We start from the raw sequence: 70870 nt of genomic DNA, 5'->3' as shown, positions 1-70870 counted from the left end.
ATATGTTAACCATTAGGAAGTAAAAGCAAACAGGACTAAGAGTCCCCAGAATGCTGGGTATGAAATGGGGAGAGATAGCTTAAGCTACTGGCTTCTGCTCTCTTGAGACTTTGGCAGCTTTTTATCAAGGACGTCTGATGTTTTTATTTAAACAACTTAACATCCCAGTGGCCATTAAATGAAAGAAATAAAGGAAAGCTCAGGATAGACCAAGGAGAGAGACTGTGGCCTCAAATAGGAGACCCTACCTCCCCACCCACTCCATGTAGTCCTTCAGCCACACTAACCAGGTTAGGTTCACCGTGTTGTAGCTAGAAGGAAGGAGAGTAGAGGAGGGGTGGGAGGGGAAGGGAGAAAAGGAGAGAGGGAGGGAAGGAAGCAAGGAAGTGAGGGAGGCAGGGAGGGAGGGAGGGAGGGAGGGAGGGAGGGAGGGAGGGAGGGAGGGAAGGAGGCAGGCCAGCATCAGGAAATGCCTAGGAATCATGAAAGATGGAAAAAAGGAATCGCAAAAACTGTTTAATAGCACAAAGAAAATTCAGAGAGAGAAGACAGCCTCAGAAGACAACGAGGCAACCCTAGGAAAAAAAAAAAAAAAAAAAAACAGTCCAGACAAAAAGAGGGAAATGATGAAATGTATGACCCTCCAGGCTTGAAACCCTCGGAAAACCATAGATAAAGGGGTTGATGAGCCATTCTAAGGTTCACAACTGTGTAACTGTCTGGAGATCATTGTGATGGGCTCTGAGGTTTCTTCCAACTCCTCCGTAAACCTGTCTTGAGCAGTAAATTGCTTTTACTTAAATAATGGCATACTATATATTCCAAAATCTCTGGCAACATGCTTCAAGTGTCTCTCTAGAAAAAATGGTAGAGACGTTGATGAATATGTTAACTAAATTATTTTAATCATGCTAAATATTCCAGTCTTATAATAACTTTACATTGTGTCCCCCACATGTATGCAGTCAAATTTTCCAATCAAAAAGAACAGTATTAAATTTTAAATGCTCAAAAAAAAAAAAAAACCACGACGGGCATTTGTGGTGCACACCTTTAATCCCAGCACTCAGGAGGCAGAAGCAGGCAGATCTCTGTGAGTTTGAGACCATCTTGGTCTACAAGAGCTAGTTCCTGGACAGCTTCCAAAGCCACAGAGAAACCCTGTCTCAAAAAACAAAAAACAAAAAAACAAAAACAAAAATAAAACACAATAATTTACTGTCACATAGATGTCTTTGTGACCCCAAAGAATGCTGTGTTATCTATGTTTTAAAATAAAATGTCTTCCTATCTACCATAACTCTAGTGTGAGCTGTGTATAAGTGCTGGCCACTGATTGGGTGGCGTTTGGCAAACATGTATCAGAAACCCAAACTGTAAGTGGATCACATGGGCTGTGCCAGCCTGGGCAGAAGAAGCAATATTTTGAAAGATGCTGGCAAGTCGTGAGTCACAGAATGTACCCAGTGAAATAACGAGGTTCTGGGACAAGAAATGACTTGAGAGGAAATGCTGCCCCTGCCTCAAACTGGCTAATGAATTTGCCAGAATGGCAGCCACATGGCATAGCCCAGGAGCCCACCAGCTGGGCATGCCTCCTTCTGCTTTCTTAGCAGGGGACAAATGACCACAAAGCCAGCTGACACCAGGGACTGCTCAGGAAAACAAGTTCTGAGACCAACACTCACTCTACCCATCATCTCTGTTCACCAAAGCTCATGTCTGGCACATACAACACAACCCAAAGCTACACATTATGGCTCCAGAGAAGGCCCTGAAGTTGAGTATTTGGGGAGGACACTGACTAGCCTTCAGGGACAAAGGATCAAACAAGAGGACAGCAGAAATCAGGTGTCCCTATTAGAAATAAAATTTAAATTTTGTTGTTTGTTTGTCTGTTTTTCTAGACAGGATTTCTCTGTGTAGTCCCATCTGTCCTGGAACTAGCTCTTGTAGACCAGGCTGGTCTCCAACTCACAGAGATCCTCCTGCCTCTGCCTCCTAAGTGCTGTGATTAAAGGTGTGCGCCACCACCACCTGACAATAAGAGATAAATATTTTATCAGCTCTTCCAAAAGCAGTGGATTTCTTTTGTTTGTGTTTTTGGTTGGCCGGTTGGTTGGTTGGTTGGTTGGTTTGGGTGGTTTTCACAGTTTTGCACACAGTAAAAAATATATCTATAATGAGAGGGAGACAAAAGAACAGAATGCTGCAGAGTCTCCTCACCCTCTCCTCAGCCCCTGCTACTCACTCCACTCCACTGAGACCACAGCAATGTCACAGGGAACTTGTGAGCACCCAGCAGAGAAAGTCGGGCTGTAAAAGCCACATGCGTTTGTGTGATGCTTCAGGATGGGGTGGTGTGAGCTGAGGAAAAGAACTCTGAGCATGTGGGAAAGCCCCTCAAGAGGAGGGCTATTCGGAGGCTCAGAGTCTCTACAAGGTGTGTGGGATTGTGGGGGAGCTTCCTTAAGGGTGAAGGTTAGGAAACCACTTGGCTGAACCAGAGTGAACTGATGCCTGTGAGTCACTGATGCTGGAGTCAGCGAGGAGCTAAGGAAGTGAACAGTGATCGACAGGGGCAGTCATCGCTTGATTTCTTCCTTTGGCTCACGTATGGCAGTTGCAATGTAAATTGCCAGCGCTGGGCAGAGGACACCAGGAACTCTGCGTCTCTGCAACTTTTCTGTATATCTAAGATTATCTCAAATTTAAAAGTTTTTTTTAAATATCCCAGAATTATCTGATAACCATTCCAAGGAAATTTCTTTCTTGCCTCATAAGCTTGCTTTCAGCCTTATATAAAGGTCTTGGAATATTTGTGGTGGGCATACCATCCCCGGGAATCTCACGGCAGACTTCTTACAGCTACCAATCCCACTAAAATCTAGCATCCTGCAGCACACTGCAAAAGTGGCCACAGTGCCTTGCCTTTCTCTGTAATCCACGCCACTTAGAAGTCCCGCTCAGCCGGGCATTGGTGTGCACGCCTTTAATCCCAACACTCGGGAGGCAGAGGCAGGCGGATCTCTGTGAGTTCGAGGCCAGCCTGGTCTCCAGAGCGAGTGCTAGGATAGGCTCCAAAGCTACAAAGAAACCCTGTCTCGAAAAGCCAAAAAAAAAAAAAAAAAAAAAAAAAAAAAAAAAAAAAAAAAAGAAGAAGAAGAAGAAGAAGAAGTCCCGCTCAGCTTCATGGCGGTGAGAGCATGCCTCACACTAAGATGTGCAGCTAGAAGAGGAGAAGATGCTTTGTGATGCGATTTACTGCAATTTTTAAAGGAGTACGGGCTCGAGATACAGCACTCAGTGGTAGAGCACTTACCTAACATGTATGAGACTTGGGGTTGAATTACATATATGCACACATAGAGATACACACACACACACACACACACACACACACTTACTGACATCCCACATTCTAGTTCAGTCTCCTTACCTTCTCACCCCTTTCATCCCACATTTGAACTAATAACGTGACATTTTTCCCTTTCTCAGAAAAAAAAAAAAAAAACTACTCTCAAAATCTAACAACTTGACTAAACACAGCCTCTTCTAAAACTCTCTGTCCACCCAACTCAGCAATAGCACTCTAGGAACTCGGTCCGGGCCTCCTGGAGACATCAGGTTCTCAGAAACACTGTCCATTAAAGCAAGTAAGACAAGCAAACACCAAGAAAAGATCGCTTTTCAAAAGTGGAGGAAGGAAGTTAGCATGATCGGTAAAATTGTGTTAAAATCCAACCCTCCACTCTGCTGTCTTTTCTCCACACACAGAAGCTCCCGAACGCCAAAGGAGACCTCCTGAATATTAATGAAGCCCGTCATCTCCCTATCTCTTTTCAGGTCTATTCATTTCTGCCTCCTTGTGCCTGGCTCTAGTTGTTTTGTCACGAGTCCAGATGGTCACCGTTTGGGACTAAGATATTAAACTGGGTCCAAACAGACCAGAATGAAAATCAGAATGAAGTCACTGGTGCTAAAGTTCCACATCTCCAAACCTAAAGTGCAGCGTTGCCTGACCTCCTCTGGAACCCAGAAGAATGGGGAGCCGGCCGTTTTCCTGAAAAGAGCAAGGGGCATGACACTGGACTCACCCGCTTTAACCCCTACATCATTCAATTTCTTTTTAAATACCTATTTTATGTCTATGTGTGTGTGTCCTGCCATATGAATGTGCACCACGTACAGTCAGTGCCCACAAAAGCCAGAAGACAGCACTGAGTCCCTCGCACCTGGAGTTACAGGCACGGGAGGGGCGGGGCGGGGCGCCATGTGGGTGGGGGCAACCAAACCTAGTCCTCCCGAGGAGCAGCAAGTGCTCTTAATCGCATCTCCAGACCTCATTTAATCCTCTCATTCTCACAAAAGGTAGCCTGAAGTAGCCAAATATCAACTGACCAGTTGTTTCTCTATTGTCCTTTTCTTTTTGGATAAAGTGGTTCTGAAATGACCCATCTGCCGTTTCTTGTTTCTGCTCGTCGGCGTTCTCTGTCTATGAAACTGACCTCTTCAGCTCAGCTTCAGACTAGCTATGCTTTGTATTATTGTTTAAGTTAGCATAAAAAAATCATGAGTTTCCTTTTGCATTTTCATGCACGTAATTTCACAATTCCCCTACTCATCCGTCCCACTACCCCCTCCCATCCCTGTGCCCTCTCTTAAAGCTTTGTCTCCCTCCCCCTTGCGACAGCACCCCTGCCCCCTTCTATTGTCATGGGATACTTATGCCCACTTATAAAATGAAGCATTGCCCAAGGTCTCCACAGTCACAAAGGGAAGGCAACTAATATCTTTAAACTCAACTATTATATTTTCCTTTGGCAGTTGTTGGTTTGTTTTTAACCTTTTCTAACATCACCCTCACAGCTACTTGCTTTCCCCTTGTTCATAATTGGGAGGGGAAGGGCAAGCAGGCAAAGCTGCCCAGCGGCCAAGACTGCAGTTTCCTTCTCGGAGACGATGGAAGCTGAGCATCCATGGTCCCGGGTATGTTACCCTTGTGACCTGCTAAACACCCTGATGATGAGAGTCTCGTAGGGAAATGGGTAGACATGTTTAACCTTCATAGTTCTTATGAAATAACTTTTGCATGAGATTTACATGTAAACTGTACCAACTCTATTTCCAGGAAATGGCAGTTCTTCAAATTGAATCTCAGATGAGTTTGGTTAAAGGTGTTTTTCACGGTGCAAGGACATTTCCCATCTCACAGAAGAAATGGAGAGTGCAGCTGTCGGCGGGAAAGCAATGGCTTCTGCCATGCACGCATGTACGTCCCTTAAGGCATTAGTCAGAATAGCCAAATAGAGAATCAGCCTAGCTAGGTGCCCACCGACCATTGAGTTACAACGCATTTATGCACAGTGAAACTCTATTCTGCCGCACAGAAAACAAACGATGTCATTTTCAGAAAAAATGGACTGAACCAGAGACCAGAAAGTTAAGCAAAACAAACCAGATACAGAAAGAAAGACATTTTCTTTCACATGTAGAATTTATATTTTAAACAGACACACATAAAAGAGAGATTTTTAGGAAAGACAAAGTGGATGGGGAAGGGAGAGATGAGAAATCCGAGTCACAGATGAGTGATATCAAAGTCCACATGTGCACGCTTTAAAATGCCAAGATGAACCACTGTCTTCAAAAATTACTATACACCAACTTCTAAGACGTTGCTTTGCTGATGACTCCAACTGTCCTGACTGCAAGTTGGAACAGCTGTCGAAAGTGTTCCATAGACCACAGGCTAGCTGTCCAAAGTGCACCATAGGGCCACAGCCTAGCTGTCCAAAGTGTACCATAGACCACAAGCTAGCTGTCTAAAGTGTACCATAGACCACAGGCTAGCTGTCTAAAGTGTACCATAGGGCCACAGCCTAGCTGTCCAAAGTGTACCATAGACCACAGGCTAGCTGTCCAAAGTGTACCATAGACCACAGGCTAGCTGTCCAAAGTGTTCCATAGACCACAGGCTAGCTGTCCAAAGTGTTCCATAGACCACAGGCTAGCTGTCCAAAGTGTACCATAGGGCCACAGGCTAGCTGTCCAAAGTGCACCATAGACCACAGGCTAGCTGTCCAAAGTGTACCATAGACCACAGGCTAGCTGTCCAAAGTGTACCATAGGGCCACAGGCTAGCTATCCAAAGTGTACCATAGGGCCACAGGCTAGCTGTCCAAAGTGTACCATAGGGACACAGGCTAGCTGTCCAAAGTGTACCATAGGGACACAGGCTAGCTGTCCAAAGTGTACCATAGGGACACAGGCTAGCTGTCCAAAGTGTACCACAGGGCTACCTGCTAGCTGTCCAAAGTGTACCATAGGGACACAGGCTAGCTGTCTAAAGTGTACCATAGGGACACAGGCTAGCTGTCCAAAGTGTACCATAGGGACACAGGCTAGCTGTCTAAAGTGTACCATAGACCACAGGCTAGCTGTCTAAAGTGTACCATAGACCACAGGCTAGCTGTCCAAAGTGTACCACAGGGCTACAGGCTAGCTGTCCAAAGTGTACCACAGGGCCACAGGCTAGCTGTCCAAAGTGTACCATAGACCACAGGCTAGCTGTCTAAAGTGTACCATAGGGCCACAGGCTAGCTGTCCAAAGTGTACCATAGGGCCACAGGCTAGCTGTCTAAAGTGTACCATAGACCACAGGCTAGCTGTCTAAAGTCACCATAGATCCACAGGCTAGCTGTCTAAAGTGTACCATAGACCACAGGCTAGCTGTCCAAAGTGCACCATAGACCACAGGCTAACCCAGACAGGTAGCTGCTGTCAGACTCACTTATCTCAAAAAGAAATGTAGCACTTCATGGGTCCTTACTCTGTGAAAGAAAACATCCTTACTGTTTTCTACCCACTATTATCAGTTTTTCTTGCTACTATTCTTTAATATTTATTTTATGTATATGTACCCAAATGTATGTATGTGCACCATGTTCCCAAGGACCTGTGGAGTCCAGAAGAGGGCGACAGAGACGCTGTAACGGGAGTCAGTATGGGTGCTGGGAACCAAATCCTGGCATTCTGTGAGAGCTGGTGTTCCTAACCTGTGGGCCACCTCTCCAGCCTCCTGCTGTTCTCACTGCTGTGGAAGTCAGCCAGGTGCTGCGGTGAGCTGACTCCCTGACAAATCCTGAGTCACCTTGATCTCTGTGCTCCAGACTACTCTTTGTAAATCTAAGGTGAGGGTAGCCTTTCTTTGCAAATGTTCTAGGATGCTTCAACAAGCTTGCACATGCAATGTTTACACAATGTCTGCATGACCAGCAGTAAGTGTTTAGGGAAATTTAGCCTTCAGCATCACTGGTACTGTCTTAGTTTTATTTTTATTTAATTTGGTATTATTATTATGTGTCTGTGTGTGTATGATGCATGCAAGTGTGGGTACATGTGTGTCAAAGCACACACGTGGAGATTAGAGTCAGTTCTCTCCTTCCACCATGCATTCTGGAAATCGAACTCAAGTGTTTTAACCCCCTGACAGCCCCTCACTGGCACTTTTGAAAATGATATATATATATATATATATATATATATATATATATATATATGTTTGGCAGTTTGGACTTATTACAGCCCTCCAAGCCGCTTGCCCAGAGTCATGCGATTGAAAGGAGCTAAAATTGCAGTAAAATCCAAGGTTTTATTCCAAAATTCCTATTTGTCTTTCTAGCTCATTCATAAACTTGACTGATTCAAGCCCTTATTAGAAGGTGGTTTCTCCAATGCAGCAGAGACTGGATTAAAGCCCAGGTGTGATGTGTTGTGTGTCCATCACCCTTTAGGCACAGATTTGCTTTCCTTGGTTACCAGCTGTCAACTGCTGTCTGAAAATATTAAGTGGGAAATTCCAGAAGCAAACCATTTGTAAATGTAAAAATAACAATAACTGTAATAAAATAACACCTATCTCTCCGTATTTTCCCTTTAACTATAATGTTGATGTTGGGCTCAGATATATACAGTTTATCATAGTAGGCAAGAATGCCCTGAATTCTACTTGATTGGAAGTCCTTGTTAAATCTCAGATGATATTTTCCAATACACATTCTCAATGTTTTCAATAATCTACCCTTAATGATTATAGATTTTTTCCACAGAGTTACAAAGCTGGACAGTTACATTAATAGACTTTTTATCATTAGTCTTTTATTTCTATAATATACTTTTAAAAATTTTAAAGACACCTTCTCAGGTTCCAAATTTTAATCCTTGTCCACATGGGGATCAAGAAGCTTGCATCTTAGTAGCACACAACACAATTCTCAGCTACTGCTGAAGACCTGGGGTTACTTCGTGCACAAAGGACATCAGAGTAAATGGGAACAGGTGTAAGATGAGTTTGGAAATGAAGTCTGTTGTATTATGGAAATAAACTGTTTTTCCTCGAGAATTAGAGTTATATCAAACTAAAGATGAAGCCATGTTCAAACTTAGCTTCAAAATTAAAAGCTGTGCTCCCATTTGGCCAGGGAAATGAAAACTACAAGTTCTCTGGCCTCGGTGATTCAGGAAGGCCAAGAACTCCGTGTCTGTTGTTGGATAGGATTAAGTGTGGTACCCAATGCTGTGTCTGATTTTGTGTATGCTTGTGAGCAATTAATTTCACTTCTCTGGGTCTTGATTGACTCATTTGTAAACAAAGCATCTACTGAGAAGGATTGTGATTGATTCTAAATGGAGCGGTGCAGTCGAAGTCCTGAGCCTCGCCCGGGTCGATAACAGAAGGGGAACAGATGTCACTGCCGTCCCTGTTGATGTGGATGACGATAGGCAGAAACATAGCATTTGGAGTTCTCCTTGTCGTAATCGCCTGCACACATGTAAATTTGCGTACCTAGACCTACGTAATTACTGAGACTTGAAAAGCGGACACAGAGGTGCTCTCCAGAGCAAAGGCAGAAACAGCCGTTGTTGTCTGTTTAGCTACCTCAGAGAAACGAGAGACTCTCTCAGGAAAGCCTTCTTAATGGCCACCATTGCAAACCCATGCATTCTAGAAACGCCTCCTACGCCGCCTCCCACATCAGCACCAGGCTCAGACCCAGGGAGTCCAGAACTCCCAGACTTGCTCGTTTGGTTAACTCTCTGTAAACAACATAGAAATGTAGGATTTGTATTGAGTGCTGTTTCCTTGGACACAAAAATAAGAGTTAATCTTCCATGCTGACAAAGTGGGACCTGAAGTCTCCTAATGCTGCATACTGCCAAATGCATGCCAGGAGTGGCATTTCTTAGGCGCCAAGGCTCAACAAGAGCTCTCCTTGATAGGAGAAAGAATGAGTGGGAAACCTGGCTGTCTGCAGAGTGAGGGGATCTGGCTGCTCACTGGCACAGAGGCTGTGGTAGCCTTAGAAGGCTACTATTGCTTTTTCAGGTTTCTGTGTCCATATATATATATATATATATATATATATATATATATATTTACTTTGTTTCAAATTTGTGGCAGAGTAGCATGATGCGAATTTTTTTAAATAATTTTTATTTCATGTGCATTTGTGTTTTGCCCATATGTATGTTTGTGTGAAGGTGTCTGCTCCCCTTGAAACTGGAGTTTTATGCAGTTGTGAGCTGCCTTGTGGGTGCTGGGAATTGAACCCAGGTCCTCTGGAAGAACAGCCAGTGCTCTTATCCACTGAGCCATCTCTCCAGCCCCTGTGATACTATTTAAACATTCAGAATTCCCTTTATAGCAGGAAGCTTGTTCATAAAACCCCTACCAAGTGGGAAAAGGAATTTCTATTTTCCAAAAGTGAAACAACCTCCAGAACAGAGGTTCTCAGTCCGTGGGTTGCGACCCCTCGGGATAGCACATCACCTATCCTGAAACTTCCATAATGTTTCATAACAGTGGCAAAGTACAGTTCTGAAGCAGCAACAAAAATAACTTTATGGCTGGGGTCCCCACAACATGAGGAAATGACTGTATCAAAGGGTCGCAGCATTAGGAAGGTTGAGAACCGCTGCTCCAGAAGGTATTTCACAATTTCTTTAGGTTAAATACTAGGTTAACATGCTGCAAGTGGTGCCATTCTGAAAAAATGGCATTTGGTTTAGATATACGCGTGTGTTGAACGAAGTATGTCTTTCTAAACCCACACAGTAGAGTAAAATGAGGACTCAACCTGCTTCCAGAGGAGCGAACTTTAAATAAAATCGCTTGTCTATAAGTCTCCAGAGCAGCCCTCTCCTCTCTCTCCAGCTTTCACCATCTCCCTGGCAACCTGGGGTCATCTTTTGTGTCCCAGGACCTCATCCCTCCCGAGGCCATCTGAGTAGCTCAGGCTAACCCGGCTGGGGAGCAGCAGTTCCCATCGCCAAGGGCTTCTAGATTGTTTCTCGCACGCACGTGCCACCAGCATCAAGCCAAGCCTTACCCAGACCCGCTGCTCCCACCCCAGGCATCCAGCCACCTTATTATACTCGGGACCCAGCTTGGCCCTAGCTACATTCCGTGCCAAGGAGTAGCAGAGAAAAGCTTGAGTTTCAACGCCCCGCAGTAACCCAACAGATATGCAAAGCGAAGCTCTGGGGTTGGGTGGAAAGGTTCATCTGGCAATTCGTGTACCCTTTTGCCGGTGTCTAAGCATTTGCTGCCAGGGATACCTCCTGGAAAGAAGAAATGGGAGCTGGCTGGCGGGGGAGGGGTTATCTTGTAAAACGAATGGCACAGAATTTCAGGGTTTTGGGTTTGTTTTTTGTTTGTTTGGTTGTTGTTTTTTTTTCTTTTTTTTTTTTTTTTGCATTTTCTGGGGAACCTCCCCAAAGCCTGACTTCTCAGCAAACAAAAACATTTGAGCAGCGATAGAATGAGCAGTCCCTTCTTCTTAGTGTGGGACTCTGATTTGTTTATGAGTGTGTACATTCTTGTCCTGGATCTGTGTAATGAGAGCTGACTGGGTGTCACCATCCCCACAAATGGGCTTCCTGGGGTCATCTTTTGAGATGGCATCTTCTTCACTAGAGGGGTTAGGTAGGGTTGGTGCGGTGACTCCAGCTCCTGTCGCCTCCTGATGTCTTTTGCTGGTCTGACTCAGACACACGTGACACTTGAGCTTCCTATGCAGGCTTAAAAGGAAAATCCCCATTGCGTTCCACATAGATTGAGGCTCTTACTCCACTTACCCATACCTCGTGTTTTCTGGAATGTGCTTGATATGAAGATGGGAGGAAAACAAATGAAAGGTGATTTCAGACGCTGGCACAGCCTCCAGTAAGCCAGCAAACTCATCTTTGCCATTAAAGAGAAAGACTCTACAGAGATAGTGGCAAGGGACTGGCTCTAAAGGACACAGATTAGTCTTGGAGACAGGAGGTCCAAGAGCAAGCGTTCAAACCTAAATTAAAATATGTACACTAACTACATCATTGATACCTATTCAGGTTTTCAATGTGCAACTGCTTTGAGTTCCAAAAAGGCTGATTTGGTAATTACAAATTTGCTAGACGTTATGGCCATTATGGGTATACCTGCACAAATAAAGACAGACAATGCTCCAGCATATGTTTCTAAGAAAATGAAACAGTTTTGAGCCAGGCGTTGGTGGCACACGCCTTTAATTCCAACACTAGGGAGGCAGAGGCAGGTGGATCTCTGTGAGTTCAAGACCAGCCTGATCTACAAGAGCTAGTTCCAGGACAGCCTCCAAAGCCACAGAGAAACCCTGTCTCGAAAAAACAAAAAAATGAAACAGTTTCTTGCTTATTATAAGGATATTACAGTATACTCCACAATCCCACAGGGCAGGCAGTTATAGAAATTGAATCCAATGCTAAAAGATATGCTAAATAAATAGAAAAGGATGATAAAGAACCCCAGAAATAGATTGCACGGTGCTTTATTAACTTTGAATTTTCTGAATGATAATGAGAAAGGAACAACAGCTTCAGAGAGACATTGGCTAATAAAGAAAACTAGAGAATTAAACCAGTCAGTGTACTTCAAAGATGTGCTGACCTCTGAATGGAAACCAGGACACGTGTTACATTGGGGGAGAGGTTTTGCTTTTGTTTCCACAGAAAAAATATGGATAGCATCAAAATTAATAAAGATTCAATTTAAACATGACACCTCTTAATTAAAAGAGATGATAGTTCATCAAGCAGCATGATCATTTAATCTAAACTAACCTATAAAACTAACAAATGCTTTTATTTGATCAGATATAACTTGCCAAGGAGAACCTCTCCAAAATTTAGGGTTGGGGAAGGGTTTTATCTTTGTCTTTCCAGGAAAAGAAAGGTCTCCAGCTAATGAATCTGGAGACGACTGGACAAATGAGACATCTGAAGGAAAAGAATAAATCATCTAGGATAATTGTCCCAAGAAAAAGAGCAGATCGGCCTATTTGTGTATCACATTTACCACAGGGTAAAAGTTCACAAATCTTCCCAAATGTTTGTACCTTTTTCCCCTACAGACATGTATATGAATGATCTTTGGTAGTCCCAGTCCAATTAAATATTAAAAACTGGCTTTGGAGCTGGAGTGTGGCTCTCTCCTTCTCTAAACCCAAGCATGCTTGTTAAAGTAAAATTCAAAATCTCTGTCTCATGTCAGAAGAGCCATCTGATATGGAATAGAAGAAAAGCAAATATTTAGGACTATTGTATTGCTACTAATCTCATAATTTTTGTCATGATATTAATGGTCATATAGAGTACTAACCAATTCTAGAAAAGGGTTTTGTCTACCTTCCTGTACATGATTTCTGGTTTGAGTATCAGTTTTCTACAGTAAACCATGGCCACGCCTAACAGCAACCTTTTGAAGTCTCCAAATGAGGACGGGGCCCCACAACGACAATTTCACCAGGACTATCACAACACCATTATGCTGAACAACACCAACTAAAGATCAGCTTTGGACCACAAATTGCTCATGACAATTTTGAGATGACTTGCTGAGGTGTTCCTGCCTCACAGACTACGTTAGCCAGCACTTGAAAGAAGCCTTGGACTTGCCCATCATGCAGAGACTGGACAACAAATGATACAGCTTGACAATTAACCCAAACTATCTTTTCAGGATCCCCTAAAGATGCCATTGCCCCCCCCACAGCAGGAAGTAACTTTAAGAACACAGTGCCCACATTCTCAAGAGGTAGGGTGGGTGGATTTTGGTCACTCGCTGCGTTATGGATATTTGTCATTGTTTAGGGGGATTTGTTACAAAATGTTGTTGTTTATGATCAGGAAGAAATTTGAACAAATGGAATTATATTCAAGGTTTTTGTTTTGAAAATAAGAGGCATCTAGATATAATAGTATAAAAAGGGTAGATTACTGAATCTACCCTGAAAAGAAAAAAGGGAGGGTAGATTATGATGAGATTAAAAGGTAAATTATTGAATCTACTCTTTAAAAGCAACTACTAGTTTTAAATATTTTACATTGGATTGGATTTTTATATACTGTATACAAATGTATATTGATACAAATTTGAGATTAATTTTGCTAAAACATACTGCGCACATGTTTCTAATATTGTTCAAGGTATTGTACCTATAAAGCTCATTTAACAATGTAATACAAATTTCTAGTCCTTGAAAGTTATTATTATCAACTATATGGGATAATAAGGAAATGTAGTTTAGTAATTAGTCAACTATTACAATCGAACTTGTAGTCACATTAGGTATGCTTACAAGGTTAAACAGATATTTTAGAAAGACAGATGGTCTTCAAATATTCAGAGATTTACAGAATATGGCATTTAACACGTTTTAATAACAGAGTTTCTTGTTTTATGACTATGAGACGTGTCTTCTCCTGGCAGCAACAATCTACTTCAGAGAAGATGATGGGCATTGAAGAAACTCCATGTGGAGTTTGAGTTCTTTGCGATAAAAGTAAGCCCTTGGGCAAGAAAGTGCCCTTGCCTCAACTGCTGAGAGTATTCTGTCCAAATTGGACTAGCAGAACATGAAAAACAGTGACTGCAAACCTTGCCAAGACAAGGCAGCCCTGTCCTTCAGAATATCCTGGTTCACAGAAACGTCTGTCAGACATGCTCGGCCTATAGACCAAAGATGGATGCTCCAGTGTGGCAGAGCAGTCCTGGGTGGCTGTGCAGGCAGCCAGCAGTTTCTGTCATTTCTCACACTTTTCGGAAGTCGTTTGCCTGCACTTCCTGTTTACTCAGTTAATATTACTTCCTTTTCTGGTCTCTTTGGGAGTAGAAGACTCAATAATAGAGATATACTTTTCCTTGTTTACCAGACTCAGTAAAGAAACTCACTAAAGATGTGTTAAGTGTAAAGGGTTTGAAAGACATTAGAAGATAACCTGTTAGTGCAAATTAGAGTAGAAAGTAAATTAGGTACAAGACTTTGGACTCATCAAGAAAGAGTAGATAATGGAGTGTTTTCTCTGAATTTGTCAAATGCTGATGGACTAGACATTGTTGATGTACTTATTGCCTATATATATTGTATATAGTTATACTTATTGTATATAGTTTTTCTTATATTAGTTAGAACCTTTTCTAAATTTTAGACAAAAAAGGGGGGATACATGGTGATATCTTTTTGGGGGGGTTGGACCAGAAGTCCCACCAGGCTTTGGCATAAGTGGTCAGCAGAGTGCTGACTGAGGGACTGTGGGGTGGCAGAGGATACTTAAAATATCAGTAAATTTATGTACAGCCACTAAACAGATAAAAAATTCATGTGTCTATGTGTTTGTGTGTGCGTGTGCATGTGTGTGTGCGTGTGCGTGTGCGTGTGCATGTGTGCGGGTGTGTGTGTATGTGTGTGTGTGTGTGTCTCACATACTGAGATGATTTGGATTTAGCTGATAAGAGTAATTAGAACTTGAAAATTTTTATTTCAACTTTTTGTTCTCATCTGTCATGATCATCTGTTTAGAAATTTGCATTCTTGCTGCAGTGGTAATCTCTAGCCTTTGAAGAGAAAAACACTGTGTATCTCATCTGAAGCTATGGCCCAGGCACCTTTCCCTGACATGAAGGCACAGTTTCTCACACAAAAGGTCCCAGCACAGACTCTGAATGAACCTCAGGAGCTACTTCCCACAAACCCCCTTCGCTGGTCCTTTGGCTCCTGCTCACACAGCATCCCTAGCTGCTCAGCCTGAGCTGTTAGGGTTTTTTGTTTTGTTTTTCTTTAATGAAGGTAGCTGTGTTAAACCACAATTTTAATGTATCTACCCTTGTAATTCACACGTAGTTTTGTTTTCTCAGATGTTTGTCAATGTTTAATTCACACTATCTGAAATTCATTAGAACATTGCAGCGTGACTCACTCAGCTTTGGAAAGCTGGTGCCTGAACTGATAAGCAAAGCGGAAGTCAGTGAAAATTCCCTGATAATCTATGTTCCTGAAGAAAAAATAACAATAAATTCTCATCTAAGCTCACAAAACATTACAGCCTAAATCAGTTGCAAAGCAGGGGGCTTGCTCAAGTGTGTGAATGAAATGCGAAAGATCTGGAGTTCAAATTAACCGTGTTCTGCTGGGAAGGAAGTCTGTCTTTCTGTGTTCCATGGGCCACATCGTACGTTGCTGCTTCGATCAATAAGAGTCCAATTATACTTGAAACGAGGATTAATTACCCTAAAAGCACCAATCAGTTGGGCAAGGACGCCAGGGATAATGCTGTCTCTTTCTTGTCTGCCTCGTGAGACTGCGGCTGCCATCATCGCAGCCCGCTGACTGACACGAGTCCCTCTTCCCCCAGTTAATTCAAACAGAACATGTCTTCGGTACTTCAGCTGATGGGATGGTAAATAATTTTCCGACTGAAAGTTGAAGTGGATTGATTAGAAGCAATTTCTTCTGTTTTGCACAATAAAAAGATGAACCACGTGGTCGAGCAAGCCCATTTCCTGGGCGATTTCGTCCCACTAATTGCTGCCCGGCTAATGCAGCAGAAGCGGTCCCGGGAAGTAGAGAAATCCATTTACCCGACCATGACATTTAAGTAGCAAACACAAGCCGTGGATTTTTCCATTACCCTCCCTTCCAGCCCCGCTACATTCCACCTGTGGCCCTTCCGTGATGAGCGCAGGGCACTTACATACAATTTGGTAACTGTAATCAAGGTCCACTTCAAAATGTTTGAGAGCAGACTAAAAACATTTTTTTAGAAAAGCATAATTAAGTCCATAACCAATTTCACTAATTCACGATAATGTATTGGGAAACTAAATCATTTCACAATGCTCTCAGAAATGCATGTCTTTCTTACCACTGGGGTGGGGGAGCAGGATGGTTCCTCTGTCACAGCAAGCTATTTATCACCAAGAGTCTCAGCCATTGGACTCTTGTTTTGAGAGAGAATTTCTCCAACAAGAACCACACCAGTTCTCTGAAAATGCCATGGACCCCATTGTTGTGTGTTTTCTGCAAGAAAAAGGAAATTCTGTGGTGAGGTATTGTTTATGACTTATTAAAGCTTGCCTGAGGATTCAGAAAGCAAAGTCAGCCACAAACCACGGAAGCCAGGCACACACCTTAAATCCTAGGACTCACGATTAAGAGGTAGCCGGATCTCTGTTGAGTCCAAGGCCACCCAGATCTACACAACAGTGAATCAGTCTAAAAGAGAATTATAGCTCACACCTTTAATCCCAACATTAGGGAAGTATATAAGACAGATGCAAGGTCTCAGAGAGGCATTCGTTCTCCAGCCACGCTGAGGAGAGGCAGCAGTTTGAGACTTGGTGAAGAGCTCGTATGTGGATCAGCCCTTTCAGCCTGAGCTAGAGGTGAGAGCTAGTGGCCAGTTGCTTTGTTTTTCTGATCTTCAGCTTGAAGCTTGAACCCCAATATCAGTCTCTGGGTCTTTTATTTTTCGTGTTACAAAACGCTGTCTGGATAGAATCAGAGAGCCTGTGGTAAGTTCACATCAACTGATGCAAAGAAACAAGAGCTGCTTTCTGCTGTCTGTCCACTGCCCTCCCCAGTAGAGGAACAGGGCTGGCAGCCCATAAATGTTTGCTTAATGAAGGATATTTGCCAGGCCCTGGACTTGGAGGGTGTAGAGAAGACCAGAGCAATGCTTTGAAACTAATCAAAGTCAGTTTTGTTTCATCTTGACTCTCAAAGGGTCACGTGGCCTCTGAAACAGAAGTAGTGAAGGGAAATTCAAACTGCTATCTCTGATTGAAATTTCTGCAATAATTAATCAATGCCACTTTGAAGCCCAATCATTCACTTCTGTGCTGAATTCAGAGGCTGGTTGCACAAACCATCAGCCTTCAGCTGCAAACAAACTGCAGAACTGCAGCAGGAGAGCATGGTCCTTGGAGACTATTTTCTGATCACCAAACATTTTGCCCCTTTTATTTGTTGTTTGCTTATGATACTCCAGGAAAAAAAAATGCCAGGAAAAACTCTAACATAAACTTAAGGGCCAGACAAAACCATCAATACCAACCTTGCTTCCTTTTTATTCTTATTTTATTTATTTTATGTGCATGCATGCCGGGGTACATGTGTGGAGGTCAGAGGACAGCAAAAGAGAGCTGGTTCTCACCTTCCTGCCTTGAGTTCTAGGGACCTAACCCAGATTGTTGGACTTGGCAGTGGTCACCTTTACCCCCTGAGCCAGTATGACAGCCCCACCTTGCTCCTTAATGATAGAGCCCACCTGGAAAACACAGCCAACTGCATTCCTAAGACTTTAACAAAGGTATTTTTAAGAGCAAATAAGTAACTGGACAGTGGTGGTACATGCCTTTGATCCCAGCACTTGGAAGCAGAGGCAGGTGGTGGTACAAGCCTTTAATCTGGTCTTCATATCAAGTTCCAGGATATCCAAGGCTATACAGAGAAACCCGGTCTTGAAAAACCAAAGTGGGGGGAGTGGGACACACACACACACACACACACACACACACACACACACACACACACTGGAATGCAATTCAATTACAAAAAAAAAATTACAAAAAAAAAAAAAGTGTCCCTGTCATTTCTAACAACCTGGCTGGAATCTAAGTCAGGTACAGAAAGGTAACTGCTGCAGGCCCTCAGGCACACCTGAGAGGTCTGCTCTCATGGCAGCTGAGGGGAGGGTGGTGGCTCTCTCAGGCTGTTGAGCAGCTAATTCATAGGGACTAGGAGAGTTCACTGCCAGAAACCTGATGACCACAGATGGGTATAATATGTTGTGCATTTCAAACACCTGGAAAACAGACAGACATGTATCAAGATACAACTTTATCCCGTGACCATGTGTACTGGTATGTTTTATGTATGTGTTAGAAAATAAATTGCATTTAGCATTTAAAAGAAAGTGCTAAAGAGATGGCTCAGGTGGGAATATGCTTGCCTGCCAAGTACGGGAACCTGAGTTCAGGCCTCCAGCACCACACAAATGCCAGATGCAGCCCTGGTCTGCAACGTCAGTGGAGTCTGTGAAGAGACATGCAGACCTGGGGCTTGGGACCAGATTGTCTAGCCAGTTGGTGAACTCGGCTCAGGAAGAGCCTAAGAAACATAAGTAAATAAGGTGGAAAGTCATGGAGGAAGACACCCAACATCAGCCTCAGGCCTCCACAAGCACACAGGCGCACACACATGCACAACATTAAAGTCTGGAAGGAAAAAAATTGACTTTAGTAAACATTGCTCTTGGCTGCTATGACTGACACGGAATAGTTGCTGACCTTTGTGACTAAGTTAAAGATTCAGCAGTATAAAGGCAGGTGAGAAACGGGGCAGATGCTAGGACCAAACAAAGAATTTGTATTGAGGAGTTTCCCTCAGAGGACACAAACTGGGGTGTGCCAAAGGTCACAGATGGGGTCAAATGACACCGAGTTTTTGGCAATATACCTGGAGGGCCAGAGGACAGAGGGCCTGCCAAGCGCAGGGCATTGAATGAACTCGGAAGACAAGAACAAAATAGTTTCGATGTCTAGAAAGCCTAACTACAGCTTCCTGTCTTAGGACTGAGGTGTGTGTAGGCAGCTGACTGGGGGCTGCAGGGATTACTACCAGAGCAACCTCTTAGCAGAGACATAGAGCAAGAAACACATCAGTGGGGGCTGAAGAGATGGCTCTGTGATTAGAGCCGTTAAGGGCTGCTCTTCCAGAGGACCCTGGTTCAATTCCTAACACCCACATGACGGCATGACGGCTCACAACCATCTGTAAGCCCTACCCAGAGAAGCAGATGTCTCCTCTGGGCACTGCAGGAAGTGGTGCACCACATGCGTGCAGGCAGGAGGGGGGGGGCGAGGCACGGGCAAAGGGGATATGCAACCCTGGAGAATTAGACCCACAGCCAGGCCCTGGGATCAGATCACAGCCACACAAAGTTATTCTGCCTTTTATACTTAGCCTCCTACCTGGGAGGCTGTGGTGGGAGGATTTTCAAGAGTTTAAGGCCAGCCTGGGCTACGCAGCGAGACCCAGACCAGATCTACAGTGTGAGGTTCTCACAGAAGAAAAAACAAACAAAAACTGTGTTTACATGTGTCCGGTACCGTTTGTAGCTTCATTGTTCCTCAGACCGTCCTGGTGAAAGGAGCCAGTTCATTTCTCAGGCCGGGGAACACAACCATAACAACTCTGGCTTTCTTCACATCCAACGTGGCACTCAGATCCACTTTTTAAATGCCCAGAAGTTCCCAGTTTATTTTTCTACAAAGAAATCGTGGCCTGACAGTCGGTCTTCACCAGAGGCAATGGTGTGGGGGAGGGAGGGTGATTTAGGAACACAAGCCGCAAGCAGCTGGGCATGGTGGCACGCCTTTGATTCCAGCACCCAGGAGAGTTTGAGACCAACCTGGTCTACATAGTGAGTTCCAGGACAGCCTGGGCTACAGGTAAGACCTTGTCTCAGAAAACCAGAAGGGCAGAAGAAGAAGGAAGAGGAAGAAGAAGACAGGCAGCAGATCTTCAAAGCTGAGGTCACGAGAGGTCATGTGACTTTGGGTGGGATAATCAACCTCTCTGAACCTCCTCTTGAAAACAGACACAGCAGGTCCCATGGGGGTTAAATGAGATAAACCCTGTAGAGGTCTTAAGTATTGTTCTTGGCACACTGTGAGCCATCACAGCAGTGGCCATGGTTGACAAAGTTCCACACTGGACAAAGGGCATTTGGCCACCAAAAGGCACAGTACGTCCAGCGGGAAGCCAGGGCTGCTGGTCCTCCCCAATTCTTTATGCTGTTTCCTCTGGTTTTCTTTGTTTGTTTGTCTGTTTTCTCAGATGAGGTCTTGCTGTGCAGCCCTTGCTGGGCTTCTTAGGGTGACACGCCTGGGTCTGAACTAAAGGCAATCTTGTGCCCTGGATCCTGAGTCGGGGTTACAAGCTGGCACCTCCACACCAAAACCCTCGAAACTCTCTTTGGCTGGCTACAGGAAGACAGCAGTGCGTACTGACTGACTGCATGTTGAATTTTTTACTTTGGGAACGGTCTTCATTTCCCTTTGGCTTCATCTCCAGCCCTAGGTGTCTCTAGTTGGACTTAGAAGAGTTTGTTGTGTACTCTAGGGAAATACTGCAAGTACAAACTAATAGCAATTGATAAAATAAATCATAATGTTAATCTAATGCCAAATGACTTGCAATTATTCATTTAGTGTGGGCCTCTTCCATAGAAAGCAGAGAAATGGCTGCGTGTGAGGGCTGCACAGGCCTTTGAAGACTAAAACAAGTAGATCGTCCCTTCTGATGAGATCAACTCATGCCCTCTGAAGAAAAAGTCACACCACCCAAAACACTCATAACTTCATTAAGGCGGGTTGTTCCCACGGGAACACTATTAAATGGGACAGTTCTGGTTCTACTAAATGCAATTTTTCCAAAGACAGATGATAATGCAGCTGGGACCCCAGAGGGCAACAAAGAGACCAGGAAAGAGCAGGTTACAGAAAAAGCAACAGGAGATAAAGAAGGAGAGGAGAACTAGGAGGCACTCAGGTCAGTGGCCCCTAACGTCCACAGAAGCCCAGCTGGGAGGAGCACCAAGCTATTCACCGTTCTTCCCTGACAACTAGCTGTGCCTGGCTCCTGGATGTAGATCCCAGAAGTGCGCCCCCCTCCCCGACATCCAGCTGTGGGTGACAGCTCTGTGACAGCTGCCTGTGAAAACCGAATGTGCATGTTACTCCTAAGTGCTCTGTCCTCCCAGACTTTCACCTCAGGTCTTTGCTTTGTCTGTGTCCAGGTACCTAGTGGTTTAGACAAAAGTGGCCAGGAGCTTGGGGTAGCTGCTGAAGAAGCGGTTAGATGGCTGGAGGGCAGCACAGTTGGGAAGAGGGTAGTTTAGAGACTCCTTAAGTCTTAGCATTCGGGGACAATGCCCAGCTATGCGCCTTCTGTGACCCGCTGTCTTAACATGTCCAGGGAACTGCTGTGTTTCAGAGCCGATGTGGAGTAGCCTGCCCGTCCTTTCTCAGCAAAGTCACGTGCAGGGACAGTTGTTAAACGTTCAGTCGCACAAGTTAACTGGAGCCACCGCATTTAATTTTGAAGGAAATTAGATTGGGTCTGAATAATTGAAGATAAGTGGAGAAACATTTTAGTGGAACTTGGTAATTTGCCTCATTGTTCCCAGGGCCATTAGTGCCCAGTCTCGTTAGATGCATCGTGACCGCATGGTTGGTGAGGAGCGGCTTCTACACTCACGGAGCCGTTCTCGTAGCCGCAAACTGTTGTGCTAGTTAAAATGGCTTTCATCCATCTTCTGCAATCCGAGCTTTTGTCATCCTCTGTGTCACTTTCAGAACTGGCGAAAAAACAAGGTGTGCCGAAAGCAGCAATGGCTACCATTCGCCTTCACCGCGGTGTGTAAGGCACCAATGTCTGCTCCTGTTATTTCCATATCCAGGTCCCTCCATCTTCAGCAGACGACTCGTCAGCCTCCCAGTCAGACAACAGAGAGGAGTATACGAGCCAGGCCAGCCCCAAACACTGCCTTTCTATTCTCGACACACTCCTTTCGGCAGAGCTCTGTTAAAAGCACGACTACACTCAATCCCAAGGCAAGCTGGGTTTCAAGTCTGGCTGGGTGCTGACTGAGGGAGGGCTGAGAGCTGGCTGGACCTTGATTGTCTCTGCTTTGTCCACACATTTGTATGCAGAAGAAAATGAAGAGGCTGTATGTCCAACCTTGAAGTAGGAAGATTTGTCTCAGGGTGAAGACAAAAGATTGGCAGATGCTTCATAAAGGTAAAAATAACAAAGACACCATCTTAAAAGTTTCAAATATAATAAGAAACCGGGAAATCACTTAGAGTGTATGACTATTAATATCCAAGTAAGTGCTACTACAGAGTACAAAAGATCCAAATGGCCCACAGATACGGAAAAGCATGCCAACAGACCCAGCAGAAGTTCATTTCTTGCTCAAAAAACAGTAAAGAACATGTGAAGAAGCTGGCAGAGCAGCCGGTCAGGGAAGGGGAAGAGATGGAGGCCCCGCCCTTGTGCAACATGGGGTTTCCACGGTTCTCCTGGGACTCATCTTCCCAGCCGGCCTGGAAGAAAAGAGAACACCGCAGATGGCAGAGGTTTTACGGATCATACTGGAAGTAGTATTGTATCGGTTCTGAGTAAAACTCAAGAAAGGCCAGGCACAGTGGCGCACGCCTTTAATCCCAGTAATCAGGATGCAGAGGCAGGTGGAGCTCTGCGTTTGAGGCCATACCATTTTACATAGAAAATTCCAAGCCAGTCAAGGTGGCCTAGGGAGCCCGTCTCAGACTAAAAACTAAAAACCCTCTCAAGCGTGTGACCAAACCAAATGAAAAGGAAGGCAGGAGACCATGGACCCTGTGAGCCTCCAGGTTTTCTTACCACAGACCGCTTGCAGACCTGAAGAGAGATTTGAAGAAAGACTTCAGGAAATCCCAAGATTCGTACCGTGGTTGCCTTCTCAGATGCCTAAACATCATACAAAAATTCCCATTTCCATATCTGCTTCTGCAGCACAAACAGTGAAATTGGAACAAAACAAAGAAGACCGGCATGGCTCCTGCACAAGGCGACATTTGTGGGGTACTCCGTGTTTTTCTCACTTGGAAGTAGAAGGGGATAAAACTAGGGGGCAGAGGGGCTAAAGGAAAGTCAACAAAAATTAGCACTATGCAAAAAATACTTAGAAACCCACTCCCTTATAACTAAGCTAACTTAAAAAAATTTAAGGCGATATTTGGATGGAGAAACTGCATGAGCCATCAGTACTGCTCCCAGAAGTCACTGGGATCCAAAACCCTCTTGCCAAGTGAGGGATACTGTTGTAGAACATTATTTTAAGAGGTGTTACATTTGTTTATGCTGCAGAATATTTGTTTTAATAATGCAAAGATGTGTCCCATTCTTGTATGCTGCATTTGTTTAACTCTGTGGAGCTGTGTTACTTTGCCTGTCTAAAACACCTGATGGTCTAATAGAGTTGAACGGCCAATAGCAAAGCAGGAGAAAGGACAGGTGGGGCTGGCAGGAGAGAGAATAAATAGGAGGAAAAAGGGTGCTGGGGAAGCAAGGAGCAAGAGTAGGAAGAGGACTGAGGGGCCAGTTACCCAGCTACACAGCCAGCTGCAGAAAAAGAGGAAAGAAAGGATATACAAAATAGAAAGGGGTAAAAGTCCAGAGGCAAAAGGTATACGGGATAATAATTTAAGAACAGCTGCCTAGAAACAAGCCAAGTTAAGGCCGGGCATTTGTAAATAAGAATTAAGTCTCCATGTGTGATTTATTTGGGAGCTGGGTGGCAGGCCCCCAAAAGAGCCCAAAGAACAAAGAATAAAAAAAAATGACAACAACAACAGGATACTGCCCCATGGGCTGTTGGTGAGGAAGCCTGCAGACAGCCCCTGACACAACACAGTCCATCCCCATTGCTCTCGTATGCCCTGCAGAACTGGACAGTAAGAGCTGATTGCTGAAGACACCCACACTCTGGATACAGGACACAGAAACCAAGCTGGAGCTGAGCTCCTTCCCCTCTGTCTGGCATCACAGAGCTGGATGGTACTATGCAGGCTGCCAGGGAAGAAACGTCACTAACAACCCCACCCAGCACTCTGCAGTACTGATCTGCCCGGCTAGAGACCCACAGCAGGACCATGGTGGTATGAATGTTCTGGGGGACCCAACCCTTGCCAGCTTGGATTTAAGGCCTACTTCACAGAAGGGATGACAGAGTCGGTGCTGTCATTGAACTACCGCTATAGCTAGGGAAGGAAATCACAGGGCCCTTGGGAGGACCTTCTACTAATGCTACACCAAGGAGACACACGGAATTAAGCTGCCTTCTCATCGTTTGTGCTTGCAACCATGCACGGGGGGGGGGGGGGGGGGGGGGGCTCTCAGGCTTGGCCAGAGAAGCCTCTTTTGGAAGTGATTAAAGTAGGGACTCATAAAGGGACCAAAGTGCTGAGATGAAGTGACTGCTGAGCACTCAGTCCCAAACAGGACATCTATGTCACCCTCCCTGAGGCCCAGGAACACTGTGGAAGACGGGGTGGAAAGTCTGTGGAAGAGTGCAGTGGGACTCTGTCACCTGGGTATGACTTGACCACTACAATCATCAACACAGCAGCTGTGACAGCCGCGCAAGGCTGGGGTTGCAGGGAGGGTGGGAAGGTGGTGGAAGGTAAATGTGATCATGGGACTGCCAAAAAATGTTCTTAAAATTCACACTTGGTGGCTGGAGGGATGGCTCAGCAGTTAAGAGCACCTGCTGAAGACCGGAGTTCAGTTCCCAGCACCTACTCGATGGCTCACAACCATGACCTCTTCTGACTCCTAAGGGCACCAGGCATGCCCATGGTACACATACCCACATGAGAACAAAACACTCATCCACACAGAAATAAACAAATGTAAAAAGGTATATATATCATTAAGCCTGCTTAGAAAAACTGCGGTTCTGGGGGCTCTTTAAGAGAATTGTCATACCTTCAGAGAGGCAAGCCGACTTGGTGTTGTACATCTATAATGCCAGGCCTCAGGAGGCAAACCTGGTCTACACAGTGTACTCTAGGACAGTGGGTGCTGCATAGAGAAATCCTGTCCAAAAAGCAAGTAAGGAAAATTGGTCCTTGCAGTGTCTCATAAGAAGGTCATTTTAGTCCCCAGGACAAAGCAGAAACAAGATGGGCTGACCTCTTGGAAGTAGGGGATATTTTTCTGTGTGGCCTTGTGCATTTCTCCAGAGAATGTCAAGCAGATGTAGTTTTTGTCAAGTCACCAATCAATCCTTTACAGAGCGCAGTTTTAGAAAACCCAGTGTTTCTATTGTTCCCATGGTCCTGCTCTGCCGAAGAGGTTAGCACACTGAGTGGGAGGAGTGAAAAAAGACAGATGGGCTGTGTCTCTTACCCTCCAACCCTAACAGGCACCCTCATGGATAAAAAGAAGAACTTGCTTTTTAGCTTTACAGGAGAGAATCCAATGTAGAAGGAAATGTTTTAAATGCCCATTAAATGTCACGTGTCAATGGATTGTTCCAAAATTTTTTTTGAAATATTAGCATTTGCTTATATGAACTTTGTTTTAAAGATGTTTACAAATAAAAGTTGTTCTGAATTTCATAGCAGTTACCAAAGAAGCAGGTAATTATTTTTTTCCTTTTTTAAATTTGAATTACAAACAAGATTGATTTACATGACAATCCCAGTTCCCTTCTCCCTCTTTTCCTCCCCTACCACCCCCCAACTAAAACCCTACCAATCACATGTCCTTTCTTCTAATCTACAGCTGACTCAACCTTTCTGCTCCCTCATGACCTCTGCATCCTTCCTCTTCTTCCCTTCTCATTCTCATAGCTCCCTCCCCCCTCATCCCATGTTCTCAATTTGCTCAAGGGATAGTGACCCCTTCCCCTTCTCCAGGGGACAAGTTTGTCTCTTTTAGGGTCCTTCTTGTTTACTAGTTACTCTGGCAGTGTCGATTGTAGGCTGGTAATCCTTTACTCTATGTCTAAAATCCACATATGAGTGAATACATGTTTGCCTTTTTGTGATTGGGTTACCTCGCTCAGAATGGTTTCTTCGAGTTCCATCCATTTTCCTGCAAGTTTCAAGATGCCATTGTTTTTTTTCCACTGAGTAGTACTCCATTGTGTAAATGTACCACAATTTCTCTATCCATTCTTTGGTTGAGGGGCATCTAGGTGAAGAAGCAGGTAATTATTATCTCTGGTAATATTTGATAAGAAATGAATTTATTTGTGGCATGAAAAACACAATGGTTCTCTGTCCCACCCAAGAAAAGCCATGCTTTCCAGTGCAAAGAAAAACAGGGCATATCTCCTTCATCCCCAAATTCCAAACCCAAAGTACTCCAAGATGCAAAATTCTCTGAGCCCCCAATGGGATGCCACAGATGGAAAAACTCGACATCTCACCTGTGTAACAGGTCAGAGTGAAAGCACAGCATACTAAAAATTCTGTATAAAATTACATTCGGCTAGAATCGCAAGGTATATTTGCCTTTATACTTGGGTTTCATTCCAATATATCTGTTTTTTGTTTTTTGTTTTTTTTAGGTTTACTTATTATGTACACAGTGTTCTGTCTGCATGTGTCCCTGCAGGCCAGAAGAGGGCACCAGATCTCATTACAGATGGTTGTGAGCCACCATGTGGTTGCTGGGAATTGAACTCAGGACCTCTGGAAGAGCAGCCAGCGCTCTTAACCTGAGTCATCTCTCCAACCCCATTCCAATATATCTTGTACAAATGTTCTAAAATGGAAAAAAAAATCCAAGATCTGAAACATTTATGGTTCCAAACACCTTGGACAAGGATGTTAACTACCAAAAAAGTGGATATATATTGGCATATATATATATATGCTAACTAATAATAAAAGAAAAAGAGGCGGGGCTTGTGAACTGGCTCAGCAGGGAAAAGCCCTAACTGCCGGACCCGAGGACCTGGGCTCAGTCCCTGGAACCCACACAGTGAAGCAGAGAACCAGTTCCCCGAAGTTATTCTATGGCCAGGCATTGGTGGTGCACGCCTTTAATCCCAGCACTGGGGAGGCAGAGGCAGGCAGATCTCTGTGAGTTCGAGACCAGCCTGGTCTACAGAGTGAGTTCCAGGATAGGCTCCAAAGAGACAGAGAAACCCTGTCTCGAAAAACCAAAACCAAAAAAAAAAAAAAAAAAAAGTTATTCTATGACCTCCACACATGTACATATGAGTGCACACACATAAAATAATAAGTGCAATAAAAATTCAAGTAATCAAGTCCACAATGTATAAATTAAGTACAATAATAGAATGTATTCAAATAACCCTAAAGAAAAAAAAAAGGAAAGGAAAATAGAACTATAAGTCAGAGGGGAAAAAACAAAAAACAAATAAAAAATTAATCCTAAATCCAAATATATCACCTATTAAATACAAATATTGAATTAAGTATGAATATTTTAAATATATCAATTAAAAAACAAATTGGGAAGGACACAAATAATTTAGAAATGACTATAAACATGAGAATTTATGTTGTCTGAAGAAAATTCTCATCAAATGCTACTCTTCTTCTGGCCTCTGCACACACACCTCAATCTCTGTCTCATACACAGAAACACACACATGTGCACACGTACACACATACACATATATGCACATGCAAACACACATACATCACACACACACACACACACACACACACACCACTGATAATAAATAAAAAATTATGAGTTTGAAGCCAGCCTGATCTATATAGCAAGTTCCAGGTCACCCAGGACAACACAGTGAGTGAGACCTTGTCTCACTAAATAAGCAAAATTTAAAAGAAAAAAATCTCATATTAGTGATTGAAGATGCCACCTGAGACAGAAATAAATCCAGCTACGGTGGTGTGAATGAGAATGGCCCCAGGTTGCAGACAACCATGTTTGGTCTTCAGTAGGTGGAACTGTTTGGGAAGGATTAGGAGGTGGGGCCTTGTCGGAGGAAGTGCGTCACTGGGGGTGGTCCTTGAGATTCTAAAAGCCCCCACCATTCTCAGTTAACTCTCTCATGTGCGTGCTTCCTTTCTGTCTCTCCTTTCTCTCTGTCCTCTGTGTCTGCGTCTCTCTCTCTTTCTCTTTCTCTCTCTCTCTCTCTCTCTCTCTCTCTCTCGTGAATGAGATGTAAGCTCTCAGCTCGCACACCAGTGCCTGCCTGCCTGCCTGCCTGCTACTATGCTCCCTGCCATGATGGTGGTAGATGAACCCCTTGAAACTGTAAGACCCAAATAAACTCTCCAAATAAGCCTTGCTCAAGGTGTCTTATCACAGCAATGGAAAAGTAACTAAGACACCGATGGACAAAGAAGGGAGACGAGAAAGTTAAAGGTAGGAATCATTTGTACTGAAAACAGGAAAACCATGGAGAGAGATCAATGAGACAGAGAGAGCTCTATGACTAGATCAACGTCTCTAGCGAGACTGGTAATAATCAACAAAATGCATAAGCCTCAGGAAGACTGACAGGAGACAGAGAGGTCAAAGATTATCAGTGGCAGGAGTGAGGAAGGGGGTGTGTGCAGATCAAAGGACAGAGCAGGCTCGTCCGCCTGCACCCACAAAAGCTCAGGGCTTGGGTGAAATGCAGCACTTTGGGGAACATCAGTTATGGCAGACAGTAACCTGCAGAGAAATCTCATTCACAGCTTCCCGCCCTCTGAAGAGGCACCTCAGATGCCTCTGTGATGAGCTCTTCTACCCAAGCAAGCGAGGGAACAAACACAAATTCTGCACACGCTCTTTCCAAAACATAGAAGAGAGACGAGGTGCATGTCACGATGCCAGGGCTGGTCTGGAGCTAAAGCCTAAGCCATTATAAGGAAAGGAAGCCACGTACCTTGGGGCTGTAAAGGTGGCTCTCTCGTGGAGGACATGGGTTCAGTCCTCGGCACGCACACGGGGCTCACAGTCGTGTGTAACTCCTGTTCCAGGGGAGCCAATGGCTTCCTCCATGGGCTGTGCACATGTGTAGTGCATATACATACACACATGAAATTAAACTAATACTTAAAGAAAGCAATATGCCTTGTGAATGTTTTCCATAACACTCAACAAAATATCAGCAAACTGAATCTGACAATAAATTAAAATAATGCCCTATCTCAAAGTACTGGAAACAATCAATGTGACCCATTTTAAGGAAGAAAAAGCTACATGATCCGATGAAATTACACTCAACTCACTAGACACAGCTCAGCCTTCATTCACGGTAAGAATTCTCAGCAGTTTAGAAATAGAATGGTGCTTCCAGAAGCCCTGCTGGTGGAGTTAGACTCAAACCTAAAACTCCTGCCTCAGCTTCTTGAGAGCTGCGGTTGCAGACATGTGCCACCAGCTCCTGGCTGTCGGCTTCTAGGCTCCAAACTAAGGTGTTCTCTAGAGTATGAGGGTGACTGCACACTGCTCTTGCAGACAACCAGGATTTGGACCCCAGCATCCATAAGGTGGCTCAAAACCCCCTGTAATCCCAGCTCCAGGGCACCAGTCACTGTCTTCTGATCTCTGTGAGCTCCTGCACACAGGGTAAACAGACTCACACAGGCATGTGAGTGTGCGCACCACACACACACACTTTTAAAAATGTATTTATTTCTACGTATTTGGGTGTTTTGCTTGCATGCATGTCTGTTCACCATGTGAGGAGGCCAGAAGGAGACATCAGATCCCCTGAACTGGAGTTACAGGTGGTTGTGGTCTGCCATGTAGGCAGTGGAAAATGAACCCCAGGTCCTCTGCAAGAACAGCCAGGGCTCCTCATTGCTGAGCCATCTCTCCAGCTCCTAAATAATTTTTTTTAAAACCTTAAAGCATATATTTAAAATTTTGGTATAGCTCAGTGCAGAGCACTTGCCTAGCATGTTCAAAACTCAATACCACACAAACGCAGACACTCACAAAGAGAGAGACTTATTAGCTGGGCGTTGGTGGTGCATGCCTTTAATTCCAGCACTTGGGAGGCAGAGGAATGCGGATCTCTGTGAATTCGAGGCCAGCCTGGTCTCCAGAGTGAGTGCCAGGATAGGCTCCAAAACTACACAGAGAAACCCTATCTCGAAAAACCAGAGAGAGAGAGAGAGAGACATTGTTTATCAGTCTGTAAGCTCTGTTACCTAAGTGTGTTAGTTATACCTAGCAGAGATACCTACAAGCTAACTTCACACCTAATTAAGGGCCAAGCCTGGCAGCTTTGCCTTCTAAGAACAAAGCAAAAATGTCTGTTTGTAGTCATCAGTTAACACAGAAAGGTGACATAGCCAGACAATCCATTTCATAGACCGTATTCCTTCACCTTAATACCCCCAACTGGAGTGTGCATGCACGCGTGCTCGCGAGCGCGCACACACACACACACACACCACATACCTGTTATCAAATGGTAACCATTTTTTTTAACCACTGAGCCATCTCTCCATTCCCTAAAGGTCTCCATTAAAACATTTTCACCTAAATCACCCAAACTGTCCCTGAGTTCACTAGACACATACAAAGGCTGTTTGAGCATAATGGGGAAAGAGGCAGGGAACTGGGTTCACTCCAAGAATATGAGATCTTCATGAAACAACATTTAAAAAGAAAAGGCATTTCCGTGAGCTCATATGAACATTACCAGCCAGGGTCTAAGGGCCAGGGTTCAGTTAATGGAGCTTTCTAACTCATTATGCTCTCTAGTTATAATATATTACCCCTACCCTAAGGAAAGGGGATAAAATGTGATTGAAATGCAGCGCTTCTCAGAACCCTCAGCCGTGAGTCATTTGGAGATGTATTCCCTCCCACACACACATCTTACCAAGCTAGGACTGACTGCAGACTCCACCCACACCACTCTGACAAGGAGAGAGTCTCATGTTAGGGCTGCTTCACCTGTGGTAGGTGAGGCCACCGTGCTGAGTGTCGCACCAGTCAGCGAAAGGAAACACGGACAGCAGACAACGTACTGCCTGCCCTGCGGCTGTTTTCTCCTAAGGCTCTTCAAACAATGCCGGGCTCTGTCCCCACTCTAATTACCTTTGACAACAACACGACAGTAATTTAGTATCACCATGTACTGTCACTTCTCCATTAGTAAACAGCAGGACCTGCTGAGTAATTACAGAATAACCTCATAATGAAATGCAGTGAAGACTTCTAATTAAATTTTAATGTTGCTTAGAATGATTCTCTTTTAAAATGAGAATTTTCCAGCCGCGTGTTCTAATGAGTTATCAGGATGCGTTACCCATCCCCCAAACTGTGTAGATGGACATTGAATATTAGCACCAGTGGGCACGTGTGTGGAAACAGTTACAGTCAAAATTACACGCTACGCTTCAGTGTTGGGTGTGCATACACAGCGCACATGAGAAGGCAGTGACAACAATTTATGAAAGCTCCTCTCTCAGTTACTCTTCCGTCCTTCAGCTGCAAATGAGCTCAAGACTGTCTGCTTTGACACGACTCCTGCGAGGCACACAGGGGCCGACAATGCCCATGCTGTCCCTCAAAACTGCCAACAAAACCCCCTGGCCCCGAACTGCCATCGTCTAGCAGACCTATTCCCGCTCTCCATCCACACATCCTTCTGGGGCATTTGCTGGAAATCCCTCTGGTGTTGACTGAGGTCAGGCATGGGAAACAGCCCTTGCCGGATCTCTTTCCCTCGTGGCAGGAAGGCCGCAGCCACCTCTGTTCCCTTGACCACGGTGGACTCAAGGCCTGCCCGTCATCTGCTGAAAGCCGCGGCAGCCGCAGCGTGAGGAGAGAACTTACTCACTCGGCAGACCCTGAGAATGCTAGGAAATGCACACACAGCCACAAGCGTGACCCTTGGCTGGGAACTGGGCCTGCGCTATCTATGCAGGCCCCGAGAGAACAATACCGAGCCACTGTCTCATTTGGCACCAGGAACGTCAGGAGGCCCCTGGGTAGCAACTTGTCTTTGGACAGCAAAGTAGTACTCAAGCTGTTTTAATTTTGATACAAGGAAAACAAATTGGCCATTCGCCATTAGCCAGTTTAAATAAGAACTATCTAGCTTCTTTGTTTTTTTTTTGTTTGCCGTCTTCACCCCCCCACACACACTCCTTTGAAACCAATTATCACTCCGAGTGCAGTCCAGACTGGCTCCCATCCACCACCTTTCTGCCTTGGCTTCCGGAGCACTGCTGGGGTTACAGGTTCAAACCACTACACCCAGCTTTTGCTTTTTGTTTGTTTGTTTGCTTTTTAATGTAGAAAGGTTATTAGGAGAAAGGAAGGGAGAAAGAGGAGAAACGGAAAGAGAGACAGAGATCTGCCTCCTCAGAGAACGGCAGAAAGAGAGCCAGGTTTTATTTCTTACTTTAATTTATTTATTACTGGTTTTTATGGAACCTCAGAGACCTCCAGCATCACTGAAGTCTAATTCCTAGGAATTCACAAATGGCAATGAAAGTGACGCCGTGGGCACAATGCTCAATGCCACCAGGGCTTCAAAAGCAGGAAACGAGTATCCTGTCACACTTTACTGCAGAAACCTTGTAATCTGTCTTTTATTAAATAAAATTTTAATTAATTAATTTTTATTTACTTTTTTTTTTTTTTGAGGTAGCATCTCTCTACATAGCCCTAACTGTTCTGGAGCTTACTATGTAGACCAGGCTAGCCTCAAGCTCACAGAGATCTGCCTGCCTCTGCCTTCTGAGTGCTGGGATTAAAGGAGTGTGCCATTACTCCTGGCTTAATCAGCTTTTTTATTTGTTTGTTTGTTTCTTTTTGTGACAGGGTTTCTCTGTGCAACAGTCTTAGATATCCTGGAACTTGCTTTGTAGACCAGGCTGCCGTTGAACTCACAGAGCTCTGTCTGCCTCTGCTCCCAAGCGCTGGGATTAAAGGCATGAGCCATCATGCCTGGCAAAACAGCTTTTAAAAATTAAAATATAATTACACAATTTTCCTCTACACCTTCCTCCAGCCCCTTGCACATATACCCTTGCTATTTCTCGGTCTCTGTCTCTCAATCTCTCTCAAGTTCATGACCATGGCCCCTTTTTCTTTGTTGTTACATATTACATACACATATATATTCCTAAATATATAGTTCAACCTAATCAGTCCATATAATGTTACTGTATGTACATGATAGGACTCAGAGCCGGTCACCTGGCACTTGACAACCAATGAGGGCTCTTCTGGGATCAGGGCTGGTCACCTGGCACTTGACAATCAATGAGGGCTCTTCCCTGGGATCAGGGCTGGTCACCTGGTACTTGATAATCAATGAGAGCTCTTCCCTGGGAAGATTTTTTTTCTCTCATTCTCATTTCTTAGTTCTTTGTTTGGGGTTGGAGCCCGTTAACAGCGGCATGTCTGTTGTAGTTCTTTATCTAGGGTTGGACCCCCAGAAGATTCCCCTTCCACCTTACCTGTCTGCTGATGTCCTCTCTGAGCGGGTCTTGCTTTGGCAACCACATAACAGATTTCCTGAGTGCGGTTTCCCTGACTTTTCTAGGAGACACAGTCTCACAGACAACTTCCTGTTCCCCTGGCTCTTGCAATCTTTCCACAAGGTGTTCCCTGAGCGTTGGCTGCAGAGCTTGTGTTGAATCCGTATCATTGGGGGAGGTGCCCGTGATCACTTGTTCCCTGCATTCTAATCAATTGTGGTTTCCTGCCATGGCCTGTTACACAGAGAACTTTCTTTAAAGAAGGATGAGGGCTAAACTTATCTGTGGGAGAAAGGATCAAGCTTCAGCCTGCGGTTTGGAATTGCAATGGTTTAGCCAAGTGACGGCACATCGGTTCTCCCACCACCTCACTAACCCCAGGAAGTAGCCCGCTGGGTTGCCAGGACCAGGCATGGTTTTCCTCTTGTTGAGCTGGACTTAAGTCCAATTAGAGAGCTGTTGTCACCGCCAGGGTGTGAGTACCGCTATTGATACCCTTTATCACACCATGCTGGTCCTCGAAGTAAATCATACTTGGACAGGACAGTTGGTGGCGTCTCACCTTCTGGTATCATGAAAGCTTGTCTTCAGGAAGGAGGATTTTATGTCAAACCAACTCGGGTTCTCTAGGTTCTGTGTGCAAAGTACAAGGTGTCTTTAGCAGTAGGTAGGGACCTACTTTCAGCATCTGAGAGGCAACCAAGGACAAAAGCAAACTCCCCCGTAATTGTTTTTGGAGTCTCTTAGACCCCCCTGACCAACAACTAGAAAGGGGACTTCTCATGCCTGTTACTGTGGTTTTTGTGGCTCTTGGTGGGATGGGGGGGGCATTGTTATCTCAGGTAGAAAGTTTTCGTTTAAATTATATATGTATATATGTGTGCGCATTGACTTGCATGTATTATATATAATTTTAGATAAATAGAAAATACTGTGAGTCCTTATGATTTTTTACGGAATCCTTACTGTTATTTTACACTCTCCCTCCCTCTCAAAAAGGCTACTTTTATCTGCAGACCAAGTTTCATAGTCTGAATCTGGTAACCATTTGTTGCTAATACTAAAGTTAAAATTGGTCCCAGTAATACAATCACCCTGTTGATTTTAAATCTTTATCATTTTTTACTGCTTGTGACACACTCTCACATACACACACACACTGTTACAAGAGTTTTCTGGCCCTGCAGGTCCCTTGGCCCTTGAGCCTCAAATGAACACACAATAATTAATATAATTAACTATATTAATTATAATACTGTTGGCCATTGGCTTGGGTTTCTTATTGGCTAGCTCTGTCTTAATTATTAACCCATTTCTATTAATCTAAGTATTTCCATGTGGTTTTATCTTACCGGAGAAGGGTCCGGATCTGTTACTCCTCTGGCATCCTACAAGGCAACTCCCAAGCATCTTGGCAGAGAAGAGTGCGATTTTCTTTTTGACCCTACTTATATCCTGATTCTGCCCAGCTACATTATTTCCTGTCTATCTGTCTGTACAGACCTCCAGACCTCAATGGTTACCTAGTAGCAAGTTTCTGCTCAGTTTCATCACTTCCTGTCTGGCCAATCAGCCAATCAGTGTTTTATTCATTAATCAATAAGAGAAACATATATATATATATATATATATATATATATATATATATTAGAACACTCCCCATCAGCACAAACACACTGTACAGCATGGGAGGTACCTCAGTGGTCAGAGGCCCACAGTGAGACTGGCTCCTGCTCTGACACTCCCACTGTGATCACTCTGGACTGGTTCCCTTCCTTTCCCTTTCCTCCCTCTCTCCCATGCTGGGCTCCCTCAGAGCCCATCTCCCACATAAATTAAATCCTCACATGTATCTGGAAGACCTAATCTGTGCCTCTGTCCATAGACTAGGATGTCTAGACAACAGAAAGTTAAGTTTCCAGCAGTATGTTGGCAATGATCAGGCTTCCACAGTGGTAATTTTCTCTAAGGCCTCTTTCCCTGGACAGCAGATGCTTGTCTTTCCTCTGAAGTCACTGTATTTCGATTGGGATCAGCCTCCTACAGCCAACAAAAATGAGGAGGTTAATATAATAGTAGCCATAGTTGTTCCTTTGAGATAGGGTCTCATGTGCACAGGGTAGGCCTCAGATTTGCTACATAGGAGAGTATGGTTTTGAACTCCTGACTTCCCTGCCTCTGCTTCCCAAGTGTGGAGTTATAGGCGGGTGCCACCACACCCAATTCTTTACTGTGCTGGGGGTCAGAGCCAGGGCCTCACGCTAAGGAAACACTCCACCACCTGAACCACAGTTCTAACCCCAGTAGTAGTTAAACATCGTCTTTCTATTTTGGGCTGATGCAATTTTATTTTGAGACCATGAGAATTTGAGATAATGGAAAATTCCAAGGAACTTATGCCAAATATTTACCCAAAACATGCTGGTTCTACATTAGCCCAACCAGTGTGCAAGCAGGCTGTTGTGAGAAATTGTGCTCCCAGAACTGAGCAACTGGGCTCCAAGGACACACTCAAGTCCTGGTGTCACAAGAATGGCATGGCATTGCTGCATTTAGTCAAGAATTTAACCTAAATGAATCCATCCCTTGATTCTGAATGCGGCGAGGCCATGCTAATCTTTTCAGGATGGCCTGACGATGCATTGAAAGCCATTGTCATGGACACTCCTCATTCCCAGCCGCATTGGAAGTGGCTGGTGGCCCTGAGTCCCTCAGTCACAGGTGGAGGTAGCAGGGGTACAATGGAAACCGATAAGCATTTTACTGCTTGGGCTAAATTGAAAATGATTTCTGATATTGGTTCCAGTTTAATTAGTACAAAGATGTTATCAATTCCTTGGATGTTTGCCACACCAAATCCAGTAGGTTCTGTGTGACAAGTTCCACAGACTGAGGCGGTAACTTCAAAAGAAGGAGGTCTCCTGGAAACGGTTGTGGAACTCTCAGCCACAGAAAAATATTGGGCTGATTCTCATGGCAATTTCTGTTTGTTCTTCTATTCCTTTTTTTCACATTAACTAAATGTTCCTAAAAGCCTATGCTAACATTTTAAATAAAAGAAATAGATAAGAAACCATCCCCTGAGATGGGGGCACTAGCCATGACCTCATCTCAGGAAAAACCAGTGCTTTCCAAATCATTCATGTTATTCATGTAAGTACAAATAGTAAAAACTTTCCCAACAATAAAATTCCATATGGCTGTACATGTGTCATCAAAAGTAGGCTTAAGTGTCTGGTAACAAAAACTTTTAATAAGAAAGAGTTAAAATAGCTCAATACTTCAAAAACTCACAAGAACTAGGTAATAGATGTTAAACAATAACTGACCATAAAAATATATTAATTTGATTTAAGAAATATGTGGTTAGTCTTGGATGATACTATGTTAGTCAAGGACGGTCCTATGTTTTGATTACTCAAGGACAATTTTATGTTTTGATTAACCCTGGATGATTCTATGTTTTGGATTTCTGTTTCACTGTGCCAAGTAACAATAATGTCATCTGTTTGGGTTTGTTTAACAAAAACATCCCCTGAGAAAATATCTCTATAAAAACCTTGTTTGAGAACTGCAAAATACACTCAGATTCAAACTGCCTCTGTGTTTGTTTCTGTTTGTCACTGCCAAATCCTTACTCACCTAGTCTTTGAGGACCCTCATCCCAGGGACTCCCATACCCGGCTGGGGTGGTCCGTGGCAGATGTTTAACTCTGAAATCTGGTAGTTGGTAAGAAAGTGACACCAAACAAGTAGACACTCTATCAAGATTCTGAGAAGCCGTGTGGAATATAGTAGAAGGTGAGAGATGATAACTTGTTTGTTTTGTTTTTGTTTTTGTGGTTTTTCAAGACAGGGTGTCTCTGTGTAGCCCTGGCTGTCCTGGAACTCACCCTGTAGACCAGGCTAGCTTTGAACTCACAGAGATCTGCCTGCCTGCCTCTACCTCCTGAGCACTAGGAGTAAAGGATGCCCAGCATGCCCTGTTGAGAAGATAACACTTGAGAGGCTATCCACAGTTCTTCCCCACGCGAGCTCACACTCATGCACTCATAGCTTCACCGGGAAAAAAACTGTTCAACTTTTTTACATTTCTTTCCTTACTAGATATCAGCTTCCTCCAGAAGCCTCCATCTCACTCATCAATAAAGACCTCAACATAGTAAAATATTTACTGATTACTGGCTGATTAAATAAACAAATTGTGAAATTTTTCTATTTTTTATCATTAACAATGTATTTTTTATACCAGTATCAGCATTCTATCCAAATAGGCACCAAAAGTGCCAGATATGGGTATCAAGTCAGTGAGGTCCTATAGACTCCACCCCCATAAACATTACAGGCTACTGCCATTGCTCTTGGCTGTCTACAGAACTTGATGGTAATAGGTAAGACCCTATTACCAAAGACACCATTATCTGAGTCATAGGAAAATAAGAAATCAAACTGGTACAGACCTGAAAACTGCATCCCTTCAGCCTGGCTCTCAGTAAGCTGGAAGGTGCTATACACGCTACTGGGGCAAACAGTGACTAACAGTCTCGGCCAGTGAGCTAAACAATGACCAGTCTGTCAAGGCACACCCACTGGGCAATAGCTTGCATGTTAGTGAGTATCCAGCTCCTTTCGGCTGGACTTAAGGCCTACTCCATAAGATGAAAACCAGGACTGGTATCGTTAACTGAACCAAGAACCCGTAACTGAGAAGGTCATAGCCTCCAGAAGAGACACCTATTACCTTGCTAAATGGACACAGTATGAAACTGCCCTGAGTACTTATCTTTCTACCCCGTGAGCTGCTGCATTGTGTCTCAGCCTTCATTAGAGACAGTTCTTCTTGCAGTAGATGGCAGATGAAGGGACCAGCTCCCCATTTCGGCAGCCATAACAGCCTAGCACTTGCTTGTCTGACCTTGCCTTAGTCACTAGAGGTTAGGTGCCTGCCTCGTGACAAGGAACCAATCAGAAGTTAGCTGGTGGCGCTATGCTTTACGGCTCTGGGTGTACTTTATGGACAAGCGCACAGCAATGACGCACAGAGCATAGCAACCACCCTGGGAGGGCCTATGGGCCATAACAACCAGTTGGCCAATCAACACAGGGCAAGCCCTCCAAGCCTGGAGGCACACCAATCCTGAGCCTGTGCCTACCCCTAGACACTCCCCTTACGTTGCCCTATAAGATCTCTAGGTAGACGCTTTGCAGTGTCTTTGCTAGCCATCCTTCATGGCAGGTGGGTGAAAGACCCGAGCTAACATGGGGTTAACTCATTAAAAAAAATAAAAAGTAAAAAATAAAGCCTCATGCAGTTTGCAGCAAGCTCTCGAATCTGCCTGGTGATTGGGGTGACCGAGGTCCTGGGCTGGGACCCCAGAGGCCTGAGTTTTCCAGGCTTCTAACACTACAACTGGTCAGCACAGAGGGAACAGGGGACTACCAAGTGCTCAGTGCTAACTGGAATGGCTACATCACACCCTGTCTCCCCCCTTCCCCCCCCCACACACATTTTGTTTACTGTTGCTGTGATAAAAACACTAACCCAAACCCACCTGGGTAAGGGAGGGCTTTATTGGGCTTACAGGTTACGGTTCAGTTCGTCATCAGGGAAGCAGAGGCTACAGTCTGTCATCCAGGTTACAGTCCCATTGTCGGGGAAGCTGAGGCTACAGTCCCTCATCAGGGAAGCCCAGGCTACAGTCTGTAGTCAGGGAAGACAAGATGGAAACCAAGATGCAGGAGATGATGCAGAGGTCATGGCCAGGACATGGCTGACTGGCTTGTTTCTTACTGTTACTAAGCGTGACGTCTTATACAATCCATGATCGTCTGCCAGGGGTAGTACCCACAGTGTGCTGGGCACTGGACCCTCTAACATCAGCCATTAATCAAAAAAAAGTCACAGGCCAGTGTAATAAAGGCAATCCCCCAACTGAGTTCGCCTCTTCCTATGTGACTCTGGTTTTTGTAAAGTTAACCAAACGAACATCCCAAGGCTCAGGGGTCATCTCAGAAGAGGAGGCTGAAGGACTTAGCAGCCACTTCATTGCTGGGTGACTACGATGACACAGTATTTTCTATTGCACACACGAACTCACTGCGGGCTGTGACTGCATGAGCAAAGACTGCCCAAGACCAAGCCAGACAAAACCCAAGAAACGTGGGGAGGGCATCAGGAAGAACCACCCCTAGTTGAGGCGCTATTGGTAACTGACAGTTGCTGGTAGGGGGAAGAGTCAGTTTTATCCAAGGATGCAGTCCCCTCAGAGGCTCCCTGTGCCACAGGAGACGGCTCTACATCCAGGTACATGCTGCCAGCACCAAGTGGACTCAGTGGGTTTAGGGGGAAAAAAAGTACATGAACTTGGGAGAGAATAGTGGTGGGGGATAAGGAAGGAATTGAAGAGATGGGAGTGGGGTTGAATTTGGTAATTTACTTTCTTTTTTAATAAATTTATTTATTTATTATGTATACAGTGTTCTGCCCACATGCATGCCTGCAGGCCAGAAGAAGGTACCAGATCTCATTATAGGTGGTTGTGAGTCACCATGTGGTTGCTGGGAATTGAACTCAGGACTCTGCCAAAGCAGGCAGTGCTCTTCACCTCTGAGCCATCTCTTCAGCCCAATAATTTACTTTTTTAAATATTAATATTTTTTAATTTTTAAATAAATAAACTCATTGAAAAAAATTTAAAGCACAGGCCATTGAACTGAAGGGAGTCTCAAAAGAAGAAATACAGAAGCCAGGTGTGACGCTGCATGCCTTTACTCCAGCAACCGGGAGGCAGAGACAGGCGGATCTCTGAGGTCGAGGCCAGCCTGGTCTACATACAGTTTGAGTTCCAAGACAGCCAGAGATACACGGAGAAACTCTTTTTCAAAAAAGAAAAGAAAAGAAAAGAAAAGAAAGAAGGAAAGGAAGAAAGAAAGGAAGAGACTCTGAAGAAGAATACCAATGAATACTGTGGTGTGAACACGAATGGCCTCAACAGGCTCATGGATTTGAATGTGGCAATACCAGAGGTGTGGTCTTGTTGGATGAAGTATTTCACTGGGGGTAAGCTTTGGGGTTTCAAATGTTCACTCAAGCCAGGCCGCGTGTGTGTGTGTGTGTGTGTGTGTGTGAGTGTGTGTGTGTGTGAGTGTGTGTGTGTGGTGTGTGTGTGTGTGTGAGTGTGTGTGTGAGTGTGTGTGTGAGTGTGTGTGTGTGAGTGTGTGTGTGAGTGTGTGTGAGTGTGTGTGTGTGTGTGTGTGTGAGTGTGTGTGTGTGTGTGTGTGTGTGTGTGTGTGTGTGTGTGTGTGTGTGTGTGTGTGTGTGTGTGTGTGTGTGTGTGTGAGTGTGTGTGTGTGTGTGTGTGTGTGAGTGTGTGTGTGTGAGTGTGTGTGTGAGTGTGTGTGAGTGTGTGTGTGTGTGTGTGTGAGTGTGTGTGTGTGTGTGTGTGTGTGTGTGTGTGTGTGTGTATGGGTGTGTGTGTGTGCGTGTGTGTGTGTGTGTCTTCCTACTGCCTGCCAATGCAGATGTAGAACTCTTGGCTCCCTCTCCAGCACCATGTCTGCCTACACACCCCCATGCTTCCTGTCATGACAATAACAGTCTAAACATCTGAACCTGTAATCCAACCCCAATTAAATGTTTTCCTTTATAAGAATTGACATAGCTAGGCATTAGTGGCGCACACCTTTAATCCCAGCACTCGGGAGGCAGAGGCAGGTGGATCTCTGTGAGTTCGAGGCCAGCCTGGTCTATAGAGAGTTCCAGGACAGCCTCCAAAGCCACAGAGAAACCCTGTCTCAAAAAACAAAACAAAACAAAAATACAATAATTTTAAAATGAGTTTGGATGGAAGTATTCTGCACAGGGAGATAATTTCAATCCAAAAAAAAAAAAAAGAAGATAAAAAGAAAATCCCAATGTTAATTAAGTTTGGATACTTCCTTGTGAGTCACAAGCCCCAGAGGCCTTGAAAATAACACAGGCCATTGTCAGTGCTCTGGGTTGTCCTCCGTGATTCAGTGGTGAGGAGATCCTGTTGCTGAAGACGGAACACGTTTGATTAAAGGACACAAAGAAATCAATCTGGAACTGAACTGGAAGATCCCTCCCTGATGGCTAGCTTCTGTAAGGTTCTATGAAGGCAGTTAAGGGAAAAAGGTCATGAACAATCTTGCCCAGTGATGGACCTCGGGTACTAAAATACTGACTTGCCAGACGAGGTTTGCCCACTGGTATAATGGCATGACTATTACCAGCTGCTTTCAGCTTGAATTTGAGGCCCACTCCACAGGAGGGAATCCACACCTGGTACTGTAAATCTGTTCAGAAGCCCATGATTGAGGAGGCCATGGTCCCTAGGGAAGAAATTATTTGGCGACATGGGCATGATGTCAAAGTGCCTTCTAAATATTTGTCTTCCAACCAAACACAAGAGTTGCTTTGGGCTTGACCGGAGGCGCTTCCTTTGCTGTCATCGCTGAAAGCAGAGAGTTGGGCTGCACTTGGTGCTTTGAGAAAGTGAACACTGAGTGTTCAGTCCTGAACAGAGGAGCATCTGGAGCACCCTTCCAAGGCTCCGAGAGCATTGTGGAAGAGAGGAAGGAAATCATGTCAGAGCCGAATGATAGGAAAGAAAGCTGGGAAATGCTAGCTCCTGGATATGATACAGCCATTGTAACCATAAACTCATAGCAGCTGTGTATGTCAGCACTGGGTCTGTGTAAGCCTGGGCCTCTCAACAATCAGTCATGGATGGATTCGGTCTCATGAGGGCCGACCCCTCCCTGGGGGAGGATAATTGTGTCTTGATGGCTTCTAAGAAAAGGAGAGTGACTTGTCTTTGGTAATAAAACCTCTGGTGGGTCCCTTCCTCTCCAGTGGGTGACAGTACTCACAAAACAGCCTTGGTTAAACTCAGAGGGTTGAAAAACAAATTTAAAAGACAAGGTGCTTATGCCAACTTGACACCAGCTAGAGTCATCTGGCAGGAGGGAACCCCAATTGAGAAAATGCCTCCATAAAAGCAGGCTGCAGCCAAGCATGTGAGCATTTTCTTAATTAGTTAATGATACAGGAGAACTCAGCTCATTGTGTGTGTGTGTGGAGGGGTGCCTTCCCTAGGCTGGTGGTCATCGATTCTATAAGAAAGCAGGTTGAGCTAGGTGGTGGTGGCGCACACCTTTAATCCCAACACCAAAGAGGCAGAGGCACAAGGATCTCTGTGAGCTCAAAGCCAGCCTGGTCTCTACAAAGCGAGTTCTAAAACAACCAGGACTGTTATACAGAGAAACCATGATTCAAAAAACAAACAGAAAGGAAGAAAGAAAGAAAGAAAGAAAGAAAGAAAGAAAGAAAGAAAGAAAGAAAGAAAGAAAGAAGAAAGAAAGAGAGAAAGAAAAAGAAAAAAGGAAAAGAAAGCAGGTTGAACACGTCATGAGGAGCAGCCAGGAAGCAGCCCCCTCCATTGCCTCTGCACCAGATCCTGCCTCCAGGTTCCAGCCCTGTTTTGAGTTCCTGTCCTGACTTCTGTCAAGGATGAGCTGTGATATGAGCTGTGATGTGGACTCATAAGCTGAATTAACCCTTTCCTCCCCAAGTTGCTTCGGTCATGTTTCATCCCAGCAATGGAAACCTTGACTAAGACAGTGCTTGCTATTAAGCCTGAAAGCCTGAACTCAGTCCCCAGCCACCACATGGCAGAGGAGAAAATGGAATCTTCCAGCAAATTGTCCTCTGACCTCCATAGGACATACCCCCATAGAGGATACACACATACACACATGTAATTTTTAAAAAGGTATGAAAGTGGGTGGGGGGACTTGGAGGAGGAGATGGAGGGTAACAATGGTGAGAAGGGGCTAAAAGCAGACAGGAAGTTGCAATCAGATGCAAGTATGAAATTGTCAAAGAAGCTTAACTTTAAAAACTTTAAAAAAAAACTTAACTTTAAAAAATAAGAATGCTGGGTGTGGTGGCGCACACCTTTAATCCCAGCACTCCTGGGGCAGAGGCAGGGTGATCTCTGTGAGTTCCAGGCCAACCAAGGCTACATAGTGATACTCTGTCTTGTTTATTTATTTTTGATTGTTTTTTTTTTTTTTGAGGCAGGGTTTCTCTGTGTAGCCCAGTTGTCCTGTAGACCAGACTGGTCTTGAACTCACAGAGATTTGCCTGCCTCTGCCTCTGCCTCAGCCTTGTTAGGGCTGGGATTAAAAGTGAGTTCCAACACCACATGGCAGTGAAACCCTGTCTTAGGAAGGAAGGAAGGATTAAATGAAAGCCACTACTTTATACACTAATTTAAAAATATTAATAATACATAATTTAGAGCTGGGTGTTGGTGGCTCACGCCTTTAATCCCAGCACTCGGGACGCAGAGGCAGGCGGATCTCTGTGAGATCGAGGCCAGCCTGGTCTCCAGATCGAGTGCCAGGATAGGCTCCAAAGCTACACAGAAAACCCTGTCTCGAAAAAAAAAAAAAAAATACACAATTTAATTGGTCCTTTGGCAACACTAAGTTACTGCTTCAGAATAAAAGTTCACTACCTCCAGAATTCTATTTATGTTGAATAATTTTATACTTTTTAGAGTCTAGGCTACTCTTCTTTTTGTTTATTTGTTTGAGACGGGGTTTCTCTGTGTAGCTTTGGAGCCTGTCCTGGAACTCACTCTATATATCCAAACTCACGGAGATCCACCTGCCTCTGCTTTCTAGTGCTGGAATTAAAGGCATGAGCCACTACCGCCCCACAATCTGGGCTACTCTTTCTTTTTTTAATTTAAATTAGAAACAATCTTATTTTACATATCAATCCCAGTTCCCTCTCCCTCCCATCCTCCCATGCCTCCCCCCCACCGAACCCTCCATCCCATCCTCATCCACTCCCCAGGGAGGGTGAGGCCTTCCATGAGGATCATAAAAAATCTGTCAATTCATTTGGGGCACAGCCTAGGCCCTCCCTGTGTATCTAGGCTAAGAAAGTATCCCTCCATAGAAAATGGGCTCCCAAAGTCCGTTCCTGCACTAGGGAAACATCCTGGTGCCTCTGCCAGAGGCCCCATAGACTGTCCAGTGCTCCTAGCTGACACCCACAATCAGGGGACCTGGTTTGGTCCATGAGTTCCCACTTTCTCAGGTCAGCTGTTTCTGTGGGTTTTCCCAGCTTGGTCTTGACCCCTTTGTTCATCACTCCTCTCTCTTTGCAACTGGATTCCAGCAGTTTGGCTCAGTGCTTAGCCGTGGGTCTCTGCTTCTGCTTCTTCCATCAGCTACTGGATGAAGGCTCTAGGATGGTATATAAGATAGTCACCATTCTCATTATCAGGGAAGGGCATTTAAGGCAGCCTCTCCTCTATTGCTTAGATTCTTAGTTGGGGTCATCGTTGTGAATCTCTGTACAATTCCTGAGTGCCAGATTTCTCTGTAAACCCACAGTGGCTCCCTCTACCGATGTGTCTCTTATCTTGCTCTCCTCAATTCCTCTCCCCACTCAATCTTCCTGATCCCTCGTGTCCTCCTCCCCCCTCCTCTTCTCCCCTCCTCTTTCTCCTAACTCCCTCCCTCCATGTTCCTAATTTGTTCAGGGGCTCTTGACCCTTTCCCCTTCACTGGGGGACCATGTATGTCTCTCTTAGGGCCCTCCTTGTTTCCTAGCTTCTCTGGCAGTGTGGACTGTAGGCTGGTAATCCTTTTGCTCTATGTCTAATATCCACATATGAGTGAGTACATACCATGTTTGCCTTTCTGTGACTGAGTTACCTCATTTAGGATGGTTTCTTCGAGTTCCATTCATTTGCCTGCAAATTTCAAGATTCCATTGTTTTTTTCCGATGAGTAGTACTCCATTGTGTAAATGTACCACATTTTCTCTATCCATTCTTCTGTTGAGAGGCATCTAGGTTGCTTCCAGGTTCTGGCTATTACAAATAGTGCTGCTATGAACATAGTTGAACAGATGTCCTTGTTGTATGAATGTGCATCCTTTGGGTATATGCCTAAGAGTGGAATTGCTGGATCTTGAGATAGACTGATTCCCATTTTCCGGAGGAACCTCCATACTGATTTCCAAAGTGGCTGTACAAGTTTGTACTCCCACCAGCAATGGAGAAGTCTTCCCCTTCTCCACATTCTCTCCAGCATACTTTTAGCTGATAGTCTGTTACATGAAGCCCAATATAACCCAACTAATTAAAACAAACAGTGGCTATGTGCCAGGCATAGATCCAAATGCTTACAACTGGATGAAGGATATATATAATCACTATCCCATTATACAGATTGTATAATTAAAGCCTCCAGAAGTCAAATTACTTAAGGTCTGCTCACCTAGTTTGTGAGTAGCATAGCAAGGGTTTGAATCCAGCAGTCAGCCCCCAAGTCCCTCACTCTCGGATGTTGTGTATACATATCAATGATAACACACAGATAGAAGTCGGAAACAGGTGTTCATAGTTGGAAATCCAAGTAGAAATGTCTATCGGGAAGCTAGAAATGCCAAAACCAGAGATATTCAGGACCAGGGGCCATCTTTATGGGACAAGGGTTGATGTGAATCCTCTGAACAATGATCTTTAATTGATAAAATTGCCTTTGCATACCCGGAACTGAGTGCACTTGTCAACGCAGGCATTCGAGTTCTGGCTTATGTCATCACAAGTGCTGGGGAGCAGAGCTCAGGCTGCCTCCTTACTTCCAGGGGAGACTTTTGGCTGTGCACAGCAATTAGAACACGACCTCAATCTCCCAGCAGCTACCAGTTTGCCAGGCTATGCTGACCCAGCAAAACTGCGCAGAAGCTGAAATGAAGTTCCCAGGACTGGTGGCTGCTCTGACACCTCCAACCTCAGAGTGGCTAGTCCTCAGGAGCATGAGTGGATGTTCATCTGCACAGCACCGGGAAAGAAGAAAGCAGGGAGGGTGGGGGCAGCATGGACTCCAAATAATAAAACAACGAAATAAGAGCTCCCCTGTGCCAGGCTCTGTGCTGAAGGCAAAGATGTAATGATTTCACTAGACCCAAGACAGATGATAAATGGGTGTTTATTGGGGAACAATTACACAGAAAAATACGAAGAACCAAGGGAGCGTTTCTCTGTCCTTCCTACCGGATCACTGTGCCAAGCAAATGCTGCCTGTCAATTATCTCATTTGAGGCAAGTCCGTTGCAGGTCTGCATCTACCCTAACAGAACATGAAGTCCCTGAAGAAAATACTTGGTAAGCGTGAGGCTATCTTGGCCACTGCCAACTGTCTTAGCTGGTTGTTTAGGTGACTGCTTTGGGGAGAGTTCTTTCGTTTTTCTTTCCTTTCCAGCTTTACTCTGAGGAAATGTCTAGCAAAGGTCAGCTTTGTAACACAGCCAGCTGGAACATTCTTGTGCCCACGACAATGCTATAATTTGGGGCTGGGGAGATGGCTCAGTGGTTAAGAGCACTGGCTGCTCTTCAACAGGACTTGGGTTCAATTCCCAGCACCCACATGGCAGCTCACAGCTGTCTGTAACTCCAGTTCCAGGGCTTCTGACACCCTCACACAGACATACACGCAGGCAAAACAACAATGAACTACAAATAAATAAAAAGAAAATGCTATAACTCACAAGCAAGTAACAACCAGGTAATAGATCAGTCTTGTGGAAAACAGATTGGCCTGGCAGATGATCTAAGAAGTCACATGTATGAAAAAAGAACCATCTTTGACTTCTTGCCGCCCGCTGTGACAGGAAGGTATTTACTGTTTACAAAAGGAAGGTTTGAGGCAGTCCCACATCAAGCTACCATTCTTCCGAAGCCAGGGGCTCACTGTCTGTGTCACGTTTTGATTGTTCTCCCAGCATCACAGATGTTCTTATTATTGGATCTGTCATGGTGATCTGTCCACCAGGGGTCTTTGACGTCACTACTGCAGTTATTTAGAGGCATCACAAATCATGCCTATGAAAGACAGCAAACTAAGCTTTGTGTGCATCTTATCTGCCCATTGGCCAGCTATTTCTCTGCCTCTTTTTTTTTCTCTGTGGACTACCATACTACTTGCAACACAATATTAAAATATGGTCCATTAATAACCCCACAATAGCCTCCAAGTGTTCAGATGAAAAAAAGACTTGCACGTATCTTAGTTTAAACCAAAGCTAGGAGCCAGGCATTGCACCCATAGTCCCAGCTTTCTGTAGGATGAGGTAGGGAGACTTCTGTAGTTTCACACAGACGGCTTCAGGGACATCTCTCAAGAAAAAGACAAACAAAAAACATCCACAAAATGAACTACAAAATATACAGATGATTATGACTTGGTGAGGAAGGGATGTTAAAAGCCGAGACAGCCCAAAAGCTAGGTCTCTTTGAAAGACCCCCCCCCCCCCCCGGAAGGCTCAGGCCACCAGGATCTCAGTCCAGGACCTCGGCCATCCCAATCACCATGCAGAGGCGGAAACTTGATGCAAACAGCAAGAGGCTTTATTGCAGTTGTTTAACCAACTAACCCCATGTTAGCTCGGGCCTTTCATCCACCATGGCGAATGGCTAGGAAAAGAAGCAGCGAAGCCACGGCATAGAGATCTTATAGGGCAGCCTAAGGGGAGTGTCTAGGGGTACGAACAGGCTCAGGATTGATGTGCCTCCAGGCTTGGAGGGCTTGCCCTGTGTTGATTGGTCAACTGGTTGTTATGGCCCATAGGCCCTTCCAGGGCGGTTGCTATGCTCTGCGAGTCATTGCTGTGCACTTGTCTGTAAAGCACACCCAGAGCCGTAAAGCATAGTACCACCAGCTAACTTCTGATTGGTTCCTTGCCACGAGGCAGGCAACTGACCTCCTAGTGACCAAGGCAAGCAAGTGCTAGGCTGTTATGGCTGCTGAAATGGGGAGCTGGTCCCTTCATCTTTTTTTTTTTTTGGATTTTCGAGACAGGGTTTCTCTGTGGCTTTGGAGGCTGTCCTGGAACTAGCTCTTGTAGACCAGGCTCACAGAGATCCACCTGCCTCTGCCTCCCAAGTACTGGGATTAAAGGCATGCGCCACCAACGCCCGGCCCGGTCCCTTCATCTTAAGCCAAACATTTAGCCAAGTGGAAAATATGAAAAAGTTCTTTAGGGAGGTTGGGCAACCATGAGTTCAAGGTCAGTCTGGGCTATGTAACAAGACCCTGTCTTGAAAAAAGAAAGAAAAAAAAAAAAAAAAAAGCCAGGCGGTGCTGGTGTACGCCTTTAATCCCAGCACTGGGAAGGCAGAGGCAGGTGGATCTCTGGGAGTTCGAGGCCAGCCTGGTCTCCAGAGGGAGTGCCAGGATAGGCTCCAAAGCTACAGAGAGAAACCCTGTCTTGAAAAAAACAAAACAAAACAAAAAACAAGCAAAAAGAGGTAAGATTACTTTCACAATTTCTAATTTTCAATAATGTATCTCATTGGGGAACATCTTCATATTTGTTTTATTTCATTGTGTGTATGGATGGGGAAGGCACATATGGAAATCAGAGTATATTCGTGGGAAGACAGTTTTCTTTCATCATGTAGTACCAGGAATAGATTCAGGTCATTAGGCTCAGCAGCAAGAACCTTTACCACCAAGCCATTTTGTCAGGCCATCACAATTCTTTATCAGTTTTTCTTATATTCAGTAACAAGTAGGAAGCAAGTTTCTCAGCAAAAGTGTGTCAGCAAAGTTCAACAAGGAGAACTGTGAATTAGCTCAGCTGCCTAGTACACACAGCCCTGGTTTTGAGCCAGTGCACCAACTGAAACTGCACAACCCTAATCCTGGCACTTGTGAGACAGAGGCAAGACATCAGAAGCTCACAGTCACTCTCAGCTATACAAGAGAGCTTGAGGTCATCCTGGAAATGAGACTGTTTCCAGGATGGGAAAAATATCAACAGTCTAGAGAAGTAGCTTCATGACAGAGGCTTGCTAGCATTACAATGCCCTGGCCTAGCATCACAAAACCAAACAAAAATACCCTTACACATGCATTTTAATTAAATCTTTATTTTTAAATGTCATTTAGTGTACATGTGTGTGTATCTGTATGAACATGTTCCATGTGTAGAGAACAGACAACAGATTCTGGGAGTTGGTTTTCTCCTTCAGCCACATGGAACCAGGGGATCAAATCCAGGTCCTCAGGCTTGGCAGAGAGCCCCTTTAACCACTGAGTCACCTCATCCGTTTTTTTAAGCTCTGAAGCTTTTTCTTCTTTTATAGAATTCCAAAAATAAGAATATGACAAATTTGATTACAAATATTTGCACGTTTTAAGGTGTACTCCAATAGTATTTTGGCAAATTATTTTTTCAGCCGCTTCTTTAGGTTCTCAAGGTGCTCCATACTGACATCTTGTAATTCAAGTACCATGGCTTTACATGAAGAAGGATTAAATGAAATAGTCATTAGGCAACACAAATCTATCAGATCTCGCTGACATTTTTGTAACCCTTTTAGGAAGTTTTGATATTTAAGAGGGTCCTTTTTTAACTGTTTCATTTCTGGTACTGAAAACCCTATCATACTGGTAAGTATCTCATCTATAAAATCTACATCTAGATATGCGGTGCCATCAGAAACCTTTGCAGTTACACCCCAACAGCCACCAGAGCTTGAGAGATTCCCAGTTAATGTGACAATAAAGGCTTTGACTTTCACAGTGGTAACTTCCTTTGGCTTTCTGGCCATTAGAACAGCCAAATAGATAAAGGGTGGAGAATGTAAGTCCATGCCAACAGAAAGATCAGTATTATTCTCAAATGATTTTGAAGAACAAGTCTGTAAAGGGTAGCTATTTTCATTAGAAATCTCTGAACTCTCTTCTGATAGACAGGTTCCTTGTTTTCTCTTTAACATTTTATTACTTAAGCATTGTTCACCTGAACTGTTGATGTTTTGTTTTTTTGTATTATCTACTCCCAAAGTCTTACTGTCATTTGTAAAGTCATGGGCTAGGACTGTCTTATGAGAGTCTCTAGCAGATGGACAGCCAAAAAATTTGTCTTCATGAATTATTTGCTCAGATAATTTTTTTTCATTGCAATTGCTGTTTCCTTGTTTACGAATCAAAGCAGTGTGGTTCTGAGTATTAGGTTTATGTGAAAATATCTCTCCACGTTTATCTGTGTTTTTCTTCAAAGTTGGTGGCTGCAATGCTTTTGTTTCCATCTGTTCTTTCTGGACAGTTTCTTCTAAAAGCAAGGCCTCTTCCAGTGAAAAGTCATCAAACTCTCCATCAGTGAAATGCACAGATTGGTTTGGTTTCTCCTTTTGCCTTGAAGAAATACTATATCCTGGCTCAAAATCAGACTGACCTGTGGAAGTAGTATTTAAGGAACTGCCTGTGCTGAAACAGCTTCCACCTGTGGATGCATCATTATTTGCTGCAGGCTCTTCACTTTCATAAAGACTTGCCAACAGCTCTTCATCTGAAGGTCCTAAAGCAGGATCTAACCCCCCTGAAACTCTGGACATACTGTGATCAGAATTATTTGGTACAACTGAAACTGTAGGATCAAGTTCACCAATTAATCTTCCAAGTACTTTTTCCTGAGCATATTCTTCTGAAAGACCATCTACCTCACCTCCTAACACCTTCACATTTTCCGGTTTCAACAAGAGAACACCAAGACGGAAGGAAATTCGTCCATGAACCAAAATTTTTGTACCCGGAGGAAGACCACCATGGAGAGCTGGAATAGACTGATATTCCATCCCTTGGATTTGTGTGACACCATCAGTGAGCTGCAGCATCAGCATCCGAGAAGGCCTTGCTTCCCATGGTTTTGGAGTAATCTGTGTTTCAGCTGAAACTAGATCATTGGTTGTATTCTTCCCTCTCAGCTTTTGTATCTGGGAATATGCAGGCTGACTTACGTCAACCAAGGAATTGATCTGTAGAGCATAAAATCCATTCAGTTCTCCCTTTGGGATTTCTAAAATGTTATCAGGTAAGAGAGGATGTTCCAAGTCTCTCAGGTCAGTAAGAAGCCATTGCTCCAACACTTGTTTATTTACCTGTGCTTGGCTCAAACTAGTATTATCATTTTCTTCTTGGATCCAGTTAACACAGGCTTCCAGCCATGTTAGGGGCACTTTAACATGCCATGTTGCCAAAAGCCAGGTTTCAACTCTTAATACAGCACTATTTACACTCATTTTTAAATATGAGCATCCACCTGAAAACAGAAAGAAAAGAGTGATTCAATATACTTAAAGATAGCACCCATAACTCTCAAATACAGACAAGCCTAATTCCTTTCTACACCCTTTACACTTTTCTTTCTCCAGCATTAAAAAAATCCTTGACTTTCTACCCAGCTGATACTCAAACTTTAGAAGCCCTCAGATAGTATACTGAGAAAAACAAGATGTTTAAGAGCTAGCTCTGTCAAAGTACAGGCTACATGAAAGTGTTCATTACATGACTCACTGGTCTGGTTCAAGGCCTGTGGATCCTGCTACACCACCAATACTGGATCCTCACTCAGACTCATCTCAGATAGTCTTTTTGCTGTCTTGGAGATCCTTCAGCTGTGATCTGCAGGACTGGCCCCTTGAGGTGCTTGAGCAGTTCACAGATGGGGTAAATGTTGAGATGCACTAACTCACAGCCCTGCATCCAGACCTGGGTGGTAGCTTAGTTGCTCAGCCCACCAACTCTCCCACGTCCTTACTGCCCCAGGTAGCTCACCAATGCAAGCAACAGGGGCAAGGCCAGATCTTCCCTCAGGCTGGCTCATCAATACCCACACCACCATTGCCAGCTCTACTGTGTTGCCCAGGTGAGGTGAGGGCCCACTCTCCGCTCTTATGACTGCAGGGCCAGCTCTCCTGCCTGATACAGGGGAAAGGAGTGAGGGAGGAGCATCTCTCCCTTGCCCACACCGCTGCATTACAGACGAGCAGCAGGGCCAGCTCACTCAAATGCACACTCCAACCCCACCAACAAGGTCTGTCCTACTGAGATGTCCAGGTGGTGGTGGGGTGGAGGGAAGGCATCACCCTCACCCCCATTAGGGCCAGCCCTACTGTGCTTGCCCAGGCAAGGTTTAGGGCCCACTCTCCAAGTGCTGCAGACAGTGAGGGACCTTGGATATCAACATGGTCCCAGGCAGCAGTCCAGACCAGTCACATGGCCTTTGGTGGTGACATGGCCATGGACACTGACAGATCCACATGCTGCTGCACTGCCACACCCCCAGATGCGGCCCTCAGGAGCAACGTGGGCCAGGACTTCACATGGCCTCAGGTGACTTCACAGGCCACTCCTCTCCATCCTCACGTCTCCTGATCTACCTCTCTTCGTTTCTCTTTCTCCCCCTTGGCTCCACCCCATACTTGCACATTGTAGTGGCTCATGCTGTGGACTGGCCTTGTGTTGAGTGAGGTCTCTAGGTGTGACTTCTTCCTGCCTACTCTGCATGGTGGTGAGCAGGGCCTCTGGGTGTCTTCAAGTGTTTGTCCAACCCAAAGCTTCCAAAGGAAGTAAATCTCTAGCCAAAGTTAGAAGTAGCACTAACTCTGTAATTCAATATAGAGTTTTCCAGTTTCATAGCTGAACCACCACCACGACCAATGATGAGAAGTAAACATAGCAGGACATGTCCAGTCAGTTGTGGGTCTCCATTTTGCAGGTACTGCTCTTCTACCTGGGCTAGGATGCAGCTCTGGGAATCACAGTGACTCATACAGTGGTGGGATTTCTCAAAGGAAGAAGGCATAGGCCCCTGTGTTTGTCACTGGCTCTGTAGATGGCCAGTGAAATTCATCTTTTCCCAAGGGGCAAGAACAGCATCCGCCTTCATGTCTCCTGTTCAGCCAGCCACACTTCACATTACGCTAACCACTCAAGTCTTCTGTTTATCTACCACCCATTCACTCACTTCCCACCTCATGGGGCCTCGTGTTGTCCCGGTGCTTTCCAGCATCCAGGATGATCCTAGTCATGGTACCTGCCGGCAGCTAGCAGGGCTCTCATGCTGTTCCTCACAGCCAGGTCTCCCCTGGCCAGGATGGAGAGGCACCAGTGCTCTCATTCTTTGGAGACAGCAAGGCCTTGGCTGAAGCTACAGCAGCCTCAGCCAGTGCCAAGAGCCTGGAGCCAAAGGCGTCTGACATTCAGGTTGTAGTGGCCTATCTTGATTCTCCAAATAACCAGATTTTACTAATTTAATTTTTTTCTTTTTTGGTTTTTCGAGACAGGGTTTCTCTGTGTAGTTTTGGAGGCTGTCCTGGAACTCGCTGGGGAGACCAGGCTGGCCTTGAACTCAGAGATCCGCCTGCCTCTGCCTCCCAAGTGCTGGGATTAAAGGCGTGCGCCACCAACACCCGGCCTATTAATTTAAATTTTACTTAAATAATGTTCACTAGTTTCTTTTGACATCTATAATTAACTTCATATTTTAACTCTATTAAAATTTACATGACTATGGTTAGCTGTCAGGAATACTTAAGTCTGATGTTCTCAGTACAGTAAAGCAATGGCAAAGCACTATGAAGATACTGAAGAGGCAGAACTTACTCAAAGTTTAACATGTCTATAAGAAAACTTACCGTTTCTCAGGGCAGCATGAAATCTGATGGCAGTATTTCAGCTGGGTGGTCAGTGGAATACCCAGAGCCTCTACTGCAGAGAAATGACCTTGAGAGCTAAGACAAACAGCAGTAAGGATCCTAAAATGAAGCCACAGAAAGACTTATTGGCCTCTTTCCATAAACGTAATAGTATGATCGTATGGTTCTGGGGACTCCTTAACAGTCAAGGTAAAATGGAAACAATATAGGCTAAAAATGGGAGTGCAGCTAAGCAGTGGTGGCCACGCCTTTCATCCCAGCACTCGGGAGGCAGAGGCCGAAGCAAGTGGGTCTCTGTGAGTTCAAGGCCAGACTGGTCTACAAAGTGAGTACCAGGACAGCCAGGGCTACACAGAGAAATGCTGTGGGAGTGGGGCAAGTACAGGATGTGATAAATAGAAACAAACTGTTGGAAGTTACTTTTTCTAAACCCGTTTCCTTATTTCATTACTAAACTCACTGTGCTACTATGAAAATTAAGGTAGAACAGAATAAAGGTAAATTAATACAGGGTGTGATGGCATAGTTCAGCAGAAACTCTGCTAACATACTACCATTACTTGTGTGTGCTTGAAGGAAGCTCATGTATACTACCACGGTACCCATGCAGAAGTTAGAGCACAACTTGCAGGAGCTGGTTCTCTCCTTCCACCAGGTGGGTTCTGAGGTCAAAACTATGGTTTTAGGCTTGGTGGAAAGTGCCTTTATCTTCTGAGCCACCTTGAGGAAGCCAAGCATAGGAGATAATTTAGCCTGGGACCCCACTTGCTTTGGTTAGGCACACCCTCACTCTTGTAGAGTTGTATTACCACAGTCACAGCAGGTAACAACAGCTCAGAAGGAAAGGTTAGCTAAGACAGAACAATTTCCCATTTGCTGATAGACAAATAACAGCCTTGGAGTCTCAAGAACTCCTCAGTACCAAAAGAAAAACAATTTTGAAAAGATGTCTCTAAAACTGAACATTAACCTGTAACACACAATTTTACTTTCTAGAACCAACATTAAGAGAACAGTCAGAAGCCAGGCATGATGGTGCACACCTTTAATCCCACTACTTGGGCGGCAGAGGCCGGCAGATCTCTGAGTTCCAGGGCAGTCAGGGCTCTATTACACAGAGAAACAATCTGAACTAAAGGCAAGAACAAAGTGTAGCCCTGAGTGCAATCTCTATGACTTAAGAGGAATGGGGAAAGAGAAAAGATATCAGAGCATCCTTATCAATGTTTATCTATGTTTTTATGTAAGAGGGGTTTTGAATGTTATCTAGAAAAAGATCTACATCATGCCCAGGAAATAAAGGTTGTGTCATCTTCAAAGATTTAAATTTTAAGTGTGTCTGGGTATATGCACAAGTGCAGGTGCCCAAGGAGGTGAGGTGTCAGATCCCCTGGAGTTGGAGTTACACTTATAGTTATGAGTTAAACTCCAGTCCTCTGTAAGAGCAATATACCAGTTGAACCTCTGAAACATCCCTCCAGACCTTGAAGGGTTTTTTGTTTGTTTTATTTTCCTTTTTAATTTTTATTTATTTATTTTGTGACAGGGATTCTTTGTGTAACAGTCCCCTGGCTGTCTCAGAACTCTCTTTGTAGTCCAGGCTGGCCACGAACTCACAGAGATTCTCCTGCTTCTGCCTCCCAAGTGCTGGGATTTAAGGTGTGTGCCGCCACATTCAGTTGTGAAGAGGTTTTTAGAGACTATTTAATGGTAGGAAAATATGTTCATGTTTTGTTAATATGAACTGCTTTCATGGTAAGAAAAATATTTTCATCAGCCTTTGTGCCTGACAGACTTGGCTATTTATATAGATCTTAATTCTAAATCCCAGCTACTAACAAAAAAACAGAAGAGAACAATGTGGATTTCACTATCACTTGTCACTCGGGTTCAGGCTTATCTGGCTCGGTGACGAATTTTCAATCAGCCCCAAATGTTTTCATAGAGAAGTACCATCCCTAGATAGTGTATGTGACATCCAACCAATAGCTGAGATTCTAAAGCACTGACAAAAATTTACATCCATTTTATGTATATTATTTTCAACTAAAATAAAAATCTGGGCCAGCAAGACGGCTCAGTAGAGAAAGGTGCCTGCCACTGAGTGCAGAGAGTGAGTGCAATGGAGAGGAGAACCAACTCCACACGGCTGCCTTCTGATTTACACTTCCATATCACACGCTCTCACACACACAAAATGTAATCAAAGCATTTATTTTTTAAGTTCAATTTAACTTGTTAAAGACTCTAAGGTAACTGGGCGTTGGTGGCTCACACCTGTAATCCCAATACTCAGGAGGCAGAGGAAGGCGGATCTCTGAAGTCCAGGCCAACCTGGTCTATAGAGTGAGTTCCAAGACAGGCTCCAAAGCTACAGACAAACCCTGTCTCAAAAAAAAACAAAAATGAAAAAAAAAAATGTTATAGTTGACATAAAGTAAGAATGATAGGAGCTGTTTGTGTATCCTCCAAAACCTAATATAAGGAAAAATGAGAGAAAATTCCATTTAGGAGTGTGCAACCCAGCTCTGTTATGTATCCTTGGATATGTGGAGATTAGAGGTTGATTTGAGAGTCAGCTCTCTGCTTCCACCACAGGGATTCCAGGGATGGAATTTACATCAAGGCTGGCCTTGGCAGCAAGCACCTTTAACCCCTGATCCATTGCACCTGCCCCTCCCTTAAGTGTCTGTTTTGTTTCTTGAGATGGTTTCACTATATAGCCCCTGGCTGATTTTGAACTCACAAATCCACCTGATTCTACCTCCCAAGTGCTTGGATTAAGCCATGCACAACCACACCCATAAAACAAAGACAACCGCAACTCATTCAAAGTACTGTAGTAAGCATTAAATTGCCAGCACAAAGTCTGGCATGTAGTAGAGAACTCTGAGGGTACCTAATTTTAAATATTATTCCAGCTAGCTACTGTGCAGTTCCAATTATATTAAATCCCAGTTAAGTAATACTAGCTCCCAATTGACACTAAGACATTAGACTGTAAAATTTAACCACTGACCTGTGATGTACCTGGGAGCCACTAAACGAAGCAACTGACACAGGCTTCGTTGTGCTGCCCAAATCCAGGGCTTCCATAGCCTAAGTGCTGCATATCCAGTCCTGAGCAGAGGTTTTGAGAATGAATTGGAAACTTCCAACTTCAAAAAGAAAATGAAGGATGGAGAAGAAACAAACTTTCAGTTACTCAGGGGAAACCTAAAAGGAGAGACGAAATCAAAGGGGTGTAGCTGAGGACATGACCAATCCCATCATCAAGTCGAGAGAAAGTAACTTTTCACTAGTCTAGTCAAGATAGTTCCTGTATAGTTCCCCTTGAATTCCCACTCATCACTTCTTATAAGGGGGAGAAAAGTTAACAGAAATACCAACTTTAGCTGGGTGTGGTGGCACACACCTTTAATCTCTGCATTTGAGAGCCAGGGGCTCACAGATATATCTGTGAGTTTGAGGCCAGGCTCACCTACATAGCTAATTCCACACAGACAGTCTCAGATAGAACCATTCTTCTTACATCTACCCTCACTTTGTGCCTCATCGAATCCTCAATTCCCAGTTTTCTTCTGTCAAGTAAGTAAAAGATAACGCAACTGCTGTGTAACAGCTACTTAAAAGGATGCTGGTATGCACGTTTTGAAATCATTCCCGAGTTGGGACTCGGGTGGACCAGCACTAGAGACTACTTCCACAGACCGACCATCTTGAGGCTTCAGCAGGAGTTTGGGGCAGTGGATAGACGGCTGTGAGGGTGAGAGAGGAGGGAACCCGTCAGCCACACTGCTTCGAGCTTCCCCGCGGCGGCGGGGTGTGTGTGGGAGGTCAGGGTGGAAGCCCCCAGATCGCAGGGTGCTCTTGAAGGAGCGTTACCCTACATCGAGTTCTGCTCTGCGGTCTGCATTTTACGAGACCAACAAGAAAGTGACTTCAGATTTCTCTCAGAATAAATTACAGCGATGTGAAAGCCACGTTAGGCCGGCGCGCTGAGGGTCCTGAGGCTCTGAGGGGCTCGAAGGGTTGAGGGACTGAGCTGAGTCTGAGGGGAGCCTCTGAGGGACTGAGGGGCTGAGGTGAGGTTGAGTCTGAGGGGAGCCTCTGAGGGACTGAGGGGCTGGGGTGAGGTGAGTGGAGCCTCTGAGGGGCTGAGCTGAGTCTGAGGGGAGCCTCTGAGGAACTGAGGGGCTGAGGTTGAGGGGAGGCTGAGGGGCTGAGTCTGAGGGGAGCTTCTGAGGGGCTGAGCTGAGTCTGAGGGGAGCCTCTGAGGGGCTGAGGTTGAGGGGAGGCTGAGGGGAGCCTCTGAGGGGCTGCGCTAAGTCTGAGGGGAGCCTCTGAGGGGCTGAGGTGAGGTGAGTCTGAGGGGAGCCTCTGAGGGGCGCCGTTCCCAGGCCGCGGCGTTTCTCCCGCCTCCCCACCCCCCCCCCCGCACACATAGCGGGTTTCCCGGGCCGAGCGGAGGGACGCGCAGAGCAGACCCCGCAGCGCTGGGAGCGAGCGAGCGAGGCGACGGTCGTCCGCGGAGCACCCCGGCCGAGCACCGACCTGGCTTTCCCGCCTCGTGTCGCCGCGGTGCGATCCCGGGGCCGCGCGACCGACTGGGAGGACGCGGCTCGCGGAGCCGCCGTGCGCGCCTCAGGCGAAGCCTCCACCGTGTCCGCGCGAGCGGCGGGGCTCGGGCCGCGCACGGGGGTCCCGGCTCCAGGCCGCAGGGCTCCCCGGGGCTCGCAGAGACCCTTGAGCCGCCCCGTTCCGACGCGCGAGAGCGGGCGCCTCAGGTCTCGCGAGAGCGGCGTGCGCGCTCCCCTCCCCCTCGCTGGCTCGCTCGCTCGCTCCAGAGTGCGCGAACGCGAGAGAGCGAGAGGAGGAGGGCGCTCCCGGCCACCGCGCTGCAGACGCCATTATCCTCTGTTTCCCCGCTGCACGGACGTCGCCGACCGTCGTGCTCGTCTCGCGCCCGGGTGCGGCCTGCAGGTATCGGGGCGCCCGGGCCTCGGGTGGGCTGCGGCCCGGGCGGCGGGGACGGCGGCTCGGGGCGGCCCCAAGCCCGGGCTCTCGGCCCGCGGCCTGACGGCCCGAAGGGAGTCGCCGGCGGGAGGCGGGGTCGCCGGCGCCGTCATTGACGCGGCCGCGGGCCAATCGCTGGGCCTCGCCGCCGCCGCCGCCGGCAGCCAATGGGGCGCGACGCTGGCGGGAGGGGGGGGCCCTCGCCCTGGCTCTCGCAGTCTCCGACTGTCGGCGGCGGCGCGGCCGGAGGCAACGGCGGACTCGCGCGGTGAGCGGGCCGGGCGGGCGGCGCGTCCTGCGCGGTGGGGAGCGGGGAGCGGGGGCCCCGGGGGCCCGCGCTCGGCCGTCAGGGGAGGACGGGGCGCCCGGAGACGCTGGGCCCGCGGCGCGGGGACGTTGCCGGCCTCCGCCCCTCCCCCACCGCCGCCGCCATTTCCCGCGGGCGCCTCTGCGGCGGCGCCGGGGACGCGGGAGAGCGGGGCGGGCCCGGGGCCGGGAAGGAGCGGGGGCCGGGGCCGGGAGGAAGAGCAGCGGGGCCGGCTCGGCCGCCCTTCGGCGCGTGAGGTCGCGGGCCCCGCGCCGCGGCGCGCTCTTTGTCCCGCTCGCCCGGCGTGGCCTCCGGGCAGGGCCGACGCGGAGGGCGGCGGGCGGGCGGATGGCGGCGGCGGCGGCGGCTTTGTCTGGGCGGTGGGGGAGGTGCGGGGGCCGAGCTCGCGAGCCCGCGTGCTGCTGCTGCTGCTGCTTCTGCTGCTGCTGGGCGGGCGGGCGGGTGGGGGAGGGGGTCCCGCGGCTCCGCCTAGTCGCACGTAGTCGCCATTACGCGGGCCGCCATTTCCTGTCGGAGCCGGGTGAGCACAGGCGGCGCCGCTATGCGGCGGCCGGGGCCGGGGGCTCGACTCGGTCGGCCCGGCGGGAGGGAGGGCGAGCACGCCTGGGTCCGCTCACCCTGCCCTGTTGGCGGGGACGGGGCGTCCCGTGGGTGACGCCGGCGCAGCCCCCGCTCCGGAGGAGGAGGAGGAGGAGGAGGAGGCGGCACAAGCGCGATGCCTGCCCGGACTCCGACCGAGCGAGCTCCTGTGCGAGCCGCTGGCTCGGAACGGCCGCAGCGGGCGGCTGTGTCTCTGCGCTCAGTCGTGAAGCGCCGCGTTAGAGGGGAACTAGGGAGTCGCAGCCGTTTTTGTGTTTTTTTTTTTTTTTATAATTTTCCTAAAGCGTCATTTGAAATTGTAACGGCGGCTGCTGCGGGAGGCTCCGCTAGCTCTGCGCTCTGCTGGACACAATGGCGGCCGTTTGAGTCCGCTCCCAGTCGGGGTTTTGGATTTCTTCTCCCTTGTGGACGTTGGAAGCAGCTTGGATTTATTTGCCACGCTGTTTGTAAGCTTGGCAGGTTTCGTTGAAATAATTGTCGGTCTCGGGGCGACCAGGAAGCAATTCCAGTTACTACTGGTCTGCACGGTGACACTAATCTTGTTGTGATGAGACGTGCACGCTTTTCGATAATTTTGTGAACGTAATTTAGCGTCGGCTGGTTTTTTCAGTTGTGATAAAAGGAACTCGGATGAGGTGGGATTTACTGATTCCTTGGGAAAATGGGCCCCTCGGTCTTCGAGGTTGTTAGTTGGGCTGTTGTTTTGTTGAGACGGTCTCAGTCTAAAAGCAATCCATTATATCTGGTTTTCGTGCTGAATTTGTACTGTCTTGAAAAACAGCCAATTACCTCAATACTAGTATTAAAGGAAAAAGCAAACCTGATTTATGGTGGCTTTTATAGACTACTGTAGCGATACGGTGTCAGTTCTGCTCTGCAAGGATGTGTGTGTATGAGTTCTGGAAGCACTCTCTTAAAAAGATTTTAAGCAAAAATAGTATTCACTTTTTAGTAAGCCAAATATACTAGCTTTATTTTGTTTATTTTATTTTTTTTTACAGATTGGTGTATCCATTTAATTCAAGAAAATGGAGACCGAACAGCCAGAAGAAACCTTCCCCAACACCGAAACCAATGGTGAATTTGGTGAGCAGATATTTTAATTATAAGCTGTTTGTGTATGTGTGTTAACTTCATCACAATAGTTAGATTTATATGCTATGGTTAACTCTTTTGTAATTATAATTCCATAGTCTTAAGATTGTGTTACTTCTTGGATTTTATGAACAAGAAGTAACCTTGTCTTCGCAGGTAACGAGTGCAAATTTTAATCCTTTGAAGTATTTATAATATCTGTTACAAAAGGAAAAGATCAAGAAAATAGCAAGGACTTTAAAATGTAATTTAAGCCACCCCATCTTAAGGATATTTCTAATTTAAAATAATACCTTAATTTCTAGGAAAACGCCCTGCAGAAGACATGGAGGAGGAGCAAGCCTTTAAAAGATCTAGAAATACAGATGAGATGGTTGAACTGCGCATTTTGCTTCAGAGCAAGGTACAAATGGCAACTTTTCTAGCTTTAGATTAAAATGTTTTACTTTTAAGCCCTGATTTTGCTTCCCTGGAAAGCTTTAGAGTTTTGTAAAAGACTTGTTTTGAGATGGGGTCTCTCATAGGTGAGGCTTGAGCTCTGCATCATCTGTCCTCTGCCTTAAGACAGTTAATCAACAGACTCCTCAACTCTGGGTAGCACTGGAGTTGGAAGGTGTGAAAGCCCTGTTACCAAGGTCCACCAAAGATGAGATTGAAGAGTGAGCAGGACGACTCTAGGTGTTGGTTACAGTTTAATCTCCCCATGGAACTAGTTTACTTATGTTTACCTTATAACCTTCTTCAAATTGCAATGTAGAAATATTTGCTGCATAAATTTTGCTTGGCTTTCACAAAAGGACACTTGTATAGAAGTAGTCTATGCTTTTTAGGAATTTCATATTCTTGTCTGAGGTTCTAAATATTCTAAAGATCTATTATAAAATCATACTCAGTAAGTAGAATCTTGGTTTCCCTTCATTCTCAAGTAGATTCCCAGTCATGTGTAGACTTTGTTGTTAAAAATTTTAAAACTATGGGTAGAAATGTTAATTTTATATGGAAATGCAAAGTAATTTTTTTGTCTGTTCTAGAATGCTGGGGCTGTGATTGGAAAAGGAGGCAAGAATATTAAGGCTCTCCGTACAGACGTAAGTATTAAACTACTAAACAAGTGAATTCCTTGTATGTTTCTAGACTTAAAGGTTCACATCTTAGAAATCCCTGAATGTAGCTACAAACCATTTCTAATAATTAATGGTTATATAGATGGTTCCTGCTTTTTTTAAGCCCTGATTAAGGTGGAACATATATAATTAAATCTTTTCATTTTCCGATAAGGCCCTTCAAATTAATTCACTTCAAATAAAACATCTTAATTAGAAATAGAGACAGAGTATAAAAACCCTTAATTGCATCATTCCTCTTGTGTGTATGTGTGAGAAGGAATCAGGCATTACTGACAGCAGTTGAAGTTGGCTGATAAAAACCAACCTGTATTTTCTTTAAAAAAAAAAAAAAAGTCCATCTGTTCCACAGCTTGCAACATGGATTTTTAAACGTGAATAAAGAATAGCTTAATCTTGGCGATCGGAACTATCTGCCTAGAATTTGAGTCTTCATAATTTATAGTGGGTTGACTCTTGTGATTAGACACATTAAATGTTGGCAGTACCAGAAGTGTGTGTGTTATTTCTAGTACTTGACTACACCAAAATTTCTTAATGTTTCTCTTGGTAAAATTGAGGCGAATAACTGTGTTAAGTACCTAACAGTATTTCATTTCTCTCGGTAACAGATCTCTGTGTTTTCTCTTGATTGCTATAAACTTTAAATTTTAATTTTTATAAACCTGCTTATGAAATACAGGAATGTGTATTACACCTCATGAAACCAAAACAGTCTTACTAGTTGGGTTTGGTGTGGGAATTTTTGTTTTGTCTTTGAACCTCTTTTTCCTCTTAATCCAGATGTTCTGTATAATTATCTGGGTTTTTTTCCCCATTTTCCTCAAGAATTTCAGTAAACTTTTGAGTCACGACAGGTTTTGTGTCTACCCTCACGAGCCAGCCTGCTACTGAAACATTAAAAAAACAACAAAAAACAAAACTAGAACCATCATTTAAGGTCCTTAACTGTTAAGCCACAGTCAGGTATAGAGAAGTCCATTATTGTGTTAGTCTTCAGAACAACTTAAGCTTGTTTCATTAATTGAGAGTATGAGTATAGTTTGTATTAAATTAAAATTTATTGCTTTTCCCCCTTTTCCCTCTCCTTGTTTTTTTGGCCATATATCTCCGTTGCCCATGTACTGGATCGACTTACCCCTGCGTTGCCCACCATGACGTTGGCCCATCCGCCCCTGAACGCCCATGTGAAAACCCTGGTTGGCTATGCCCAAAAATGTGCTCGTTGCCAAACGGGTACAATACTTGACAACTTGTGATTGAATGCCCATGCCCAATGCCAACATCCACGAACGCCAATGACCAATGCAGTACAATGCCAGTGTTTCAGTCCCAGACAGCAGTGGCCCCGAGCGGTATGTCCCAACAGTTTATGCCTCACTGCCTGATTAGAGAGAGAGAAATGTATTTATTACCTGCCTTTTATATAGTTAAATAGTACCCCCTTTAGACGGTGTATTGTTTTTCAAGTTTCTGTCTTATTTTCCCCATTAAGTCCTTTTGTCACTGAACTTTTACCGTGAGTTGCCCACCCAAACGATCCACTAATTTTATTTCAATGGAAGGAGCACAGCTTCAAGTGTTGCATATTTACTGCATTGTAAATCAGACTGTTACCCAAATAGTCTCTCGCTCTGTCTTTGTGGCCCACCTTGCTTCCCAACATTGTCTGTTCATAATTTTTTCTGAGAAACGCTAACTGGTTCACTTTCCTTCACTTCTCATTTGTATTGTCTTTGTTTTGTCTTGCATTTGTATTTGTTTTCTTGCAGAGCCCATTAGTAGTCTAATTTCTAACTGGTATCCATAACCTTACTCCAGATACGATGTTCACCACTTGCATATTCCCCCACTTTACCCAAGAGAAGGTGTGCCAGTATTGCCAATGTAACAGCGAGGGTGTCCTTAACTTGGTGGCGGGGAACATGAGAATTCAACTCTGCTTCAATTCTGGTCGATTATTGCCACTTAATCTGAGCCCTTCCAACAGCCCATTCTCTCTGTCTCTCTCTCTCAGAGTCTTCTAATAATGTTATGTCTGTATTGGGCATAAAATAAAATGCATGTACGAAATCCATAAATAGGCTACTTTAAATGGGGACTATTAAGTGATTGTGATGTTACTTCTCTAAAAGCTGATGATGGCTGATGACAAAACTCATTTTTCTTTTCCACCTTTTGTATTATGTGGTATTTGATGTTTGGCAGCATACTGAGTATCAGTGCTGATATTGAAACGATTGGAGAGATTCTGAAGAAAATCATCCCTACCTTGGAAGAGGTAGGTTTCTTGTTTGTTTGTTTGTTTGTTTGTTTGTTTGAATAAAAAATTGTGAAGATGAGGGTGTTTTAAAATTTATTGTGGGGGTGTTGGGGGAGGGGAAAGATGGTACAGTTTTGTAGCAGCAGAATCTTCATAGTGTGCAGGCAGCATCCTGTCTTTGTTCCTATAGTTCAGGGTGGCTGCTCCTGGAATAGTAAATGTCTGTGGTCATGTATCATGATTTAGCCTATATTTTAAAGGTCTGTTTTCTTAAACTCTAACAATGTGATAAATAAGGGGCAATTTAGATATAATTAGGACAGGTTAAAATTTTACTTTTTTTTTTTTTAAGTAGGGACAATGGGTTCATTTCCAGATTACAGTCCATCTTAAGGAAGTTACAGCTGCAGGACCTTGTCATAATGCTTCTGTAGAAAGGAAGCAATGGACCCATGGTCTGCTCATTGTCTCACTTTCTGACTATTGACAATAAGGGTCTATGTAAACATTGATTTACTGGGTATATGGAAAGGGGATTTTATGTTGGTTTTACTGTTAAATAAGCTGTTTTCTGGATTAATAATAGATTTTAAAATATGTTGTAGTAGCTTTACCAATATATGCGACAATAGCCTGATCACGCTAGACGCTTAACCTATTATTCTTATTTTTCTACTTTCAGGGCCTGCAGTTGCCATCACCCACTGCAACCAGCCAGCTCCCGCTCGAATCTGATGCTGTGGAATGCTTAAATGTATGTCATAGTGCCATTGAACCCCACTGAAGTATGGAGCCTGGCCCATAGGATCGATTTATTTTTAACATAGTGTGCTTTTCCCATCTCTATAGAAAAAGGCTTAAAAATATGATATATGAATGGTCTTACAACTCACTGTTGACCCTGCTCCATGCTGCAGTGGGAATTAACTACATTTGCAAAGTGCTTTGCAGTCATTTTTATTATGGTGTTATTTGAATGTTAATTTTGTGGTAACAGCGACATGCTAAATGGCTGCAGTGTGGGTATGGTGTTGCAGGACCTGAAAATAAAATAGTTTTTTAAGGTGGTGCAGATTGTCCTTTTTGGGCCTGGCTATTGAGGATAATAAGCACATAACTGGTAAAGTTATTGAGCTATAAATTCAGGTTGCTTACTGCAGCAGTGCATTATGTTATGCTCAAACATAAGCTAACGGTGTGTTGGGAAGATACTTACAAGAGAGTAAAGTTGTGTATTTCCCCCTCACAGTACCAACACTATAAAGGAAGTGACTTTGACTGCGAGTTGAGACTGTTGATTCATCAAAGTTTGGCAGGAGGAATTATTGGTGTCAAAGGTGCTAAAATTAAAGAACTTCGAGAAGTAAGGCATTATTTTGTTTTTATTTTGTTCCTTGCTGGATTTAATAGTTTTCTATACAAAGATAACTCTGTGGGCTAGTCCCTACGATAGATAAACCCATCACTATTTAGTTGGGTCTTACTAAGTTGTTTTTGTTTAACTTAGTACTACCATTTCTAGCCCCTGTATAGTGGTCACATTTTTATATTGGGAATGATTGGGTTTATATGTCTTAACTAGGGAGCCTGGTTTTATTTGATGTGCTAACTTCCTCTAATGAACTTTCCTCTTGTGAATGTGTTGTAGAACACTCAGACAACAATCAAGCTTTTCCAGGAATGCTGCCCCCACTCCACTGACAGAGTCGTTCTTATTGGAGGGAAGCCTGACAGGGTTGTAGAGTGCATCAAGATCATCCTTGACCTGATATCTGAGGTACCTGATATCAGAAATGGGGCTGCATCTGATGTGGAGGCCCCTTGGTACTTTAGACCCCTTGGTCCTTCATGCAAAGGTCCTTACAGTCAGTTCTACACTGCATGCTTCTTTGAGACATACCTGGGGTGATGGTCTCTAAGCTTAGGGTTTGTAAACCCTTTCCACACTGCCTATTCCTGTCTCTGCCTCTGTTACCTTTGGAGATGAATTATTGGAACGGGTTGATCTTTTACTTCAGTCTTTAAAATGTTGTATTTCTGTTTTTAGTCTCCCATCAAAGGACGTGCACAACCTTATGATCCCAACTTTTATGATGAAACCTATGATTATGGTGGTTTTACAATGATGTTTGATGACCGCCGTGGACGTCCTGTGGGATTTCCCATGAGAGGAAGAGGTGGTTTTGACAGAATGCCTCCTGGTCGGGCTGGGCGTCCCATGCCTCCTGCTAGAAGAGATTATGATGATATGAGCCCTCGTCGAGGACCACCACCACCACCTCCTGGCCGGGGTGGCCGGGGTGGCAGCAGAGCTAGGAATCTTCCTCTTCCTCCACCGCCACCACCTAGAGGGGGGTAAGCATTTAGCCAGACATTAACATTAAAAGAGGGTGCACTTAGCAGTGGGTACTGTGGTCTTGATGTGAGTATATAAACATTACAACACTTGTTATGCTTGCAGAGATCTAATGGCTTACGATAGAAGAGGAAGACCTGGGGACCGCTATGATGGCATGGTAAGAATTTTGATTTATAAAAGGGGTGTTGTAAGAGACCTGATAATCCTACATTTTGTGCAAGATTACACAGCCATCTGAATAGTTTGGTGTTTCTGTCCCTAATACAGGTTGGGTTCAGTGCTGATGAAACTTGGGACTCGGCAATTGACACATGGAGCCCATCAGAATGGCAGATGGCTTATGAACCACAGGTTGAGTATTAATGGTGTTAATAAAATTATCATGACTCTAACTTGCCTACTAATAATTGGTCTCACCCAAATCTTCAGTTTGCTTACTGGAATAAACTGGGGGGGGGGGCTGGCTTTTTTTTCCCCCACTAAGCTCTGGGATTTTGTTGTTATTTTCCTTTGGAATATTAAAATAAGTAATTTTGTTCTTCTTTGTTTTTAGGGTGGTTCTGGATATGGTAAGTTCCTTCTTTGTGAAATCAAACATTATTTTGTACATATTTTTGCATGAACTTTATTGCTCATTATTTAAATCAGATTATTCCTATGCAGGGGGTCGTGGCTCATACGGTGATCTTGGTGGACCTATTATTACTACACAAGTAACTATCCCCAAAGATGTAAGTATTTTTAATTCGGGGAAACTTATTTTTTTGTTAATGATTCTGCTTCTGTAAATTTGGCAGACTTCTCATTTATCATTGAGATAATGTTTAAGGGCTTACGGGGAGTGTGTTAAATGTCACATCATATGGTGACAATAAAAATGGGTGGTTTGGGGTTCTTGATCAGTTTGTTACAGAAATGTTAAATTACACATCATAATCCAAAATTTAGTTCAGGAATTTAAGACTGCCCTTCTAAATAGGTTATTATAAAGTTACTACTGTTAGTTATTGATAAGGGATATATTAAGTTTTCCTTCAAGGTGTCATTAAACTTGTATTTAAAAATCTTTTCAGTTGGCTGGATCCATTATTGGCAAAGGTGGTCAGAGGATCAAACAAATCCGTCATGAGTCAGGAGCATCAATCAAAATTGATGAGCCTTTAGAAGGATCGGAAGATCGGATCATTACCATTACAGGAACACAGGACCAGATACAGAACGCACAGTATTTGCTGCAGAACAGGTCAGTTTAAGCTTAGCTTTGTGTTAGTGTATGTGTACTAAAACCTTTTAAAACCCTTTCTTCCCAATTGATTTTTCTTTTAGAAACCATGGTGTTTCCGTCACTTGGGGATTCTAACTTCTTAAACATCCTAATTAATAGCTCTGCCTTGATTTTCTTCTGTTTTCTTACTAAAAATGAAGACATTCAATACTAATCTTGCTGGAAGAAGCCTTAACCAAGCAAACTTCTCATTTCTCTGGTGAAAACTGCTGCCAAAACCACCACTTGTAATAAATTATACAGAGCCTGTAGAAAATGTAGAAGAGTCATTGGATGTTGGCCTAGTTCTGTGTGGAAGACTAGTGATTTTGTTGTTTTTAGATAACTAAAACGACAACAAATCACAGTCTGCCATATGGCACAGGCCACCTCTACAGGACAGATAATGATGGTGCTGTAACAAAAACGCAGCATTTCACACCTTCCTTCCTTTGTCTTTCCTAACCAAGAATTAACAGCTTCTAGTTTCATTTTCTTAACTCTGCACTACTGCTGTCTAACATTTCTTAAGTTTTACATTGCTATAACTTATAGTTGCTAGTGCTCTTTAAAGTTCTTCTAATTGTAATGGACGTGTTTATCATTTTAATTTAGCATTTGAAATTGTCTTAATGTTGATTAAGATGTTTCGAACAAAAATTCTAATTCGTACTTTTTTTTCTTTTCTTTTATAGTGTGAAGCAGTATGCAGATGTTGAAGGATTCTAATGCAAGATATTTTTTCTTTTTTATAGTGTGAAGCAGTATTCTGGAAAGTTTTTCTAAGACTAGTGAAGAACTGAAGGAGTCCTGCATCTTTTTTTTTTATCTGCTTCTGTTTAAAAAGCCAACATTCCTCTGCTTCATAGGTGTTCTGCATTTGAGGTGTAGTGAAATCTTTGCTGTTCACCAGATGTAATGTTTTAGTTCCTTACAAACAGGGTTGGGGGGAGGGCATGCAAAAACTAACATTGAAATTTTGAAACAGCAGCAGAGTGAGTGAATTTTATTTTTTGTTCATTGTTGGTGGTTTTAAAAAAAATTCCCCCCCGTGTAATTATTGTGAACACCTTGCTTTGTGGTCACTGTAACATTGGGGGGTGGGACAGGGAGGAAAGTAATAGTCCACATGTCCCTGGCATTTGTTCAGAGCAGTGTGCAGAATGTAACGCTCTTTTGTAAGAAACGTTTTATGATTTTTAAAATAAATTTAGTGAATCTATTTTTGGTGGTCTTTTTTTTTTTTCTTTTTAGACAATTTTCAAATGGTGGTTGAATTTTCCAGCCCACCCCTAAACTAAACACTAAGTTTGATTTTCAGCTCCTCTGTTGGATATGAGTGCACCTCTTGGACATAGGCAAACACACTGGCAATTTCAGTCTGGGTGGTTTCTAATGGCCTGATAGATTTCCATCACATAGTCATGCTTATAATAAGCTTGGGATTTTGTTTGTTTTTGCAAATGTTTGCCACTACTTTTCAATAGTTTTCTATGTTAGTTGTGGAGAACTAAGGTGGGGAGCAATATTAGAAGAGTTAACCATCTTAAGTCTATGCCAGAAGCCTGATGGGTAATGAGCTTTACTAATCAGAATAACATTTACACTTGGTTATGGAAGTGGCTGATGCTGAGTAAATCCTGGTTATTTTTGTTAGATAATTTCTCACCTATAGACAAACTGTCAACCTGCTAGTGTCTTGTTAGTTGGACTTTGTAAAAATATATATACTTGTTTTTCCATTGTATGCACAATGAAAGAAAAAAGATGTACCATTTCTCTGTTGTGTGTTGAATTATGTAGGAAATGTTTGTGAACGATTCAAAAAATGGAAAAAGTTCCTGTGGATGTTTTGTGTAGTAATTTGGCATCTGTATTGATAGTTCAAAATACACATCTAAATAAAACTTCCATGGTGTTAGTTTTGATGTCTGCCCAATTTGAACGGGGGTTGACTGATAATGTAACATTTGTTGACATGTTCCTCTTGTGAGGAAATACAGTAATCTTAAATTACATGGGTTTTTGTGTGAAATGTTTTCTAGCACATAGGGACAAAGTCTGGTTAAGGGAAAATTCAGGAAGCTACTGATGCTAATTGGATGTCAGTGCTCAGGAGTTTTGAATTAATTGAACCTCAAGTGTGTAACTTATTGGAGAAGCTATAACTGCAGTAGTAAAGATTAGCTGGTTCATAAATATCCTCAGAATTACTTGGTTTCCGCTCCAGTAAGTTTGAAAATGTTGGTGTAAGAATGTTAAATGGGCAGGTTTTGGTTGTGACACACGTTGAGTAGTGTTTGTCAAGGGCTTTTTAGGGGGGTGACATTTGTAGGACATATAGTTTTGCTAGGGAGCCATTAAATTAATCCCTTAAAACCAGCAACCTGAGGTTTTTTCCAGAAGGTTAGGGCTTGGCTGACAACATTGCATCCTAGGCAAGGTGTTGCCTAGGCATTTAAGTGAATTGAGGTTTAATTTTTCGGTGAGGCAAAACCTCCCTAGAGGAAAATGAGTAACAAATTCTGCTCGAGGGACGCTTTCATAAAGTCACTGAAAGAAAACAGCGTAAATAACATCAGTACCTAGATGCCCTGGAGAGTGACACTGATTTGAATAGCTTTGGAAAGGATAGGCTTTTTACCTAATGGGCCTAAGAAATAGGAAGTCCACAGGGTTAAAGGAGTGACTTAGTTGGTGGAGTGTTGAGGTTCTGTCCCCAGTATCACTTCAGTTAGGCAGGATTGGACATACCTGTAACCCCAGGACACCAGGGGTAAGACGGATTGCTGAAGGTTTAGGTCAACCAAGGGTTACATACATAGCAAGACTTGGAAAAGATAATCCCCTAAAATACACTATATGAAACACTGTGCATAAGATTTGTTGAAGTTTGTGTGAGTGT

At 44.5% G+C, this 70870-nt stretch overlaps 2 protein-coding genes, 1 long non-coding RNA gene and 1 pseudogene across 13 annotated transcripts; 2 read left to right on the top strand and 2 right to left on the bottom strand.

Annotated features, from left to right (window-relative positions):
* Positions 1-14501: 14501 nt before the first annotated feature.
* Positions 14502-25516, bottom strand: LOC113830913. Its single transcript, XR_003484188.2, has 5 exons — positions 25107-25516; positions 24900-25010; positions 19472-22474; positions 16225-16379; positions 14502-15775 (listed from the first exon to the last, which is right to left on the bottom strand). It is a non-coding gene; the product is annotated as an uncharacterized LOC113830913 (long non-coding RNA).
* Positions 22914-23009, top strand: LOC113830914 (annotated as a pseudogene).
* Positions 25517-49324: 23808 nt separating the features above from the next.
* On the bottom strand, positions 49325-58626 carry Rmi1 (RecQ mediated genome instability 1). Of its 6 annotated transcripts, none has more exons than XM_035443012.1 (5): positions 58471-58626; positions 56936-57132; positions 54514-54636; positions 53896-54015; positions 49325-51518 (listed from the first exon to the last, which is right to left on the bottom strand). In XM_035443012.1, exon 5 carries the CDS (start codon positions 51496-51498, stop codon positions 49642-49644), a length of 1857 nt encoding a protein of 618 aa, XP_035298903.1. In that variant the 5' UTR covers positions 51499-51518; positions 53896-54015; positions 54514-54636; positions 56936-57132; positions 58471-58626; the 3' UTR covers positions 49325-49641. The 6 variants fall into 6 exon arrangements, with proteins under 6 accessions (XP_035298903.1, XP_027265515.1, XP_027265511.1 ...); XM_027409714.2 differs by having other exon boundaries at positions 54519-54636; XM_027409710.2 differs by lacking the exon at positions 54514-54636.
* A 121-nt stretch (positions 58627-58747) lies between these two features.
* Positions 58748-69886, top strand: Hnrnpk (heterogeneous nuclear ribonucleoprotein K). 6 transcript variants are annotated; one of them, XM_027409717.2, is made up of 16 exons: positions 58748-58886; positions 60862-60946; positions 61261-61358; positions 61987-62043; positions 63391-63434; positions 64288-64360; positions 65025-65096; positions 65592-65705; positions 65991-66119; positions 66390-66697; positions 66804-66858; positions 66969-67052; positions 67255-67270; positions 67350-67432; positions 67775-67944; positions 68661-69886. In XM_027409717.2, the coding sequence occupies exons 2-16, from the start codon at positions 60889-60891 to the stop codon at positions 68692-68694; spliced, it is 1395 nt and encodes a 464-aa protein (XP_027265518.1). In that variant the 5' UTR covers positions 58748-58886; positions 60862-60888; the 3' UTR covers positions 68695-69886. The 6 variants fall into 6 exon arrangements, with proteins under 6 accessions (XP_027265518.1, XP_027265519.1, XP_027265516.1 ...); XM_027409718.2 differs by having other exon boundaries at positions 58760-58899; positions 68721-69886; XM_027409715.2 differs by having other exon boundaries at positions 58760-58899.
* Positions 69887-70870: the final 984 nt, after the last annotated feature.

This window comes from Cricetulus griseus, chromosome 3 (assembly GCF_003668045.3).
Source record: "Cricetulus griseus strain 17A/GY chromosome 3, alternate assembly CriGri-PICRH-1.0, whole genome shotgun sequence".
In the NCBI taxonomy this organism is placed as follows: Eukaryota; Metazoa; Chordata; class Mammalia; order Rodentia; family Cricetidae; genus Cricetulus; species Cricetulus griseus.
Note: the sequence above shows the minus strand (reverse complement) of the source record. Positions and strands in the feature narration are given on the sequence as shown.

Excerpts from the sequence above, each read along its gene's own strand:
- Hnrnpk (XM_027409717.2), top strand. The coding sequence starts at position 60,889 with ATGGAGACCGAACAGCCAGAAGAAACCTTCCCCAACACCGAAACCAAT. Across the intron at positions 66,120-66,389 it reads TCCTTGACCTGATATCTGAG|TCTCCCATCAAAGGACGTGC; the intron begins GTACCTGATATC and ends TTCTGTTTTTAG. Across the intron at positions 67,945-68,660 it reads CAGTATTTGCTGCAGAACAG|TGTGAAGCAGTATGCAGATG; the intron begins GTCAGTTTAAGC and ends TTTCTTTTATAG.
- Rmi1 (XM_035443012.1), bottom strand. The coding sequence starts at position 51,498 with ATGAGTGTAAATAGTGCTGTATTAAGAGTTGAAACCTGGCTTTTGGCA.